The following is a 71,717-nucleotide window of genomic DNA, read 5'->3' as shown; positions in this document are numbered from 1 at the left end:
CACGTAAAAGATATAATAAATCGAAATACGAATGTTATTTATTACAATTATGACAAAATGTCTGATACAGCGGAAGCGAAGTACAAAATACGATAAAAGCTCTCCGAAGCTGAAGCAGGGCGCCACAGGGACGTCGACTGAGAGACGAAGCACCTAGAAGTCCTCGTAGTCCTGGTAGCGCTGGACGAACTCCCTCGTGTCGGCAGGAACTGAGCAGCAGTAGCGTAGCCAAGAGGAAAAAGTAGAGAAGAGGCAAGAGTGAGTACACAACTTGTACTCAACAAGTATAACACAAACTATGAGGCTCTAGGCTGGCTGACTCAACTGCATTAGCTTTTAAGTGTTGGCAAAATTTTATTAAAGCTATTTACTACGAGTTGATGAATTACCATTAACCCAGTTACATAGTAATTAATCAAGATTAAACATGTTACTACTGAGAACCATACCAAAACCAAGCCACCAAGGTAAACCCCGAGAAGCACCTCCCTCGTCGGAAGGAGATAACTTCACTAATCAAAAGGAGGATCTGGGCCGCTCATAACCGTGAGCACGGCTAGTATACCAGTTTTACACTCTGCAGAGGTTGCACATCTTTACCCACAAGTCGTGAGCTACGCCAGTTGTTCATCACACTTCCTTAGGTGAGATGACTAGCGACTCACTACGAGGCCTTTAAAAAGAATCTCGTTGGTAAGGCGTAACCGCGAGAGTTAGGTCGGCGACGATGGGGCCCACCTCCGGGGGTACAAGCACAGGAGCGCAATCCAAGCACAGACCAAGCCGGAGGAGCAGGGACCATTGAAGCTTACTACTCTTGCCCCGCAGGTAAGTTACTCCAAACCAAAAAGATCTAGTTATTACGCCAAGTCTATCCCATTCTAGCCTTGTGGTAGCGCTGTTGTCCCAGGTTGTCGCTCTATGAACCGGTCCTTATGGAGAGTGGCCAACCAGGCAGTAAGCACCGTGCTGGCCCCCTAAACCATGTTTCTAAAAAAAACATCTTTTAACGAGAAGTGAGCCACTCAAGCCACACAGAGTGCCACTCTCAGGCTTAAGTTCAAGTAAACCATTAGTCAAATTAATTAAAAAGGACCCGAGTGTGTTATAGCGCAGCAACCTAGCACAACTAACCAAAATGCAACCCAAAGGTATATATAAAGGATATAAACTGGCTAGGAAATCCTTAAAGGCATACAGTATTAAAATGCAGTATGGAAATGTATTTAAAAGTGATAGGTTGTTCATGTTATACTTGCCTTCCTCGTACTGCTCCTGCTGCTGCTCAAACTGATCCGAAGACGGCTGCTCCGGGTACTGGTACTGGGGCTCCTCAGATGGATCAACGTCTACTCACGAACACATGGCCAAAACAATGCACAAAAATAAGCATACAAGCAAACATTAACAAAAACTAAGAAACAGTACATCAATACATAAAAACAGCACACTAAACTAGTCCAATACTGTTCTACGCGTTACAACGATCGCGTGGATATAAAGAACGCTAAAAACGGAGCTAAAACGCATTTTCTGGGCTAAAAACAAGTTCTAGGGGCTTATTTGTAAGAAAAACAGAGTTCCAGGGGGTTTTCTGCTAAAACCGAGGACTAAAACGTAATTAAACCTTAGTTTCAGGGGCTAAACTGCAAAACCGACGGCTCTGGACGGCGGGTGCTATTTCTAAAGAGCTCAGGGGTTAAAACATTAAAAACAGGACCTGAGTGATATTATTTTTGAATAAAGGTGGACTGCGGGTTGATATCAAGAAAACCGAGGGGCTCTTTAACAAAAACGCCAGGCTGAAGGGGTACGCTTGAATCTGGGCGCTTGGATCTGGATCGGATGGCTAAGAACAGTTTGGATCTAGATCTAATCTTGGCCGTCCATCCGAGATCGGGCGGCTAGGGGGTTTCGGGCGCGTGGGGGCGGCGGCGCCGTCGCCGGAGCTCTGCTCCGCGGCGGATGGTCGCCGGCGCAACCGAATCCAGTGTCCCCGGGCTCGATTCGGGTCGCGGTTTGGTGCAAAATGACGGGCGCGACACGCGTGGTCCACTGGGGCCTCGTGCGCGGGTCGGGGGTGGCCGGAGCGTGGAGCTCGGCGGATGGAGGCGGCGCTGCGGTGACGGGCTTGCCGGGGTCGGGCGTTCCCGCCGTGCCAGGGCAAAATTCGAAGCGCTAAATGAACGGAAGGCAAGATTGGAGCACGGGGGGCTCACCAGAAGCTCGGGACGGCGGATTCGTGACGCAGGGTTGGCGGCGACGTTGGTCGGCGGCGAGGTACGGCGGCGCTCACCTGGGGCGGGTCCGGTGGAAAAATCCCGAGCGCCCGCGGAGCAAAGGGGACGCGAAGGCGGCCGGAGGCGCTCCTGGATCCACGAAGGGGGTCCTGCGGCGGCCGGTGGAGGCTGGAAGGCCGTAGCGTGGCCGGTCTACGGTGGAGCAGGGGAACGGCAGGGCAGAGCGGCGTGCAGGCGGCGGCTAGGGTTGGAGGCGGCGCTAGGCGTGGAGGGTGAGGGATTTGGGGGTCCGCAGGGGCCAATTAAAGGGGCCGGCGGGGATCCTGGGGATGCGCACCGTGGAGGGCGCGGCGCGAGATCTCCGGCGAGATGCTCGGCGGTAGCTGCGCGAGGGGGAAGCCGATGCTGGCAGGCTGGGCCCACGGGTCAGCGGCCGGGGCGGGCTGCGAGCGGCTGAGCGGGCGAGCGGGCTGGCTTGCGCCGCCAGGTGGGGTCGGGCTGTCAGGCGGGGCGGGGCGGCTCGGGCGCTGGCGAGCTGGCCTGCGCGGGATGGGGCCGGGGGAAAGAGCTGGGGTTGAGCCTGCTGGGCCGAAGTGTGGGCGACGCGGGCCGTGCGGGGTTCGGGCTGAGCGCTGGGCCGCGCGGAAAAGGGCCGGGGGAAAGAGGGAGAGAGAGAGCCGGGCTGGGCTGCTGCTGGGCCGGAGTGGGCCCGCGGGAAGGGAGAGGGGTTTGGGCTGGGAAGTTGGGTTTGGGTTTGTTTTCTATTTTCCTTTCTATTTTCTATTTACTCTCTCAATTCAAAACCTAATTCAAACAAAGTTTGAATTCAAATTTGAATTTGAATCCAAACCACACTCAAATAAAATTATGCACCAGCATGAATGCAACAAAAATTTAAACCTATGATAAATTTTAATTAATTAAGGAACAAAAATTAGATTAAATGCCAACTAAACACAATAAACCTTAGAAAATTTAACTAAAGCCAATTAATTTATAAATAAATACTGAAATTTGTAATTAGGGTGTTACATACCCTACCCCCTTAAAGAAATCTCGTCCCGAGATTTAGCTGGGCTGGCTAGCAAAGAGATCTGGATATGTCTTCTTCAACTCATCTTCTCGCTCCCATGTAGCCTCAGCTTCACTGTGGTGACTCCACTGAACTCTGCACATCTTGATGCGCTTGTTCCGAGTAACCCTCTCGGATGTCTCCAGAATCTTCACCGGATGCTCAGTATAAGTCAGATCCTCCTGGACATCGACTCCATCCAGGGGTGCCTGCTCCTCGGGTACTCGCAAACACCTCTTCAGCTGAGATATATGAAAGACATCATGAACTCCTGAGAGGCTGAGAGGTAACTCCAGGCGATAAGCAACTTCGCCTTTCCGCTCTAGCACCTTGAATGGCCCCACATACCGAGGTGCTAACTTCCCTTTGACATTAAATCTGCGGATCCCTCTCATCGGAGACACCTTCAGGTACACATAATCACCAACACTGAAAGTCAGGTCTCTCCGTTTGCCATCAGCATAGCTCTTCTGCCTGCTCTGTGCAATCCTCAGATTTTCTCGCACAGCCTGAACCATCTGCTCGGCATCATCTATGATCTCAGGGCCAAAGAGCTGCTTCTCACCGATCTGATCCCAATAGAGAGGAGTCCTGCATTTTCTGCCATACAGTGCCTCAAAGGGAGACTTCTTCAGACTGGCCTGGTAGCTGTTGTTATATGAGAACTCAGCAAATGACAGGCACTTATCCCAACTAGTACCATACTGAATGGCACAAGCTCTCAGCATATCCTCCAACACTTGGTTGGTTCTCTCTGTCTGCCCATCTGTCTGAGGGTGATAAGCCGTACTGAAACGCAGCTTCGTATCCAACGAATCATGGAGCTGCTCCCAGAACCGAGAAGTGAACTGAGACCCTCTGTCAGATATGATCTTCTTGGGCACTCCATGCAAGCAGACAATCCGAGAGATGTACAACTCTGCAAGTCTAGCTCCGGAGTAAGTAGTGTTCACTGGAATGAAGTGAGCAACCTTCGTCAGACGATCCACTACTACCCAAATAGAGTTGTACCCTTTCTGAGTACGAGGCAATCCAACAATGAAGTCCATAGTGATTTCTTCCCATTTCCACTCTGGAATCTTCAAAGGCTGCAATAGACCTGCTGGCCTCTGATGCTCAGCCTTGACACGCTGACAGGTGTCACAAATAGCCACGTACTCTGCCACTGAACGCTTCATCCCATACCACCAGAAACGTTCCTTCAGATCATAATACATCTTCGTGCTGCCCGGATGGATAGAGTAAGCTGTATCATGGGCCTCACTCAGAATCAACTTCCGAAGATCATGCACATCAGGCACGCAGATCCGGTTCTTGTACCACAAGGTACCCTGATCATCCTCTCTGAAATGAGGAGCCTTGCCCTTCTTAAGCAACTCACGAATCTCCTGCAGCTTCTCATCATCTTTCTGATGCTGCCGGATCTCTGCCTCTAGAGTCGGTACTGCCTCAAATGCTGCACTGGAGGTATGATGCAAGAAGCCCAGACTCAACTGCTCGAACTCCTCGCATAACTCTGGAGGCATCTGGAAAGCAACGGCCATGTTGACATAACTCCTTCTGCTCAAAGCATCTGCTACAACATTGGCCTTGCCCGGATGATAGTGAATCTCCAGATCATAGTCCTTGACCAACTCTAGCCATCTTCTCTGCCGCATGTTCAGCTCATTCTGCGTGAAAATGTACTTGAGGCTCTTGTGATCAGTGTAGATATCACACCGCTGCCCATACAAGTAATGCCTCCAAATTTTCAGAGCATGCACAACTGCGGCTAACTCAAGATCATGAGTAGGATAATTCAGCTCATGCCGGCGTAGCTGCCGTGAAGCATAAGCTATCACTCTGCCCTCCTGCATCAGAACACACCCAAGACCATCCTTCGAAGCACCACAATATACCGTGAACCTCTTCGTCTGGTCTGGCAGAGTGAGGACTGGCGCCGTAGTCAACCTCTTCTTCAGCTCATCAAAGGCCATCTGACGCTCATCAGTCCATACGAAAGCCACATTCTTCTCTAGCAAGGAAGTCAAAGGCTTCGCGATCTTGGAGAAATTCTCGATGAACCTCCGATAATATCCAGCTAAGCCCAAGAAAGATCTGACTTCCTTCACTGTCTGCGGTGTCTCCCACTCGAGCACATCCTTCACCTTACTCGGATCAACAGCAATGCCTCCCTGAGAGATAACATGACCGAGGAATGGAACCTCGTCAATCCAGAACTCGCACTTGCTGAACTTGGCATACAGCTGATGCTCTCTCAATCTCTGCAATACGAGCCTCAAATGCTCCTCATGCTCTTCTTCTGTCTTGGAGAAGATCAGAATATCATCAATGAAAATCACCACGAAGACATCCAGATAATCCATGAAGACCATGTTCATCAGATGCATGAAGAAAGCCGGGGCATTAGTCAAGCCGAAGGACATGACGGTATACTCATATAGCCCGTACTTGCAGGTGAATGCCGTCTTCAGAATGTCCCCAGGACGGATCCTCAGCTGAAAATAACCCGAACGAAGATCAATCTTCGAGAATATACGAGCACCTCGAAGCAGATCAAAGAGATCCTCAATACGGGGCAGTGGATGCTTGTTCTTGATAGTAACTGCATTCAGCTCCCGATAATCGACACACATCCTCTTCGAGCCATCCTTCTTATCTACCAGCAATAATGGAAAAGCCCAAGGAGAGAAGCTGCGACGGATATAGCCCTTGGCTAGCAACTCATCAATAGTCTTCTTTACTTCTTCATGCTCTATAGGCGCCATACGGTAGGGCCGCTTTGCAATAGGAGCTGTGCCAGGCAAGAGATCAATACAAAACTCAATGGCGCGTTCAGGCGGCATACCTGGCAGATCATCCGGAAAGACATCCGGGAATTCAGACACCACGCGAATACCGTCCGTGGGTCTAGCCTCCATCTGATGAAGAAATCCCGAAGGCTCTACCGCACTGATAACAACCTCTTGGCCACTGGAAGCTGATAACAAGACTGTCCTCTGAGCACAATCTATACGAACTCCCCATTTGGCCAGAGTCTCCATTCCCAGAATGACATCAATGCCCTTGGTGTCTAGCACCATCAGATCAGTACAGAACTCTACTCCCCTCAAAGAAACACTGACTCTCGGGCAGTAAGTGTGAGACCTCAACTGTCCTCCCGGTGAAGATACTAACAGGCACCTCTTTAATGTGCTAGTATGAATACCATGATGCTCGACAAAAGACTGAGTAATGAAGGAATGCGTAGCACTAGTATCAAAAAGCACTGTAGCTGGATATGAATTAACCATGAACGTACCAATAACCACATTGGGAGCCTCGGCCGCTGACTCGGCCGTCACGTGGTTCACCCTGCCCTGTGCTGGCGCCCTGGGCTGAGCTGGGCGCCCCTGCTGTCCCGCCTGCGCCTTCCGGGGGCAAGCGTTGGCGTAGTGCCCCGGCTGGCCGCAGTGAAAGCAGGTGCGAGGAGGTCCCTGAGCCTGCTGTCCGGTAGGAGCTGCCGGACGTGGAGCCTGCGGTGCTGGTGGAGCTGGTGGAGCACGAGCCGAAGGTGCCGGTAACCTCGGGCCCTGACCTGCCTGCTGCTGTCGAGGCGGGTACTGCTGCGGTGGCCTCTGCTGGTACTGCTGAGGAGGCCGGTACTGAGGCTGGTACTGCTGGGGCTGCTGGAGTCGTGGACGAGTGTTGCTGCCGGTAGCAACGGGGACAACCTTCCTCTTCTTGTCCTCCATCTCCAGGTGCTTACGCTCAGTGTTGAGCGCACTGTCAACCAGATGGTTGAAGTCGTCGAAGCGGAGGTTGAGCAGCGCGTACTGGAGATAGTCCTCAAGACCCTCCATGAAGTGCTCCTGCTTCTTGCGGTCATCCGCAACCTCGGCAGGGGCGTAGCGAGCCAGCTGAAGAAAGCGATCACGATACTCCGTGACCGACATAGTCCCCTGAATTCACAAAGACAGATAGATATCGGAAGATTAACTCAAGATTCATAAGGATAGAACAAGGGGCATTAGCTCAAAAGAAACCGCTGAATGATTATATTTAAGATTACCTGCTTCAGTGCAAGGAACTCCTTCTGCTTCATCTTCATAACGCCCGCGGGGACGTTGTGGCTACGGAAACGCTCCCTGAACTGGAGCCAGGTGAGAGCCTCGCGGTCGTGAACTGGGTGGGACTCCCACCAGTCCAAAGCTGCCCCTCGCAGCTGTCCTGCTGCGTACAAGACGCGCTCACGGTCATCGCACTGGGCGATGTCCAGCTGACGCTCCACTGCACGGAGCCAGTCGTCAGCCTGAAGAGGGTCGGACGTGTGAGAAAACGTCGGCGGGTGACCCCTCAGGAACTCAGCACGCCTGTCGCGAGGCTGCGGCGGTGGAGGAGGCGGAGGCTGAGTGTGAGCGTGCTGAAGAGCCTGAACAGTGTTGTTCAGGGTAGCCATCATCTGCATCTGGAGCTGGAAGTACTGCTCCGGAGTCAAGGGCGGAGGCATCGGGATCCCAGTACCCTGGTTGTTCTGACCCTGCTGCTGGCCAGAACCTGAACCGGTGCTCCTGGTGTTCACCATCTGATTTGAACAAAAGATTTCACGAGTAAGGATATTGCAGGAATAAACTCAGATGGATATGATAACTCTTAGCGGAAAAAGACTCAGCCATGATAAAGTAGACAGGATAGAGTTGACTGTTTTACCCCCCAACGATCTAACTCATTTTATGAATTAGTTAACTTTACATCTGAGTGATTTTCTTTAAACAATTTTAAACTACTAAGCTATGCAATCATTCAAAAATCCAAATCAAACATGTAGCATAATAACAAGCAGACAATTTTCACAACTTAGTCGAGTTTAGCAATAGACTCGACTAACACAACGCGTCGCAGAACGTGCTATCGTATTATTATAAAAAGGTCACCTAGCTATGCTCATGGTGGTCAGATGACTGATTCAGGCCAAAATCTACGAAACTATTCTTCAGAGAGAGAAATCAAGGCAAGAAGAGTAAAAAGTCATAGAAGTCAAGGGGTATAATAGTAAAATAGTTTCAGCAGGCAAGGATTGGAGAGAAGAAGTCCTAAAACCCGACCAGTTCTATCTAGGCTTCGTCCTACAGTCGATACGGCTCTGATACCACTCTGTAACACCCGGTTTATAAAAGAACATAAACCGAGCAATCATATACGTGCCAGGATCAAGTCACACGTATATACAACAGAATGAACAGTATATCATAGCACATATCACGTAAAAGATATAATAAATCGAAATACGAATGTTATTTATTACAATTATGACAAAATGTCTGATACAGCGGAAGCGAAGTACAAAATACGATAAAAGCTCTCCGAAGCTGAAGCAGGGCGCCACAGGGACGTCGACTGAGAGACGAAGCACCTAGAAGTCCTCGTAGTCCTGGTAGCGCTGGACGAACTCCCTCGTGTCGGCAGGAACTGAGCAGCAGTAGCGTAGCCAAGAGGAAAAAGTAGAGAAGAGGCAAGAGTGAGTACACAACTTGTACTCAACAAGTATAACACAAACTATGAGGCTCTAGGCTGGCTGACTCAACTGCATTAGCTTTTAAGTGTTGGCAAAATTTTATTAAAGCTATTTACTACGAGTTGATGAATTACCATTAACCCAGTTACATAGTAATTAATCAAGATTAAACATGTTACTACTGAGAACCATACCAAAACCAAGCCACCAAGGTAAACCCCGAGAAGCACCTCCCTCGTCGGAAGGAGATAACTTCACTAATCAAAAGGAGGATCTGGGCCGCTCATAACCGTGAGCACGGCTAGTATACCAGTTTTACACTCTGCAGAGGTTGCACATCTTTACCCACAAGTCGTGAGCTACGCCAGTTGTTCATCACACTTCCTTAGGTGAGATGACTAGCGACTCACTACGAGGCCTTTAAAAAGAATCTCGTTGGTAAGGCGTAACCGCGAGAGTTAGGTCGGCGACGATGGGGCCCACCTCCGGGGGTACAAGCACAGGAGCGCAATCCAAGCACAGACCAAGCCGGAGGAGCAGGGACCATTGAAGCTTACTACTCTTGCCCCGCAGGTAAGTTACTCCAAACCAAAAAGATCTAGTTATTACGCCAAGTCTATCCCATTCTAGCCTTGTGGTAGCGCTGTTGTCCCAGGTTGTCGCTCTATGAACCGGTCCTTATGGAGAGTGGCCAACCAGGCAGTAAGCACCGTGCTGGCCCCCTAAACCATGTTTCTAAAAAAAACATCTTTTAACGAGAAGTGAGCCACTCAAGCCACACAGAGTGCCACTCTCAGGCTTAAGTTCAAGTAAACCATTAGTCAAATTAATTAAAAAGGACCCGAGTGTGTTATAGCGCAGCAACCTAGCACAACTAACCAAAATGCAACCCAAAGGTATATATAAAGGATATAAACTGGCTAGGAAATCCTTAAAGGCATACAGTATTAAAATGCAGTATGGAAATGTATTTAAAAGTGATGGGTTGTTCATGTTATACTTGCCTTCCTCGTACTGCTCCTGCTGCTGCTCAAACTGATCCGAAGACGGCTGCTCCGGGTACTGGTACTGGGGCTCCTCAGATGGATCAACGTCTACTCACGAACACATGGCCAAAACAATGCACAAAAATAAGCATACAAGCAAACATTAACAAAAACTAAGAAACAGTACATCAATACATAAAAACAGCACACTAAACTAGTCCAATACTGTTCTACGCGTTACAACGATCGCGTGGATATAAAGAACGCTAAAAACGGAGCTAAAACGCATTTTCTGGGCTAAAAACAAGTTCTAGGGGCTTATTTGTAAGAAAAACAGAGTTCCAGGGGGTTTTCTGCTAAAACCGAGGACTAAAACGTAATTAAACCTTAGTTTCAGGGGCTAAACTGCAAAACCGACGGCTCTGGACGGCGGGTGCTATTTCTAAAGAGCTCAGGGGTTAAAACGTTAAAAACAGGACCTGAGTGATATTATTTTTGAATAAAGGTGGACTGCGGGTTGATATCAAGAAAACCGAGGGGCTCTTTAACAAAAACGCCAGGCTGAAGGGGTACGCTTGAATCTGGGCGCTTGGATCTGGATCGGATGGCTAAGAACAGTTTGGATCTAGATCTAATCTTGGCCGTCCATCCGAGATCGGGCGGCCAGGGGGTTTCGGGCGCGTGGGGGCGGCGGCGCCGTCGCCGGAGCTCTGCTCCGCGGCGGATGGTCGCCGGCGCAACCGAATCCGGTGTCCCCGGGCTCGATTCGGGTCGCGGTTTGGTGCAAAATGACGGGCGCGACACGCGTGGTCCACTGGGGCCTCGTGCGCGGGTCGGGGGTGGCCGGAGCGTGGAGCTCGGCGGATGGAGGCGGCGCTGCGGTGACGGGCTTGCCGGGGTCGGGCGTTCCCGCCGTGCCAGGGCAAAATTCGAAGCGCTAAATGAACGGAAGGCAAGATTGGAGCACGGGGGGCTCACCAGAAGCTCGGGACGGCGGATTCGTGACGCAGGGTTGGCGGCGACGTTGGTCGGCGGCGAGGTACGGCGGCGCTCACCTGGGGCGGGTCCGGTGGAAAAATCCCGAGCGCCCGCGGAGCAAAGGGGACGCGAAGGCGGCCGGAGGCGCTCCTGGATCCACGAAGGGGGTCCTGCGGCGGCCGGTGGAGGCTGGAAGGCCGTAGCGTGGCCGGTCTACGGTGGAGCAGGGGAACGGCAGGGCAGAGCGGCGTGCAGGCGGCGGCTAGGGTTGGAGGCGGCGCTAGGCGTGGAGGGTGAGGGATTTGGGGGTCCGCAGGGGCCAATTAAAGGGGCCGGCGGGGATCCTGGGGATGCGCACCGTGGAGGGCGCGGCGCGAGATCTCCGGCGAGATGCTCGGCGGTAGCTGCGCGAGGGGGAAGCCGATGCTGGCAGGCTGGGCCCACGGGTCAGCGGCCGGGGCGGGCTGCGAGCGGCTGAGCGGGCGAGCGGGCTGGCTTGCGCCGCCAGGTGGGGTCGGGCTGTCAGGCGGGGCGGGGCGGCTCGGGCGCTGGCGAGCTGGCCTGCGCGGGATGGGGCCGGGGGAAAGAGCTGGGGTTGAGCCTGCTGGGCCGAAGTGTGGGCGACGCGGGCCGTGCGGGGTTCGGGCTGAGCGCTGGGCCGCGCGGAAAAGGGCCGGGGGAAAGAGGGAGAGAGAGAGCCGGGCTGGGCTGCTGCTGGGCCGGAGTGGGCCCGCGGGAAGGGAGAGGGGTTTGGGCTGGGAAGTTGGGTTTGGGTTTGTTTTCTATTTTCCTTTCTATTTTCTATTTACTCTCTCAATTCAAAACCTAATTCAAACAAAGTTTGAATTCAAATTTGAATTTGAATCCAAACCACACTCAAATAAAATTATGCACCAGCATGAATGCAACAAAAATTTAAACCTATGATAAATTTTAATTAATTAAGGAACAAAAATTAGATTAAATGCCAACTAAACACAATAAACCTTAGAAAATTTAACTAAAGCCAATTAATTTATAAATAAATACTGAAATTTGTAATTAGGGTGTTACATACCCTACCCCCTTAAAGAAATCTCGTCCCGAGATTTAGCTGGGCTGGCTAGCAAAGAGATCTGGATATGTCTTCTTCAACTCATCTTCTCGCTCCCATGTAGCCTCAGCTTCACTGTGGTGACTCCACTGAACTCTGCACATCTTGATGCGCTTGTTCCGAGTAACCCTCTCGGATGTCTCCAGAATCTTCACCGGATGCTCAGTATAAGTCAGATCCTCCTGGACATCGACTCCATCCAGGGGTGCCTGCTCCTCGGGTACTCGCAAACACCTCTTCAGCTGAGATATATGAAAGACATCATGAACTCCTGAGAGGCTGAGAGGTAACTCCAGGCGATAAGCAACTTCGCCTTTCCGCTCTAGCACCTTGAATGGCCCCACATACCGAGGTGCTAACTTCCCTTTGACATTAAATCTGCGGATCCCTCTCATCGGAGACACCTTCAGGTACACATAATCACCAACACTGAAAGTCAGGTCTCTCCGTTTGCCATCAGCATAGCTCTTCTGCCTGCTCTGTGCAATCCTCAGATTTTCTCGCACAGCCTGAACCATCTGCTCGGCATCATCTATGATCTCAGGGCCAAAGAGCTGCTTCTCACCGATCTGATCCCAATAGAGAGGAGTCCTGCATTTTCTGCCATACAGTGCCTCAAAGGGAGACTTCTTCAGACTGGCCTGGTAGCTGTTGTTATATGAGAACTCAGCAAATGACAGGCACTTATCCCAACTAGTACCATACTGAATGGCACAAGCTCTCAGCATATCCTCCAACACTTGGTTGGTTCTCTCTGTCTGCCCATCTGTCTGAGGGTGATAAGCCGTACTGAAACGCAGCTTCGTATCCAACGAATCATGGAGCTGCTCCCAGAACCGAGAAGTGAACTGAGACCCTCTGTCAGATATGATCTTCTTGGGCACTCCATGCAAGCAGACAATCCGAGAGATGTACAACTCTGCAAGTCTAGCTCCGGAGTAAGTAGTGTTCACTGGAATGAAGTGAGCAACCTTCGTCAGACGATCCACTACTACCCAAATAGAGTTGTACCCTTTCTGAGTACGAGGCAATCCAACAATGAAGTCCATAGTGATTTCTTCCCATTTCCACTCTGGAATCTTCAAAGGCTGCAATAGACCTGCTGGCCTCTGATGCTCAGCCTTGACACGCTGACAGGTGTCACAAATAGCCACGTACTCTGCCACTGAACACTTCATCCCATACCACCAGAAACGTTCCTTCAGATCATAATACATCTTCGTGCTGCCCGGATGGATAGAGTAAGCTGTATCATGGGCCTCACTCAGAATCAACTTCCGAAGATCATGCACATCAGGCACGCAGATCCGGTTCTTGTACCACAAGGTACCCTGATCATCCTCTCTGAAATGAGGAGCCTTGCCCTTCTTAAGCAACTCACGAATCTCCTGCAGCTTCTCATCATCTTTCTGATGCTGCCGGATCTCTGCCTCTAGAGTCGGTACTGCCTCAAATGCTGCACTGGAGGTATGATGCAAGAAGCCCAGACTCAACTGCTCGAACTCCTCGCATAACTCTGGAGGCATCTGGAAAGCAACGGCCATGTTGACATAACTCCTTCTGCTCAAAGCATCTGCTACAACATTGGCCTTGCCCGGATGATAGTGAATCTCCAGATCATAGTCCTTGACCAACTCTAGCCATCTTCTCTGCCGCATGTTCAGCTCATTCTGCGTGAAAATGTACTTGAGGCTCTTGTGATCAGTGTAGATATCACACCGCTGCCCATACAAGTAATGCCTCCAAATTTTCAGAGCATGCACAACTGCGGCTAACTCAAGATCATGAGTAGGATAATTCAGCTCATGCCGGCGTAGCTGCCGTGAAGCATAAGCTATCACTCTGCCCTCCTGCATCAGAACACACCCAAGACCATCCTTCGAAGCATCACAATATACCGTGAACCTCTTTGTCTGGTCTGGCAGAGTGAGGACTGGCGCCGTAGTCAACCTCTTCTTCAGCTCATCAAAGGCCATCTGACGCTCATCAGTCCATACGAAAGCCACATTCTTCTCTAGCAAGGAAGTCAAAGGCTTCGCGATCTTGGAGAAATTCTCGATGAACCTCCGATAATATCCAGCTAAGCCCAAGAAAGATCTGACTTCCTTCACTGTCTGCGGTGTCTCCCACTCGAGCACATCCTTCACCTTGCTCGGATCAACAGCAATGCCTCCCTGAGAGATAACATGACCGAGGAATGGAACCTCGTCAATCCAGAACTCGCACTTGCTGAACTTGGCATACAGCTGATGCTCTCTCAATCTCTGCAATACGAGCCTCAAATGCTCCTCATGCTCTTCTTCTGTCTTGGAGAAGATCAGAATATCATCAATGAAAATCACCACGAAGACATCCAGATAATCCATGAAGACCATGTTCATCAGATGCATGAAGAAAGCCGGGGCATTAGTCAAGCCGAAGGACATGACGGTATACTCATATAGCCCGTACTTGCAGGTGAATGCCGTCTTCGGAATGTCCCCAGGACGGATCCTCAGCTGAAAATAACCCGAACGAAGATCAATCTTCGAGAATATACGAGCACCTCGAAGCAGATCAAAGAGATCCTCAATACGGGGCAGTGGATGCTTGTTCTTGATAGTAACTGCATTCAGCTCCCGATAATCGACACACATCCTCTTCGAGCCATCCTTCTTATCTACCAGCAATAATGGAAAAGCCCAAGGAAAGAAGCTGCGACGGATATAGCCCTTGGCTAGCAACTCATCAATAGTCTTCTTTACTTCTTCATGCTCTATAGGCGCCATACGGTAGGGCCGCTTTGCAATAGGAGCTGTGCCAGGCAAGAGATCAATACAAAACTCAATGGCGCGTTCAGGCGGCATACCTGGCAGATCATCCGGAAAGACATCCGGGAATTCAGACACCACGCGAATACCGTCCGTGGGTCTAGCCTCCATCTGATGAAGAAATCCCGAAGGCTCTACCGCACTGATAACAACCTCTTGGCCACTGGAAGCTGATAACAAGACTGTCCTCTGAGCACAATCTATACGAACTCCCCATTTGGCCAGAGTCTCCATTCCCAGAATGACATCAATGCCCTTGGTGTCTAGCACCATCAGATCAGTACAGAACTCTACTCCCCTCAAAGAAACACTGACTCTCGGGCAGTAAGTGTGAGACCTCAACTGTCCTCCCGGTGAAGATACTAACAGGCACCTCTTTAATGTGCTAGTATGAATACCATGATGCTCGACAAAAGACTGAGTAATGAAGGAATGCGTAGCACCAGTATCAAAAAGCACTGTAGCTGGATATGAATTAACCATGAACGTACCAATAACCACATTGGGAGCCTCGGCCGCTGACTCGGCCGTCACGTGGTTCACCCTGCCCTGTGCTGGCGCCCTGGGCTGAGCTGGGCGCCCCTGCTGTCCCGCCTGCGCCTTCCGGGGGCAAGCGTTGGCGTAGTGCCCCGGCTGGCCGCAATGAAAGCAGGTGCGAGGAGGTCCCTGAGCCTGCTGTCCGGTAGGAGCTGCCGGACGTGGAGCCTGCGGTGCTGGTGGAGCTGGTGGAGCACGAGCCGGAGGTGCCGGTAACCTCGGGCCCTGACCTGCCTGCTGCTGTCGAGGCGGGTACTGCTGCGGTGGCCTCTGCTGGTACTGCTGAGGAGGCCGGTACTGAGGCTGGTACTGCTGGGGCTGCTGGAGTCGTGGACGAGTGTTGCTGCCGGTAGCAACGGGGACAACCTTCCTCTTCTTGTCCTCCATCTCCAGGTGCTTACACTCAGTGTTGAGCGCACTGTCAACCAGATGGTTGAAGTCGTCGAAGCGGAGGTTGAGCAGCGCGTACTGGAGATAGTCCTCAAGACCCTCCATGAAGTGCTCCTGCTTCTTGCGGTCATCCGCAACCTCGGCAGGGGCGTAGCGAGCCAGCTGAAGAAAGCGATCACGATACTCCGTGACCGACATAGTCCCCTGAATTCACAAAGACAGATAGATATCGGAAGATTAACTCAAGATTCATAAGGATAGAACAAGGGGCATTAGCTCAAAAGAAACCGCTGAATGATTATATTTAAGATTACCTGCTTCAGTGCAAGGAACTCCTTCTGCTTCATCTTCATAACGCCCGCGGGGACGTTGTGGCTACGGAAACGCTCCCTGAACTGGAGCCAGGTGAGAGCCTCGCGGTCGTGAACTGGGTGGGACTCCCACCAGTCCAAAGCTGCCCCTCGCAGCTGTCCTGCTGCGTACAAGACGCGCTCACGGTCATCGCACTGGGCGATGTCCAGCTGACGCTCCACTGCACGGAGCCAGTCGTCAGCCTGAAGAGGGTCGGACGTGTGAGAAAACGTCGGCGGGTGACCCCTCAGGAACTCAGCACGCCTGTCGCGAGGCTGCGGCGGTGGAGGAGGCGGAGGCTGAGTGTGAGCGTGCTGAAGAGCCTGAACAGTGTTGTTCAGGGTAGACATCATCTGCATCTGGAGCTGGAAGTACTGCTCCGGAGTCAAGGGCGGAGGCATCGGGATCCCAGTACCCTGGTTGTTCTGACCCTGCTGCTGGCCAGAACCTGAACCGGTGCTCCTGGTGTTCACCATCTGATTTGAACAAAAGATTTCACGAGTAAGGATATTGCAGGAATAAACTCAGATGGATATGATAACTCTTAGCGGAAAAAGACTCAGCCATGATAAAGTAGACAGGATAGAGTTGACTGTTTTACCCCCCAACGATCTAACTCATTTTATGAATTAGTTAACTTTACATCTGAGTGATTTTCTTTAAACAATTTTAAACTACTAAGCTATGCAATCATTCAAAAATCCAAATCAAACATGTAGCATAATAACAAGCAGACAATTTTCACAACTTAGTCGAGTTTAGCAATAGACTCGACTAACACAACGCGTCGCAGAACGTGCTATCGTATTATTATAAAAAGGTCACCTAGCTATGCTCATGGTGGTCAGATGACTGATTCAGGCCAAAATCTACGAAACTATTCTTCAGAGAGAGAAATCAAGGCAAGAAGAGTAAAAAGTCATAGAAGTCAAGGGGTATAATAGTAAAATAGTTTCAGCAGGCAAGGATTGGAGAGAAGAAGTCCTAAAACCCGACCAGTTCTATCTAGGCTTCGTCCTACAGTCGATACGGCTCTGATACCACTCTGTAACACCCGGTTTATAAAAGAACATAAACCGAGCAATCATATACGTGCCAGGATCAAGTCACACGTATATACAACAGAATGAACAGTATATCATAGCACATATCACGTAAAAGATATAATAAATCGAAATACGAATGTTATTTATTACAATTATGACAAAATGTCTGATACAGCGGAAGCGAAGTACAAAATACGATAAAAGCTCTCCGAAGCTGAAGCAGGGCGCCACAGGGACGTCGACTGAGAGACGAAGCACCTAGAAGTCCTCGTAGTCCTGGTAGCGCTGGACGAACTCCCTCGTGTCGGCAGGAACTGAGCAGCAGTAGCGTAGCCAAGAGGAAAAAGTAGAGAAGAGGCAAGAGTGAGTACACAACTTGTACTCAACAAGTATAACACAAACTATGAGGCTCTAGGCTGGCTGACTCAACTGCATTAGCTTTTAAGTGTTGGCAAAATTTTATTAAAGCTATTTACTACGAGTTGATGAATTACCATTAACCCAGTTACATAGTAATTAATCAAGATTAAACATGTTACTACTGAGAACCATACCAAAACCAAGCCACCAAGGTAAACCCCGAGAAGCACCTCCCTCGTCGGAAGGAGATAACTTCACTAATCAAAAGGAGGATCTGGGCCGCTCATAACCGTGAGCACGGCTAGTATACCAGTTTTACACTCTGCAGACGTTGCACATCTTTACCCACAAGTCGTGAGCTACGCCAGTTGTTCATCACACTTCCTTAGGTGAGATGACTAGCGACTCACTACGAGGCCTTTAAAAAGAATCTCGTTGGTAAGGCGTAACCGCGAGAGTTAGGTCGGCGACGATGGGGCCCACCTCCGGGGGTACAAGCACAGGAGCGCAATCCAAGCACAGACCAAGCCGGAGGAGCAGGGACCATTGAAGCTTACTACTCTTGCCCCGCAGGTAAGTTACTCCAAACCAAAAAGATCTAGTTATTACGCCAAGTCTATCCCATTCTAGCCTTGTGGTAGCGCTGTTGTCCCAGGTTGTCGCTCTATGAACCGGTCCTTATGGAGAGTGGCCAACCAGGCAGTAAGCACCGTGCTGGCCCCCTAAACCATGTTTCTAAAAAAAACATCTTTTAACGAGAAGTGAGCCACTCAAGCCACACAGAGTGCCACTCTCAGGCTTAAGTTCAAGTAAACCATTAGTCAAATTAATTAAAAAGGACCCGAGTGTGTTATAGCGCAGCAACCTAGCACAACTAACCAAAATGCAACCCAAAGGTATATATAAAGGATATAAACTGGCTAGGAAATCCTTAAAGGCATACAGTATTAAAATGCAGTATGGAAATGTATTTAAAAGTGATGGGTTGTTCATGTTATACTTGCCTTCCTCGTACTGCTCCTGCTGCTGCTCAAACTGATCCGAAGACGGCTGCTCCGGGTACTGGTACTGGGGCTCCTCAGATGGATCAACGTCTACTCACGAACACATGGCCAAAACAATGCACAAAAATAAGCATACAAGCAAACATTAACAAAAACTAAGAAACAGTACATCAATACATAAAAACAGCACACTAAACTAGTCCAATACTGTTCTACGCGTTACAACGATCGCGTGGATATAAAGAACGCTAAAAACGGAGCTAAAACGCATTTTCTGGGCTAAAAACAAGTTCTAGGGGCTTATTTGTAAGAAAAACAGAGTTCCAGGGGGTTTTCTGCTAAAACCGAGGACTAAAACGTAATTAAACCTTAGTTTCAGGGGCTAAACTGCAAAACCGACGGCTCTGGACGGCGGGTGCTATTTCTAAAGAGCTCAGGGGTTAAAACGTTAAAAACAGGACCTGAGTGATATTATTTTTGAATAAAGGTGGACTGCGGGTTGATATCAAGAAAACCGAGGGGCTCTTTAACAAAAACGCCAGGCTGAAGGGGTACGCTTGAATCTGGGCGCTTGGATCTGGATCGGATGGCTAAGAACAGTTTGGATCTAGATCTAATCTTGGCCGTCCATCCGAGATCGGGCGGCCAGGGGGTTTCGGGCGCGTGGGGGCGGCGGCGCCGTCGCCGGAGCTCTGCTCCGCGGCGGATGGTCGCCGGCGCAACCGAATCCGGTGTCCCCGGGCTCGATTCGGGTCGCGGTTTGGTGCAAAATGACGGGCGCGACACGCGTGGTCCACTGGGGCCTCGTGCGCGGGTCGGGGGTGGCCGGAGCGTGGAGCTCGGCGGATGGAGGCGGCGCTGCGGTGACGGGCTTGCCGGGGTCGGGCGTTCCCGCCGTGCCAGGGCAAAATTCGAAGCGCTAAATGAACGGAAGGCAAGATTGGAGCACGGGGGGCTCACCAGAAGCTCGGGACGGCGGATTCGTGACGCAGGGTTGGCGGCGACGTTGGTCGGCGGCGAGGTACGGCGGCGCTCACCTGGGGCGGGTCCGGTGGAAAAATCCCGAGCGCCCGCGGAGCAAAGGGGACGCGAAGGCGGCCGGAGGCGCTCCTGGATCCACGAAGGGGGTCCTGCGGCGGCCGGTGGAGGCTGGAAGGCCGTAGCGTGGCCGGTCTACGGTGGAGCAGGGGAACGGCAGGGCAGAGCGGCGTGCAGGCGGCGGCTAGGGTTGGAGGCGGCGCTAGGCGTGGAGGGTGAGGGATTTGGGGGTCCGCAGGGGCCAATTAAAGGGGCCGGCGGGGATCCTGGGGATGCGCACCGTGGAGGGCGCGGCGCGAGATCTCCGGCGAGATGCTCGGCGGTAGCTGCGCGAGGGGGAAGCCGATGCTGGCAGGCTGGGCCCACGGGTCAGCGGCCGGGGCGGGCTGCGAGCGGCTGAGCGGGCGAGCGGGCGAGCGGGCTGGCTTGCGCCGCCAGGTGGGGTCGGGCTGTCAGGCGGGGCGGGGCGGCTCGGGCGCTGGCGAGCTGGCCTGCGCGGGATGGGGCCGGGGGAAAGAGCTGGGGTTGAGCCTGCTGGGCCGAAGTGTGGGCGACGCGGGCCGTGCGGGGTTCGGGCTGAGCGCTGGGCCGCGCGGAAAAGGGCCGGGGGAAAGAGGGAGAGAGAGAGCCGGGCTGGGCTGCTGCTGGGCCGGAGTGGGCCCGCGGGAAGGGAGAGGGGTTTGGGCTGGGAAGTTGGGTTTGGGTTTGTTTTCTATTTTCCTTTCTATTTTCTATTTACTCTCTCAATTCAAAACCTAATTCAAACAAAGTTTGAATTCAAATTTGAATTTGAATCCAAACCACACTCAAATAAAATTATGCACCAGCATGAATGCAACAAAAATTTAAACCTATGATAAATTTTAATTAATTAAGGAACAAAAATTAGATTAAATGCCAACTAAACACAATAAACCTTAGAAAATTTAACTAAAGCCAATTAATTTATAAATAAATACTGAAATTTGTAATTAGGGTGTTACAGAAACATTGTGCGACGGGTTAATTTTGGCGATGAAAACAGTGAACTCTTCCAAGCCATAGCTATATATTCTAATAGGAGAAATCACATATCTTCCCTGAAAACAACTAATGGAAGTCTCCTCGCTGAACATCAAGTGATAATTGGAGCCCTTGTCTTGCTTCAGAGATAGGCTAGGCATATTTGAATTTTCTAGTATTCTTTATGATCTCAGTTCATTTCTCCATCAAGTGTACTTGGCAGGACTGGATGAGCCTTTCACCTCACAAGAGATAGAAGGAGTTCTCAAGGACATTCTCTCAAGACATGCTCTTGGGCCATATGGTTTTAATGGACTTCTCTACAGGGAATGCTGGCCCTTGATTAAGGATGACATTATTAAATTATGCAATGATTTTGCTGCTGGAAACCCAGATTCCACTAGTATCAATAGATGCCTTATCACTCTTATACATAAGAAGAATATTTCATAGATTGTGAATGATTACATGCCCATTTCTTTGTTGAACTACTCTATCAAATCCCTTACCAAGCTATTGGCTAACATGAAACAACTTGCATTCTGAAAGTTGTACACACCGATCAATATGGTTTCATCAGATGAAGAACTATTCAAGATTGCTTAGCTTGGCTTTTTAGTTCCTTCACATCTTTCATAAGTCGAGCGAAACTGTCATATTGAAATTGGACTTTGAGAAGGCTTTTGACAAACATTAAGTGATTCTGAAGGTCCTTAAGCACAAGGGTTTTCTGACAAAATGGATACAATGGATAAAGGAAAATCTTAGTATAGGTGCTTCTTCGGTGCTTCTTATGGTGTGACAGGTAAACCCTTCAAGTGCAAAAAGGGGATAAACCAAGGGGATGTTTTTTCACCTTTACTGTTTGTGCTAAGTTGATCTCCTCCAATCGTTTGTGCTAAGCTGATCTCTTCCAATCAGTTACTAATGATGCAGCCAACCAAAACTTAATCAACCATCCCCTTGGTTAGAACTTTGGTGGAGATTTTCCTGTTGTACAATATGCAGATGACACCCTTATTATTCTGCCACAATATGCAGATTACACCCTTATTATTCTGCCAGTAGGTATTACACAGCTTTCAAAGTTAAAGGAAATCCTACAAATCTTTGCTTCTTCAACTGGTTTGAAAGTCAACTTCAATAAATCTTTTCTGGTACCTATCACTGTGTCAGATGAAAAAATAGATCACTAGCAACTATTGCAGATTGAATTGGAACAATGCCTTTCACATATTTGGGGTTACCTTTTGGAACTACTAGGCCTGCAATAGAAGAGTTTGGCCCATTCTAACAAGAATGGAAAAACATCTAACGAGGATAACATGGTTTCTCTCCTATGCTAGCAAATTAGCACTAGTCAACTCCATTTATTCCTCCATGCCCACCTTCTACCTTTGCTCCATAAAACTATCTGGGAAGATTCTAAAATAAATCGATAAATACAAAAAGCAATGCCTCTGGACTGGAGGATCTATCAAAGAAGGTGTCGGTACCCTGTAGCAGGGATACCCACTCTTACTGCAGCAAGGTAGGACCTGCGTAGTTATCCGTAACTGCGTGGAAGGGACAGAGTAGCCAGGCCCCACAGGCCAGGCTCTTCCCTCACTAGGCCAACGGCTCCGGACCCGCTCGCCGCCTGGGGATGGGTCCGGAGACGCCACGTGCCTCTAAGCAAGGGAAGATCCGAGCTGACGGCCGGGACCTCGGACCCCCATAGGGGTCCGGGACCTCCTGCGCCGCCCGGACCCCCCCTTTTTCTCCCGCATAGGGGTCCGGGGATGCCACGTGGCCGGAAGGCACGGGCTCGAGCGCGAGCCTTCCGCTGGAAGACTCGCGCGCCCACTGCATTTAATGCAGGTGGACAAGGCGTGCTCTGCCGCCGCAGTATGCAAGACAGCTTTTGTCAGGCCTCGCTGTGCACCGCGTATTACCAAGGTGCACAGTGCAGCCGCCTGTGCCACGCCCGCGCAGAGCCCGTCTGCCACATTAAATGGATACGACGGCACGGCACTTTTCCATCATGCCGCCTACGCCGCAAGCTACACAGCCCGCTTAAGCTATGTGGCAGGCGACGCCACTAGCTGCGCCAGGTTCCGTCCCGACAAGACAGCACCAGGACATGATGGGCGAAGGGCTCCGGGAGCAGGCAAGGGAGCCCAGAGAGAGATCTCCTTTGCCTGCGACGCCATAATGTATGAACAAGTATGTTATTTTATACTACATCGTTGGACCCACCTGTCGGGGACCCAACAAGCTGTGTACGCACCCCCTTGAGATATAAAAGGGAGGCGCTCACTGTGCACAGGACAGATCCAGACAGACACAAGCTCTCGCAACCTTCTCACTCTCGTGGGAAGGCAATACAACACACAGTGGACGTAGGGTATTACGCTCCGGTGGCCCGAACCACTCTAAATCCTGCTGTGTTCATCGTGTTCTTGAGTGAGATCGATCTAAGACTAGCTAACCCCCAAGTACACACCCTCTGGGCTAGGGCGGGTGCCTTCCGCCACCCGGCTGTGGTTTGCAGCACCACGACATTTGGCGCGCCAGGTAGGGGAACTTTAGCTGGTCGCAACATTTCATCTCTTCTTCGTCCCCATGGTTCGCGTGGACGATGTGGAGATGACGGAGGGTGTGGCGTCCTCCACGCCACATGCCTCTCGCGTTCCTGCTCCAGGGGCAACTGTGCCTGTGGAGCAGCCACCGTTGGCGGCGGCGCGCGCTGCTCGCCGGCAAGAGTCAGGGCGCCCATCAAGGGCCCCCTCGCAGGCTGCGAGCGGCGGAGCGCTGGCAGCGGCTAGGGAGTTGCTTCGCAACCCCCCGGATGAGGCAGCTTCGCCAGACGCCTTGAAGCAGTGGCGGGACGACGTTGACCGTCTCCTCCACCTGGCTCAGGCCCCCTCCAGTTCTGCAAGGACTGGGCAACGACCTCCGCCCGGCAACGCGGTGGTACCTTACCGCCAGCGTCAGGGCAGGGCGTCGGCGTCCGTGCGCTCCCCTACCGTGAGGGGTGCACGAACAGAAGACCTGCGGGCGGAGCTCAACCACCGGCGCGCGGGAGAGGATGCCCGCATCTCCGTCGAGAGGGCGCGAGAGCGCCGTCTCAACATTGAGGGTCGCAACCTCAATGCTGATCTGGACGCGCCGGCACCCAGGCCTCCGGTGAACGCCCGGATACAGTCTGGCGCACCGGTGGCTGGGGTGGGCTGTGCTGCACTTGCGGAGTATGCCGGCTCGGATGCGTTCGCCTCGCCACAGAAGATGGAGTGCCGCTGCCCAACCCATGGAACATAGAGCATCTGCGTAAGTTTTACACCTAGGCAGAGCAGGGAAATAAACTTTTCCTTTGTAATAAGATAGAGTTAGCGTGCGGCCCAGAGTGGTTGAGGGCCACCCTCGTAAACCCGACCTCTGGCATCCATCGCACTGGCGGCTAACGCGCGGCTCAGAGCGGTAGAGGTCCGACCTCGTAAACCCGGCCTCTGGCATCCATCGCGCAAGCCATGTACATCGAGATTGCAAAGGAAAGATTCTCTCCTAGTTCTGTCTTTGTGTCAAGGTTAAATTACGCATTTCGATTCTCAGAATTTTCGCTTTTCTAACCCCCGCGGGACCTCTACTCCTGTTGCTGCAACTAAGATCTGCATTGAGCTGCTGGACTGCCGTACAGGTCCGGACCCTCTTGCTGCTGGAGAGGGGTCTGGACCCCTAGGGACCTACTCTGGGGAGCGGGTACTTGTTTCCTGGGGTGGTTCGGAGCCCTGTGTAGCCGCTTAGCTGGTTCCGTACCCAAAAGCCTGCACACTCCACCACCCTGTAACGAGTGCTCTAGTACCTGGAGCCGGGTAAGTGGGGGGCCGGACCTCGTCCCAGCTCAAGAGCTGGCTTCCTAAATCCAACACGGCATGTCCAGCTCTATATCTCAAAGGATCGAGTACAACAAAGTGACCTCACCCACTGCTGCGAAGGGTCTGGGACGATGAAGCCAGGTCCGGAAAGATCGTGCTGTTTCCTGGAGTGGTCCGGAGCCCTGCGTAGCGCCTTAGCCTGGTTCCGACCCTAAGCCTACGCACTCTGCCACTCTGTAACAAGCACAGAGCTACCTGGGCCTGCGCATCTAGAGCCCTGGACCTGGTACCAGCCTGGGATTGGTCAGGAATGAGCCCCGCGGGTCTGCTACTAAGCTATAACTTTGAAGTGGTACACAGGTTAAAGCCTGGTTAGTGGTAGTCAGTCTCAAACCATTGAGCCTACCTACCAGGGGGACCGAGTATCCGCTTCAAAGCTTTCATGCAGGATAAGAACCAGTTTCGATGGTAGACAGACTCATAGCAACTGAGTCTCTCTCCCAGGGGGCCCGGGGCATCCGCTTTGTCCCAGACATCATGGATGAATTCTGCATGCGTCAAATAGCTAAGATGCAGTATCGTTGCTACTATATAAGCGAACTTGATTCTTCTATCTGTACTCCTGTATACTACACAGGGAACAAGGCGCTTGCTCGTCTTACAGGCTATGCAGCCCTATGCCAAGGAGGTCCGGAGTATCTTCTACGGCTCAAATGGCAGACAGGTCCAAGCGACTGAACCTATCCGCTAGGGGGCCAGGGCGTCGGGGTGCTGCATACTGCAAATCAACAACTGACAAACAGCTAAGTTGAAGTTTTTTATACTTCAAAAATTTCAGCTAGTACAAAGTTGTTACATAATGCAAAAGGAAAAAGATACAATGCCCAGCTCAAGGGTCTGCAGGCTCTCGCTTGAAGTAGGCGGCGACGAAGTCAACAACCTCCTGCACGCTGTCCCGAGCGGCGGCCTCCGTCTCCGCTACAGGGCCATCGACCACAGGCGCCAGCGAGATGGTCGGGTCGTGGCTCTGGAGGCAGGTCAGGATGTGCTCCGCCACCAGCCGGATCAGCTCACGGCCCTCGGATTCAAGCTGTCCGGCAAGAACTGGCCCCAGGCGCTGGAGCCTATCCGAAGCAGAACTCAGCACCGGGAGGGCGTCAGCTACCGAAGCTGGCGGCTCCGCTACCTGGATCGGGCTCAGACCAAGTGGCACCAGCGCCAGGCTCGCTTCGGTTGCCCAGTCAGCGATCCGCTGGGCCTCAACACGCTGGTCTTCCTGATGCTTCCGGACCGCCTCCCGGACCGCCTCTTGCACCCGGGTGTCCAGGGCCGCCTTGGCCACCTCCACCTCGCGGGACCTCTCCTCGAGCTCGCGGGACCTCTCCTCCAGCTTGGTCTCCCTCTGCTCCGCCCATGCCTTCCGCTTCTTGAGCGAGTCTCGCTGGCACCCAAGTTCCTTCTCTATGCCGGTGGCGTGAGCCTCCCGCTTGGCGAGGGACTTCCGGCCCTCCTCCAAATCCGCCTCGTCGGCAGTCAGCTGGCGAGCTCTCTCCTGCAGTTGTTCACGCCATCCCTGCAGAGTCGCAGAGAAGATGTCAAGCTCCTGCCTCCGGACCTCGAGGTCCTCGCTGCGAGTCTCCAGCTCGGACTGTTGGGCTGCGAGGTGAGCCTCGAGGTCGGACCGCTGAGCAGCAAAGCCAACAACCTCCAGGGTGAAGTCCTGCTCCCGCTGCGCCAAGGATTTCTCTCGGTTTGACACCGCGAACTCTCGGTCAAACACCTTCCTAAGGTTGGCTCAGTAGGCCTCTTGGTCCGCCTTGAGCTTTGACCGAGTTTCCGTGGCGCGGGAGGCTTCAGCCTTCGTGTGCGCTTCCAGGCGGGTGTGCCAGTCGGAGAGACGCTGGCGCTCGCTCTCCAGAGCAGACCACTCCCGCCGGAAGGCCACCTTGGCGGAGGAGGTTGCCTCCTCGATCGACCGCCGAACCTGCAACAGCACCTGAGGAAGCGGAGTCGCATCCTCCTCCGGGAGTTGGAGCTGCAGGAGCCGCCTGCCAAAGACCACCTCCAACTCCTCCTCTGCAACAGGACCGGAGCTGGAGGTAGGGGCTCCCGCTGCGGCACTTGTCTCCGGCGCCCCCGCAGCCGCCGAGACGGGCGCGGCCGAACCCAGCTCCGGCGCCCCCGCTGCCGCCGAGTCGGGCGCGGCCGAACCCAGCTCCGGCGCCCCCGCTGCCGCCGAGTCGGGCGCGGCCGAACCCAGCTCCGGCGCCCCCGCTGCCGCCGAGTCGGGCGCGGCCGAACCCAGCTCCGGCGCCCCCGCTGCCGCCGTGGCGGACGCAACCACGTCGGGTGCGGTTGCGGCCGCCGCGTCGGGTGCGGCTGTGCCTAGCACCGGCACCTCCATCACCGTGTCGGGTGCGGCTGCGCCCAGCACTGGCACCTCCGCCGCTGCAGCATCGGGGGCCGCGGCGTCCAGAGCCGGCATTTCAGCCGCCGCAGCATCGGGTGCGGCAGCACCCAGCACCGGCGTTTCCGCCGCCGTTGTGTCGGGTGCGGCTGCGTTCAGTATCGGCGCCTCCACCGACGCCGCGTCGGGCGCGGCTGCACCCAGCATCGACGCCACCGCCGCCGCCGCCGCGTTGAGCGCTGCAGAGTCTAAAAATGACACGCCAGTCAGCATCGCGTCATGCGCCACGGAGCAAGCAGCAGGTCGCCGTACCTGAGGGTCCCGCACCTGCTGTCGCCGTCGCTGTCGACGCCGAGGCCGCCGCCGCCTGGGCACCTGCCGATGTGCCAGCGATGGTAGAAGAACCGCTGGGGCGGGGAGCCCTGGTAGCAAAGCAGAAAAGCCATAAAAAAAACAAAGCACCGGCGCAAGGGAGGAGAGCAGGATGACACTAACCCAGAAGTACCGGGTACCCAGCGTCCCCGGAGCCCGGGCCTCTTCTCTTGGGGCTGCTGCTGTTGCTGCTGCTGCCCCTGCAGCTGCGATGCAGGCGCAACCCGGGCTTGCTCCCGCTGCTGCTGTCCCTGTGGCCGCGGCATGGGCGCAACCCGGGGTCGCACCTGTTGCTGCTGATGCCGCCCGCGTGCCTGCTGCCGCTGCTCTTGCGGCTGCTGCTGCTGCTGCTGCTCTCGCTGCCGGCGGGAAGATTTCCTCGGCGGCGAAGGTGGTGGTCCAGTCGCGCCAGAGGACCCGTGGGGGCCAGCAGTCCGGGAGCTACCCTGGCCTGCGCCCTTAGAAGACCTCTGGCGCTTCGTGGCGGGCTCCGAGACCAGGGTCCCGTCGCCCCGGAGTAGCCTCCGCCGGCCTGCGTCTCCCGACGACGCACCGGAGCTGCTCTTTGCCCGGCTGGAGCCGGCCGCGGCCGCACTGCTAGCCGCGGCCTGCTTCCCCTTCGTGGTGGCGCCGGACCCCGCAGCGCTCAGCGTAGCCTGATCCCCGGACGTGCCAGGGATCCGGAGCCCACGGTTTGGGTCACCTCCGGTCTGCCATGGGGCCAGTCCCCCGTCGTCCAGGGTTGGCAGGGTAGCCAGCACCGCCACCCTCGCCGGGTCCTCGCAGAGGGGGGACTATGCTCTGCGGGAGGATCAGGTTCTCCGGGATGAAGGTGTCTCCCGTCACGTTCCGCACCAGGACCTCCAAGGCCTCCTGGGTCAGGTCACTTCCCTCCCCGCGGTGGGTCCTGCTGCAATCGTTGAGGCCGGTGAAGCTCCACGCCGGTCGCGGCCGCTGCTTCAGGGGGGCGATCCGGCGCTTCACGAAGTCCCCGAGCACGTGCCACGAGGTGAGGCCGCTCTCCGCCAGCGACCTGATCTTGTCCAGCACGGAGTCGAACTCCGACTGCAGCGACGGCTTGGCCCTCCAGGATGCTTTGTCGGAGGCAGGCCCCTCGGTCGGCAGGGCAAGGCGCTCGTTGGCTTCGGTGGTGGCGATCACCCAATCCCTGCGCCACTCCTCCCACCTTCCGCCAGCAAGACCGGGAATGTAAGGAGTCGGCAGGTCGCTCCTTATCTGGAAGTAGTATCCCCCCACTTCGTCCTTGCTCCTTCCAGACCTCACCAGAATGAAGCCAAATCACAAAAGTGGCCCCACCTGTGGGTTCGTACCTCCCCCAAGGTGGGCCCGGGGGCCACTGTCGGTACCCTGTAGCAGGGATACCCACTCTTACTGCAGCAAGGTAGGACCTGCGTAGTTATCCGTAACTGCGTGGAAGGGACAGAGTAGCCAGGCCCCACAGGCCAGGCTCTTCCCTCACTAGGCCAACGGCCCCGGACCCGCTCGCCGCCTGGGGATGGGTCCGGAGACGCCACGTGCCTCTAAGCAAGGGAAGATCCGAGCTGACGGCCGGGACCTCGGACCCCCATAGGGGTCCGGGACCTCCTGCGCTGCCCGGACCCCCCCTTTTTCTCCCGCATAGGGGTCCGGGGATGCCACGTGGCCCGAAGGCACGGGCTCGAGCGCGAGCCTTCCACTGGAAGACTCGCGCGCCCACTGCATTTAATGCAGGTGGACAAGGCGTGCTCTACCGCCGCAGTATGCAAGACAGCTTTTGTCAGGCCTCGCTGTGCACCGCGTATTACCAAGGTGCACAGTGCAGCCGCCTGTGCCACGCTCGCGCAGAGCCCGTCTGCCACATTAAATGGATACGACGGCACGGCACTTTTCCATCATGCCGCCTACGCCGCAAGCTACGCAGCCCGCTTAAGCTATGTGGCAGGCGACGCCACTAGCTGCGCCAGGTTCCGTCCCGACAAGACAGCACCAGGACATGATGGGCGAAGGGCTCCGGGAGCAGGCAAGGGAGCCCAGAGAGAGATCTCCTTTGCCTGCGACGCCATAATGTATGAACAAGTACGTTATTTTATACTACATCGTTGGACCCACCTGTCGGGGACCCAACAAGCTGTGTACGCACCCCCTTGAGATATAAAAGGGAGGCGCTCGCTGTGCACAGGACAGATCCAGACAGACACAAGCTCTCGCAACCTTCTCACTCTCGTGGGAAGGCAATACAACGCACAGTGGACGTAGGGTATTACGCTCTGGCGGCCCGAACCACTCTAAATCCTGCTGTGTTCATCGTGTTCTTGAGTGAGATCGATCTAAGACTAGCTAACCCCCGAGTACACACCCTCTGGGCTAGGGCGGGTGCCTTCCGCCACCCGGCTGTGGTTTGCAGCACCACGACAGAAGGGTTGGTGTTTTTGTAGCCTGAAAACATTCTTGTCAATCTAAAGAGGAAGGGGGTCTTGGCATTATTAATCTCCGGACCCAATGTAAGGCTCTACTTCTTAAATTCTTGCATAAATTCTATAACAAGGCTAATTTGTTTTAACTTGGAAATACTTTTACAGTAATGGAAGGCCACCACATGCGAGAAAATTTGTTGGATTTTTTGGTGGAGAGATGTTATGTCTCTGGTGGATAATTTTATTATGTTCACCTACTACTCAGTGAACAAAAGGAGATAATGTATGCTTTTTGGATTGATCTTTGGAATTGTGGTGTTCTACAATGGAGATTTCCTCAGATGAATATCTTTTTAAAGTCCAGGAACATCTCTGTTGTAAGGTTCTTAAGCAATTCTTCCACAAGAAAATTCTGGCTGCCTCTATCTACACATGATGCCATGAAATTGACAGAACTTCAGAATTTGGTCATGGATATCCAAAGGGTAGAGACTGATGATGATCAATGGTCTTATATTTGGGAGAATTATAACTCTTCACTAGCAATAGGGCCTACAGGCAGTTGCGGGATTCAATTCCAGCTTCACCTCTTCTTGAATGGCTTTAGAAAACCCAAGTTCAAAACAAGACCAACTTTCTCTGAATTTCCTTAGAGATAGGCTCAATACTAGATATTTTCTTGAGGCATAAGCAATATTCCGTGAGTCCTATAACTATTTCCTTTGTGTGGAACATGAAGAGGAGACTAGACAACATCTCTTCTTTGATTGCCTCTTTAGTCAAGTTTGTTGTATCTATCTAGATATCCACTGGGATAATTCCCTTCAGCCTCTTGATAGGTTATTCGAACTAGACGTAGATGTTCAACATTCAGAAGAGTGGTGATAGTAGCGTGATTGGCGATTTGGAATAATAGAAACAATATCATCTTTGACAATGGTTAGCTATCCTTTGCGGCATGGAGGTTGACCTTTGAAAATGAAATGAAGTTGGTTGTTTTTAGAGCCAAACTGACATTTGATGTTAAATTAAGTTCCTGCATCTCATAACATGTTTTGCTTTCCTCCTTTGGGCCTAGGACCTTTGTAAATTCCCTCCTTCTATTATATATAACAAAGTAGGTAGGGTGCTCCCCCACCGATTCCCCAGAAAGGAAACAAGTACTTTTCTTGATGATTGAGGTATGCCAAGGTAACACCATTCCTTGGCGGTTGTCCACTGCCAAGAAAAGCTATTAGCTTGCCAGCTGGAATTTTTTTTGTGTACAAATTTCCTTGGTAGTCAAACCTCCAAAAGAGTCATTGTTGTCAGTCGGTTGCCAAGAAAATCAAGTTTCCATGGCTCTCTATTTTTGACATATTTTTCTTGGTAGTTGACCACTAAGGACTATTTGTGGATTCCGGTAGTGACCAGAGAATCACGTGTTGTGGTATGTAGGAAATTCTGGATTCCGGTAGTGATTAGAGAATCACACTTTCTGGTATGTAGGCAAAAATTGCTTCTGAAAATGAAGAGGCATGCAGTCAAAAAGAAAATGAATGAAGTGGTATGCTCAAAAGGAAAAAAATGACACCACAAATAATTAATTTATCAAGTATTGTTTTTTCATTCTCTTTGTGAAAGATACATTTCATGAAAATCTAATGTTGATCATTTATTTGTTAGTGAATTTTTGTATCTTCTTTACTAAAACTTCTTATTTTGCACACTGCATTGGTGGTAATAGCCCCCTGAAAATTTATGCACTGCTTAATTATATGTAATCATGGTATTGTATAGTAGTATATGAAATGGATCAAGAAAAATATTTAGGTGGGCACAGTCAATTATTACTTGATGTTGAGAAAGTTAGCATTAGTTTTCAAGGCTCATGATCTTTCGCGCCCTATGTTCTTGCTTCTCTGCATATGTTGGCAGTGATGGATCCAGTGTGGGGCTGCAGAGGCTTGGCACCCCTTCTACCTGCTTGCAAACCATGGAGAAGTATAAGAGAGCAGAGGGAAAAGGGGTCGTTCTAAAGGAGGATGTGATAGCATTTATTTGGAGAATAGATTTGGACGTGTCCTCAATGGTTATGTTCTATTCAGTTACATGGAATTCTACTAAATGGCAAAATTAATAAGTCTCCTAGTAAAAATAAGCCTATTCACATTTAAGAAATTAGTTGTGGAGATGGTGTAGCCTTTTCTTAATTAATCCAAGCATCTGACTCGGTTAGTAAAAATGAGTTCTGTCATGAGTTAATCTATTTAAGCATTTTTATCAAAAAATGAATTCAGTAACATTTTTACACAAAATATAATTTTCCAACCTATAAATTGAGTCTGTTTTTCCAATAAACTTGTCTCAAGATATGGAATTTGAAAATGAGAAATTACAAGGATTCGGTTATGTGAAATTTGAAAATATTAAAATGAAATATAATGAAGATAACAAATAGTAAGATTAGAAAGGTAAAAAGAAAGAAAGACAAATGGCATTACCAAGACACGAACGCGGCCGAAAGCAAATTAGAAGCCTGGCCAGTTGTTGCATGTAAATGAGCCTAATCAACTACAAAATGAGAAACAACTAGTATTTGGCCCAAGAGTGCTGATCAGAAAGAAAACAAGACAAATAAAGCACATATCACTAGGCACATTGCAACGACAAACCAATTTTTTGGAAAAAGTTGTATTGACACCATCCAACTATCATAAGAGTTTGATTTCCAACCTTAATTAGAAATCTAAGCACCTGGCGACATTTGACTGTTGAATCTAGACAAATTTGGACCTTTGGTTGATTCCAAAGGTAGTTTTCTAATTTATAACTAATTATGATACCTGTACATTTTTTGAAATGTAATATATATGTTATTATTTTATTTAGAGTAATATTTTGTTCATGATCTTAGTGTTATATTTGCTCCGCTTGGAGTTGGAACAAATAAGATCTTCGGAATAGTCAAATTTATATTTTCAAAATATCATAAAAGTCTGATTTTCAAGGTCCAACTACAAAATCGAATAACGAGGGTTATTCTACTATTGAAATCATTCAAATTTGGATTTTGAGTGGTTTCAAAGGTAGTCTTTCATTTTGCAAAAAATTAAATATTCTAGTTTAATCTAGAAAATTATAAGCAATTCATTTTAAATAAAAAATGAAAACATTTTTAAAAAAAATCTATCTATCTATTGGCACACTTGTCAGTTATTCATATTCAATTTTTCTGTTTCTAATATTTATTTGCCAATAATTATACCTATTGTTTTTACTTTTTGGATAAATAAGATTTGAACACAAACGGATTGGTTACATTTTTAGAAACATTCTGGCATCAATTTCATATTTTTCGGTTTCCAATGAATTAGTTTCCATTTTCTAGATCTATCCAATTTCATATTCTTTATATTAAACTAATTTATTTAAATTTTAGAAAATAAAAACCACACTTCAAAACTGCCCAAAGGACCATATTTGTATGCTTCAACTGCCGTTTATGCCTTTAGTTTAAGATTAAAAATTAGACTATGGTGCTAATTGAAGGATTGAACTGAAATTTGTGCTAATGCAACGCTAATTGCAACACCGGTTTTTCATGTCGTGCACCAACGAGGAGTTCTAGACTTCTAGCGAGTGGCTAAACTTGGGTACAGAGTTGAAAAATATGGTTATAATCAGGGTTTACTCCAGCGAGACGGGCTTCAAGCGATGGCGGATGGGGTGCGTGTCGTTTGGTGGGGTGTGGCTCCTTGACACCGTCACGGGTCGCTACTGCTTCCGTGTTCATCATGTTCCAAGAGTCAGGGAGCCAGCGTGCCAGAGCACCACGCAGAACCTTCAGCACTTACCACCCTATAATTCGTCTTCCAATCGATCCTTTTGCTGTTCAGGCGAAGAACAAATTGTACCGAAACTATTCTTCAATGCTTTGCAGATTGAAACTTCATGTACAGAATCCAATGCAATAAATTTCTCCTATGCCAGCAACACACAATGGCTGGATTCTCCAGACCATCTGATCCCACGGAACATAGAACCAAACATTTTCGCAGCAATGGCGCGCCGGCGGTGGACGATCTCTCCTGGATCAGTCTCGACCGCCGGCAGTATACATCCTCAACTCTTTCTCCTCTGTAAATCGTAATGAAGATTAAAGAACACAGCAAAAAGAATTCCGATGCCAGCTTTTGCACGGCTCACGGCCCGACCCTGATCCGCACTTTCTTGGCGTGCATCTCGGCGAACTCCGCCTCCGAGTCCGAGATCTCCGAGTTGGTCGACGACGTGAGGTGCCGCACCGACAGGCGGTCGTCGCCGGGGTGGCGGCGCGCGCCGCCGGCCGCGTCGACCGCGAGCACGAGCAGCAGCGCCGCCGTGGCCGCGGACAGCGCGGCGAGCGCGGCCCACGCCGTGCGAGCGCCGCGCCGCAGCGGGGCGCACTGGTTGCCCACGATGTTCGCGAAGCCTGCCTTCACCAGCTCGCAGCTCACCAGCCGCTCCGTGCCCGGGAAGATGTCCAGCACGTTCTGGATGGAGCTCGTGTAGGTCTGCACCTTGTCGTAGTCGATCGCCGACGAGAGGTCGGCCGGCCGGCAGTTGGCGCCGCCGCCGAAGTCCGAGCACGTCAGCCTCTTCAGGATCTTCAGGACAGGACGAAAGAAACGCCATGTCAAGAACTCAAGATTACCGCCCAAATTGTTCTGAATTCTGATTTCTGAAAGTGTATAGAAGTTTGTGTTTACCTGAGGGATGTCACCAATGGTGATGGCGCCGGAGGGGCAGTTCTGCGGACGGTACTGGTAATCCGGCGGCCCGCTGAACGGGTTGCAGATGTAGTCCAGCTTCTTCACCGGATACTCCGATTTAATTGTGTTAATGTTTGAATTCACCTGATCAATGATGTCATGGATCCCTGCACCGACGTCGTGCAGAATTATGCTGCCGGAGAGCTTCTCGCTGCAGGGGATGATGGTGCCCAGTGTGCTGTTCTGAGGGTTCAGCTGGTACTCGTCCAGGGCCATACAGGTGTCGCCGGCGAAATTGTCGAAGAAGTAGTACAGGCCGAAGTACACCCAGAACAGGGTTGTCAGTATCCAGCAGAAGGCCATGCATCTGTTGGAGATAGTTTCTTGTAGTCAGCATGCCATACAGGCTGAAAGGTCTGATGATTTAGGTTTGTATATTCAGATGTGTTTCTGAAGTTTGAAGGTAAGGTACTCACAAGTAGCACAGTTTTTGCAGTTTTAGAGGGCTCCCAACTGCAATATTCAGAGAAGCAATGTATTAGATTTAGCAATAATTACCTGTTACAATTCAAAGATTCATATTGCAGATTCTGAATAACTGTGTCGCTTACCCAACAACACTAGAACTGCTACAAGATTCAGTGCCACGGTTAAAATGGTTACAAGTTCCCTGAAATTCATCACAAGTTTCAGTTTCAATGATGATCAGAAGTGGATAAAAAAAGTAATAATATGTGGATCTTTGATCTCTCTTTCCCATTCTGCAAAAAGTTCTTACAGTGCGTTGATCCCTCTGCTGACCAGGCGCATGTTCTTCTCCGCCTTCGCCTCAATGTCCATTGCTTCGGAGTTGAGCGCATCTACCGTGGGGTTCAGATGATCCCATGCTTGACTGGTGTAGTTGTACAGCTTTGATGTGTTCTGCATCATCTCAATAGCTCCTGTTATGTTGTAAATGGTTGCTGTAGCCTCAAGTGCAGTCGTCCCAATGATCTCTTTCACAGATTCTGCTCTTGAGTGGAATTGTACCGTGCCGCGAAGGGTGACTGCTGATGCGACTCTGCAAACAAAATGCTAGCGGAATCACAAACTGCAGTGCTGCATAGGTTTACAGATTCCCAACAGTTACTGTTGATACTTAGTTTATTTTTGGTGTGAGCAACTTACATGACAAAAACTGCAAGGATGATACAGAGTATCACAGTCAAAATTTGGTATCTCTCTAGGAAATAGTCGAAGTTAGTGTATCTTTCTTTCCTTTTTGTGCAGAAAACCTTGGAGACTAATATAGTTCCCAGAAAAATGATACCACCAATAACCCACAATGCTCCAATCACGTATCCAGATCTACCTGTAAATATGGTCGACTGAAAAAAGTAAAAACAACGGCAATCAGTTTTAATCCTTATATCGATATCGATTTTTCTATCTATCATTCTGAACATTTATCACGACTGAATGGTAAGAACAGAATTTTGGTGTATTCAGTAGTGGCATAGTGCCATGTGCATCTGCCAGAAAACCATGCCCTGACCTCTTGATGTATTCTCTAAAAGCATTTATCTGTGGCCTGGACATCATTTCTAGCCCAAAAAAGGCAATTACTACCTAAAACTTTGGGGAGTACGTTCAGAGAAGCAGAGAGCTTACACTCCAGTAATGCTTGTCAGTGATATTGTACCCTCCCTCATACTTCCTCAGACCATCAAGAGGATCAATTCTTCTTGTTCTTACGGATAGAGCGCTCGCCGATCTGTTCCCAGCCTCCGACAAAATCCTACCCACTGATCAGCACGAGCAACAAAGATCAGGTACCACCCGCAGCCAGCAATATACAGCAGGCAAGAACATTGTCAAGCAGAACAGTACAAAACATGCTAAAGGAACAATGCACTATAGACAGGAAGATTTTTTTTAAAAAAAAAAAACAGACAGGAGGAATGTCAACCAGAACAGTTAACCAGGATAACTTTGCGGTCCTGGCATGCTGCTTTACCTCTTGACGAAAGGCAAAAAAAGTCTGCGAGGTTTATCTATGATACACATCAGGGGTTACTCACCTGCTCCAGTGGGGTGTTGCAGAGTGGTTTGGGCCTGAGCTTGTGCGTGTAACCTGCATGTGCTTGCCGCAAAGCAGCAGAGCAGGAACACTAACTGCTCCAACCTCCTCGGTTCCATGCTAGCAAGCTGCCATCAGAAAAGCTCCAAGAATTACACTCCGATCACGATTCAGACAAATAAAGATTGCATGCAAAAACCAAACGATGTAGATCTGCATGGAAGTAACTTTTTTTTGCCCGCATGTGCGGCGTAAACTAGATGGCAGTTACTGACATACTGATACATAAAAGAGTGTTTAAATCAACCAGGATATGTAACTTTTCCAGTGTGTTCTATCAATTCTAATGTGAAACGCATGTAAATTTTCCTGGCAGTTTCTCCAGCCTAACTTGTCAGGAATTCCAATGTGCCGTCTATCAATTCAGTTCAGAGTACCTAACTTCAGAGTTCAGACTGACCTCTTGGAAGATGACTTTATTTCCTGGTCGCATCTTGGACTACTTAATTTGCTACCGTACCTAACTTTAACAGGTATGAATCAACCTACAGAGTTATGAGCTTATGGCGGAACGTAGCTCCGTTGCACACGGTGAGAAGGCACTACATGAGTTTGTCATCAAGAGGACTACAGGAGTTCCTCAATAACACTGAGTTTCAGGGATGTGACTTCTGTGGCATGTAATTACTTTAAATTAAGAAATGACAGCATACATGTTTAGATATCCAAAAAGTAGAGAAACTAGGAACATAGTGCAGTGTCAACAATCAGCATGCACTGAATTTATCGAATTTTCTTCTCGCAGTCCATCGTGGATTGCTTCTTCAGAGCAGGAAGCCATGAAAACCGAGCCAGAGAGAAGATGCATGCAAGATGACCCCAAAATAATCAGGGGCGGAGCCAGAAATTTGTTTTTTTCATTATTAGGAGGGGCCAACCATGTTAATTTATAGAAAAAATTAATCAAAACTCAAATGTTCAATGGAAATTTGGGGACTATAGGGGGGCTGGCCGCCCCCCGTCTACGCCCCTGAAAATAATCACACGCAATTCAGTCCCTACCTATCATCACTTCAGAAACTTCTAGGACGTAAGCGAGATCATCCAAACACCTCCTGAATTTCTATCAGGGAAGATGAGCAAGGAAAAACATTATTCTCAGGACGCCATGAACTCAAAACGCAAAGCCTGAACAGGAACACAAATAAAAAGAGAAACTGAAGAATCCCAAGCTCCGGAAACTCACCTGAACCTGTCGCGGCCTCCTCCTCCCCTGCTCCCACCATGCAAGCCGAAGCAGAGCTCCTCTGCTCCGCGGCGCCGTCTCCGAACTACCACCTTCCTCCCGGCGTCCCTCTCACCATTTACTCCGAGCTCCCAGACGTGGCCTCCCTTTCCCAGTCACTCATCATACAATTCAGCCACCTCTCTCTCTCTCTCTCTCTCTCTCTCTCTCTCTCTCTCTCTCTCTCTCTCTCTCTCTCTCTCTCTCAGTCCAACCAGGCCACCTCTCTGCCTTTCTCTCTCCAAGACCACCTTGTCAAACGAGGCGACCTGTTATATACTAGTAGGTGATCAGAGGGAGGTGGCGATCGTCGACAGGGGATGACATGGACATGGACGGGAGCAAGCAAGGAGGGCCGGGCCCCTAAAGCGCCATGCTTTCCTTGGCCATGGAGGAACTGGTAGGATGCGATGCGACGGGATGGGTCCCTCCTGCGCCGCGGCAGCCGGCACGGTCGCTTGCTGGCTGCAACCAAATCCCTCCGGCCAAGGAAGGAACGAATGCTAAAGGCGATCGGCCGGCGAGGGGAGCAGCAGAAGAGGGTTTGAATCGGGATGGGAGTCCGCGTAACAACTTTGGCTCGGGATCCCATGGGTTGGGTTGGGTTGTTTGGGTTTCCCGATTCTGTTCCGATTTTTTTGTTCAGTTGCCATCTTTCTCTCCTCCCTTTCTGCAGCTTCCTTCGAAGCCGGGAGAGTGTGTGTGTGTAAGTCGGCAGGAGCGGCCGGGGGCAGAGGAGCAGGGGCGAAGTTGTAACGGGGGGAGTTTTGCGGGATAAACCTCGTGGTCTTTGGTATTTCCATGTGAGATGAACCGTAGGATCCGGTGATATATGGGATATATGATTAACTGCTAATTTCAGAATGTGCGATGCGACCGAGGAAGTACGTTCATGAACAATCACATAATACTTTTTTTTCAAGAAGTTTCTGTTGTGTGATGTGATGATAAATAAAAATTGTGCATGCACCCTGGAGTACAATGCAAAACTGAAAACGAATACTTGATAGTGGTCCAATATAATGACGACCCAAGAAAAGATGGTAGGTCTATGGGCACATTGCAGGAGGAAACTAAGAACTCCCTAATGTAACATGTGGTTTTGCCGGTACCTTTCTTGCATTGAATCTGCCATCACTTTGCACCGATCAAAATATTGTTGAATTCAATTCAGCCGGCCTGGCCAGGCCTTCAATCTAACAAAAATAGGGATCGAAAATAGATTAGAGGTTCACAAGCTAGTATAAGAGTATTTAGTGAGGATGGGTGTTCAAATGAGAAGGCTACTGTTGCAAGGACGATTTGTTCACTTGGTTGGGAAGGTGGAAATAGCAATTGATGGGCAGCACAAGTTTGTCTGCTCTTGCCGAAACCATTTATATGGAGGAGATGAGCAATGCCAAGAAAGATTGAAACAATTTCAACCATTTAATAGAATCTATATTCACACTTTTTCGGTATCACCTAAATCTCATAGGCAAAACCTATAAACATGGGCAGAGATAAATTCAGTAGTATATATGAAAGATCCTCCATATATTTCCTCTAACGCGAGAAACCGACAAAGTCGTAAAAGCTGCATAATCCGTCCACACAATTTTTAGTAAGTTAGAGGGGTTTCCCTCGAAAGAGAGCCGCAGGCATAAAGGTCGCAAAAACGATTCTGCCGTGTTTCTTTCGGCTTCACCTTTTGCCCCTTTCGTCCCTTGCGTTCACAGTGCCGTAGGAAGCTGAAAAATCTTTGACCTAAAAATGTGGCGCCTTGGAACTAGCTAGCCGAGTATTAAATATCTACCGCTACCTGAATTAGTCTGAGCCTTAGTGGGGAATAATGCTGATTAGGCTAATTGGACAGCAGAGGTCAAAAGCCTCCTATTTGGAGAAGAGCTGAATAGGATGACCAAAGAAAGTACCTCCCTGGGACCCACGCAGGAGGTCAGTTGGATTCTATGCGGATCAGGCACAACTGCACCAACTTTATCTGCGAGTGTAGGAGAATTTTAGTTTATACACTGGATCAGACAAAATGTTTTAGTAGCATTTGATGATATCCTAATGTAGACATAGAGCAAATAAGCAGCCGACTTTCTAAAATATGATGACAACTTTTGATATACCCAATTGAAATAGCGTCTAGATATGCAAAAGCGTAAAAGCTTACAACTTCAAGTACATATTAAAGAGCTTGCTTGCTATGCTTGGAAGATACCAAACTTTAACACCTAATTCAACCATCGAGGCTTACTTTTGGCACAAGAATGTAACAAAATTAATACTAGCTACCAGTACGGATCAGAAAGAAAACCACCTATCCTAAATAAGTTCTTCTTTCGGAATGAGTATATATATATATATATGACCGGTCTATTTAGCATCCCGGGTGTTGAATAATATTCAACACCCACGGCGGAGCGCCGCCCCTCCTCCGGCGAGAGGTAATTACGGTGCTTTGTTAAGATGGGAGTAACATGTAGTATTAAAGGCTAAAAGTTATTTAGTATCCTAGTTACGATTCCGTTTTAATGAATGGAGCGCATGCAAGGTATAAAGGCAGCGTATCCTTGATTTGCTCCAATTAATTACTTGCGGAGTTGATTAGCCCCTTGATTTGCGCCGACGTTAGCTTGTTTGTCCTCCAGCGATAGAGGTAAAGGTGTGAGTACCTTGTTTCTCGTTGGTCCTACATTAATGCTCCCTTTGAGGCTTTGACCAGGCAGCTGTCCCTTTACATGAGTTAATGCTCGTTTGAGCTGGCAACATGCAACTCTCCACGTTGGTTTTGGCGTGATTTCAGCTGGCTGGTTTACGATCTTGGCTTGGATGGGAGTAAAAAAGCGTTACAATACATCTTTATTTAGTTTGGTTGTGGAGTAAAAAATTACTACTATATGTAGCTAATATATATCCGTACACGAGTCATTTTTTTCAGCTCCAAGCATGAGTTGGGTTGAAGTTTTGTGACTCAACTTTAAAAATTAATAGCAGCAAGCTGTTGGAGATCCGATGACATCATGTGAGTGTAATTCTTCAGCAAATCCATCCTCAACGAGTAATGTTCAACATGCGCTGCTGCTTTTGTCCGAACTCCGAAGTTCCCATGAGTCCTCTAGACAACTTTTTACTCTATTTTCATCGAAGGTAGTAAAAATCACATAGTATAGTAAAAATCGCAGGTAATATTTTTCCATACTAGATATCGTATTTTTCCATTTTATATGAGTACATTTTGGAGTAATATTTCACAGTGCACACAAAGGAGTGAATACCTCTTAGAACTATTTTTGCAAATAAGATGAGTATTTTAATTGACAATAGTGGTATTTTATTTCAGATATGAAAAGTATATTCCAAATGTTAGGAGAATTTTTTATCATTCAAATATCATGTCTATATTTCAACTGACAAGATGGGGAATTTTCTTTTAATGCAGGAGTATTTTCAACTGACCAGGGGAGTATTCTTTTACCAAATGTTAGGAGTTATTTTATTTTGTCTAACGTTCATGTGTATTTTCAGTTGAGTACAGAAGTATTTTTCAAAGGACACAAGTGTTTTGCAATTGACTAAAGTATTTCGATCAACACAACTAACAGGAGAATTTTCAATTGACAAGGGAAGTATTTTTCAACTGAATGATACTTTGATTTGATAACAAGAATATTTTTACTCCATGATTATTTTCCACCTGATAAAGTGGAGAATTTACAAAATGCTAGGAGTTTTTTTACGACGTGCGAGAAATCAACAGCAACAGTTATGTTACTATAGAGGGCGTGAACTTGATTGATGCATTTGATTAAGCCAATCACTCCACTTTGATTTCTGGTTATTTCAAATAATATTAATTTAGAAGTAATTTCCAACATCTAGACAAGTAATTTTCTAAGAGAAATTAAGCTCAGAATGGTACACGTGCATGGAATAGACAAAAATACGTTGACAAGTAATTTCTTGGAGTAATTTTTCAAAATCGAAGAAGTAAAATTAATTATGAGATCAAGTTACAAGGGTCCCTGGCACATGCTCAAACTTCCAAGTACTTGTACCATATACTCCAGGCACATTAACTTGATGGTAGTAATTTTAGTACTAGTAAACCATAAACCAAGTTACAAATTATACCCCATATATTCCAAGCACATGAACTGAAAAAATATACTCCAATCATGAACCAAGAATTACTCATGTAGTCCTGCATAACATGGTTCATAGAAAAAGAAAGTATTGGATCTCAAATCCAGTTATTGATCTTTTTCACATCATCAGACCATAAGAATAATAATTCTTGTCTTGGGTGATGATGCAGGAATGGCACAACAAAAAGAATGGTCTAGCAGGGGAGAGCATCGTAATAAAACTGCAACTGTCACAGAATGAAAATTTACAAATTTCTTTAGGAAACGTGAGTAGGTCTTTCTACCTAAATGTAGAAATCATATTAACAAATTAAAAGAGTACATGATAGTACAAATTAACAAATTAAAAGAGTACATGATAGTACAAATTAACACCATCAAATACTCCAAAAGGCAACTGGGATTTGATCTCAGATCATGCCAAATAAATAGGAGCACCATGCATGCAAATTCGTAACCTTGCTATTCAATCTCGAATGCAACAAAATCAAATTGTGTTACTTTCTTTCCACTGATTACCAGAAGATCGCTTGTCTGTCCAGGCCTCAAAATGCAGAATGCGACTCCTGCTGGATGAGATGCCAATTATAATTCTATCCCGGTTGCCTAGGTCTGCGATGAGGAACCCGTCAGCAACGCCACCAACCTAGGGTCCTCCATGGTGCTGCCACGGCCTATTGCTGCTGCATCCATTTGACCACGACTCGATTAATCGAGATTTTTAGGGGATCGTGCTGATCACCTCTACCGGATCTGGGCTACGCCACTTGGAGAAGCCAGATGTGGAGATGGCTACAATATAGGTATGAATAGTCGCAAACGGCAATAAGAACAATATCATCAATTCATCGAATGATTGTTGAACTCACCACTAAGGGACGCATATATAGTTGCTGCTGTCCACCGAATCAGGCGAACTTGTGCTCGCCGAAGAGGGATGCACGGGGAAGGCAGTTGCCCATTGCTGACGAAGTGTAGGCTGCGGCAAGGGGGGCTGCTGGCATCACCGGTCCTGGAGCAGATTGGTTGCTCACCTTGAGTGACGGGGCAGAGAATCTGCATTTTGGCCGTAAAAATAGCGTGAGGGAAAAATAGAGGATTAAAAAAAGAGAGAGAAGGGGTCTAACAATTATATATCGGCTTGGGGAGTAAATTGTTTCCTTTATTTTATGGTAATTAGTTGAGAATTTTATGGACGTGGCATCATACAATAATTATGGAGACAACTGTCCTATGGTTACGCTCCACTTATATAGTCTTGGATGGAATTAAAAGTGATTGCTGAGTTTTATGGGAGGTTTTTACTACCATATGGGCTTTCATTATGGCTAGGGAGTAATTAGAGGCTACAGGTGACATTATGGTTGGTTGGGTTGGCTGTTTGGTGGGTTTTAATTTTTCCTCACCGGAGTTGTATTCGGCGCCGCTGGTGTGTTGAATTATTCAACACACTGTGAGTAAAATAGTAGTTATATATATGTATATATGTATATATATATGTATGTATATATATGTATGTATATATGTATGTATATATATGTATGTATATATATGTATGTATGTATATATATATATATATATATATATATATATATATATATATATATATATAGTCCACCGGGGACATCTCTAAACTTTCCTATACATAGGTCCACTGGGGACACCGCTAAGCCTCCCTGCATAGTCCTTGGCCACGTATCTAGGACTGCACATCAATGATCAAGTCAAAGAAGGTAATTGGCTCATTCGTGCCATTATATTGGATATGTGGTAGCACGAAAAGTTGCTCAAGGCCGATGACATCCACGGACGGTTCTTAAACGATCCAAGCGGACTATGCCCATGTGACTTCTTTTTCTAGGCCCTACCATTCCGCTTATATCTCGATACTACCAAACCCTTACCACCAAGCTGAACCAGTGCGATCAAGGGTAACCGGTAAGTGTAATACTCCCAACTATTCTTTCTAGTAAGTAATATGAGTATTCTAAGCAGGGCTAAGCATCTAGTCAAATTAAGTTATTAACTGACTAACATGTGGCAAGGACATGGTTAAACAATTCAAGGAAGGACAATGCATCAAGGTAGGTATAAAAATGCAGTACGTACATAATATATATAACCCCACAATACCCAAGCGAGATAACTAAACTAATCAAATTAAATAGGTGCAAGGGATCATGCTTAGCTGCTTGCCTTGGTTAACTTCGGGCTTGACCACGAACGGGACTTCGGGTTCAGGCTCGATGGACTCGGCAGTCTCTCTCTCTCTCTCTCTCTCTCTCTCTATATATATATATATATATATATATATATATATATATATATATATATATATAAAAGTATCAGTTTAAAATGATTCAGTGATTTCATACTGAATATCATAGCTAATACGGTTGTTCTCATTTATACGTTTGGCCAGCCATATTTTTTTTGTCTTACGCCATGTTCAAAATGTTGAAATATGCTTATATATATAGCCACATAAAAATTACATTGAAAATTTTCAAAATCATACTACCTCCGTCCTAAAAAGATTGCAATTCTAGCTTTCCACCAAATAATGTATCTCAACTTCGATCAAATATGTATAAAAAGATAACAATGTTTATGATACTAAATAATTATAATTAGATATAAAATATTATTTTCATAGTATGCCTATTTGAAATTATAAATGTTTATTATATTTTCTATAAACTTAGTCAAATTTAAGGAAGTTTGACTCGTCCAACCTAGAATTGCATTGTTTTAGGGACGAAGGTAGTGCTACGGAAACTTTTTTCAAGTCTAAAGATTTAGAGGATAGGATTATCAATGTTGTGTATGCCTATAATTTTGAAATTCTTCAAATTCTTCCCTTGAATTTGGTTTCCATTTATCAAAATGTGTATTCATCATTCATTGTTATAATGTTCGATATTCCCAAGCAATTTATTCCAAAGATTTTAATATTCCAAATTAGATGAAAACTGTGAAATGTCAGATTAGTAGTATTAAAAATTAGAAATTTGAAAAAAACAACATCAAAATTAAAGTTATCAAAAATTTAAAGTCAATGTCCATTTCCCCAAGATACACAGATAGCTTCAGCATCCGCCAACATAAAGCGTGCATTGACCGAGCATTTAAGTTTCACCTTTTGTAATCCAAATCAAACTCAAATGCATAATTTTTTTAGTCAATTAGTATCAGAATCTGAATGTAAAATCGAGAATAGCACTAAATGGAATCACAAATTAGGTGGCAGCCTCACCGTCTGCCGCAGCTAATAACTTTCTCCATGTCATGATGTTGCTCACAGTTAAGGGGTTCAATTATGTTAACCGTGAACTGATAGAACAAGGCATCAGTAGAACACAAGACATCACACTAGTACTACTGAATGACATGTCATTTCCCCTTGCATAACTAACCTGCCATGCGTGTTGTGTGTGCTGAATACAGGTTCGATGCCTAATCAGCTAGCTATGTTGTATCCTTGCGGTTTAGAATAGTACTCGAAAGAGCTTTGTAAGAAAGCTGAGAAGGACGATGTTTGCCTGCATAACACGGTATACAAAGACGCTCGCCACACAAGATCCTGCCGGTTCCGATCGAACTCCCTGGACGACGGTTCTTTTTGTCCGTTGTCCCGGAGGTGACGGTGAACGCTCTACGGCGGCAGGAGTTATCAGACCGGTGTTGGCTGCTTTACCGGCGGCCCGGTAGTGGCATCCGTCGACGTCGGCCGCCGCCGCCGTATCGGCCCGTCGTCCCTTTCCGACTTATCGTTAGAATTTTTGCCGGTCAGCTCGCCGTCACAGGGATTGGATTTCCACGAAAGCGACGTCGGCGAAAGACCGCCCGTGGTCGCCGTCGCCGGCTTCAGCTTTTGCAAGCTGGAACGAAGCGAGTCGATCTGTTGAGCTCTCACACACGTTGGAAGTCGACTCGACCGTTCTTGCGTTGGTCTTGGCCGGCCAAACCGCGGCCGTGCCTCCGGCTAGTCGTCGTTCGACCGCAGCGTGCGTTACACTGCGCGTAGCCGCGTGGTCGAGACTGTCCACTGTCTAGGACCAGGAGGGTTGAGCACGCGGCTGACTGGCTGATGAGCACATGTAGGCCTTGTTTACATGCAGCGTGTAAAGGTTTTGATTTTTTTTATATTTGAAGTCACTAAATATAGATTAATCATAAAACTAATTATAGACTTCATCTATAAATTATGAGATAAACTTATTAATCTGTTATTAGCATATGTTACTGTAGCAATCACTATAGCAAATTAGTGTCTAATCATGACCTAATTAGGCTCATAGATTTGTCTCGTAATTTACAAGCAAACTATGCAATTACTTTTTTATTTCGTCTAAATTTAATACTCCATGCATGTGCCGCACATATTCCATGTGATAGTTTTGGCTTTATTGACAAAAGCCATGTTTGGACGGCAATTTCTGTGAGCAAATAGTTGGAATAATTATTTTTCGTTCTGAAATAACATTGCGCTTACAATCTGACATGCCCTATCTGTCCTGGGCTCCTGGCCTAGTGGCCATGCATGGAGCCTTTTTTTATTTTTTATATTTTTTAAAAAATAAAAATTTCAAAAATATAAGTCCGTTTTGAAATATTTCAAAAATATCCCCCGGTCGCCCCCCATAGGGCAACATGCCATAAGTGTAATTTTTTTCTTCAAATTCGCAACGAGGTCCCTGGCAAAAAAGGGCCTGTCGCCCCCCCCCCACCACGGGCGACAGGGGCCTGTCGCCCACCCCAGAGGCGACAGGGGCCTGTCGCCCGTTGGGGGGGGGGGGCGACAGGGTCCCCTTCACCCTATATAATCCCTGGCCGCCATCCCCTTTGTCATTTGATCCTAAAAATTCAGGAAAAAAGAGAGGGTGAGGAGAAGAAAAGCGGCGAAGCTCTGCCGAATTGCGTACTTGTGATCTACCGGTAACTTCCGTATGAATCCATTGATATTGTATAAAAATTTAATTTAATTAGCGGATTAGCTGAATTAGATTTGGTGCTTTAGAACACTCGTTTAGTATTACAATTTCAGTACTATTACAGACTTGTTTTTAAACTAATTATGAATTAGAATAGAATTATGAAAGTATCTTATTGATATTGCAGCATAAGGCAATGGCTGCCTCCAATTGTGGAGGATTTTCATGGACCGAAGAAAAATCTAGTATAATACTTGATATCATGACCCATCTTGTTATCAGTAAGAAGTTGGATCCGTTAGCGGATGGTACGATAGAGATGGTGTTGTCCAAAGTAGTAGAGTTTAAAGATTTCACATTATTTCGAGGTATTACGACGCAAGATGTAAAGGGACACCTGCTAGAACATCGGAAGATATACATGAGAGTATGTGAACTAGCGAATCATCCTAATATCATTGGATTCTTACAAAGTTCTTGTAAGATATGGATGCGGCCAGAGGTGTATGAGATGCACATTAAGGTAACTCTCATTCAGTTGTAATTTTGTCCGTCATTTCGAATCCATATTTATAAAACAGTAACATTGTTTTTTAATTATATGTTAGGATTACCCCGAGGACACGGAGTTGATTAACAAAACGATACCAAATTTCCGTAAATTGGTATGTATCTTCGGTGGACTTATGCCGCAAACTAGACGAAGGAGGCGGATAAGATCTTCGGGTGATAGTACTTGGCCTGCGCAAGAACAGATGCCCGGAGGTTCGTCGAGTCATGCTTTAGCACCTCAACCACCAACTTGTGTTAACTGGGATGACGACATGGATGACTTGATGCCCCCCAAACCATGGCCTCCAACACATGATGTTCCTCCCCCTGTACATGAACCTAGAATCAGAAAGGAGACAAAGGGAAAGCCAAGAGGTTCGTCAAGTCATGTTGCACCACCTGCAGCACAAATTTGTGTTAACTGTGATGACGACATGGATGACTTCATGCCCCCCAAACCATGGCCTCCAACACATGATGTTCCTCCCCCTGTACATAAACGTAGAACCAGAAAAGAGAGAAAGGGAAAACCAAGAGGTTCGTCGAGCCATACTACACCACCTGCAGCACCACCATCTGTCAACTGGGATGACGACCTAGATGATTTCATGCCATGATCTATAACATATGATGTTCATCGGTTTAAGATGTATTCGCATTTAGTATTGTTAATGTTGTATTATGCTTGTATGTATGTCTCGTACCTAACTTGCATTCACTGGACATATACATAATGTCGAGTTTGAATCGTACTTTGTCGTAATGGAGCATCGAAGTATAAACATGTCACTAGAATACTAAAAAGCACATATTTAATTAATATAATGATAAGAAATAAGAATTAAGAAATGCATTACATAATGTGAACCATCAAATTTTACATCATAATACAACGATAATGAAACACACATCACACATGCAGTGGCATGGAAGAACCCGTTGCAAACTACGGTAAACAGATTCCGGACTAACCTAACATGCCTTAGGTAAATTTAAAAAAAAACAGAACAAACACAACGATGCAGCATGTCACTACCACTAGGGTAGTCCTAGTAGCCGTACCCCCACGTAGCAAACTGCGTTGAGCCTTCTCCGCAGTATCCACCCATTGCAGGTGGTGCAGGCGGTGGTGCCGGAGGCGCAGGGGCCTTCTTCTTGTGACAAGGGCAGTTGCAGTAAGGAATAGTACATGGTTCATCCTGCGAACCGGCAGCATTGCTGGTATCATCAACTTCGTCGTCTTTGTTACCCTCGCTCACTTCCTCATAATGGTTCACCTTGCATTCCAGATCAAAGATCTTTATCTGGAGGTACTCGATGAACTCCTTAACAGAATCAATTGGTGCAGGATCGACCCACCTAGTAAAACCACAGTTTTCTGGAGCATCGAAAGACTGCAAAATAAATTTCATGTAAGGTGTCTCATTGAAGATAAAGAAATGAAAGAACCGAGTATTACCCATGCGTGTGGACATTTAAAGAAACGCCGACCGCCATCCATCCCGTCGGTGCACATCTGCACTAAGCAGTCCTCACCATGTCTGCATTTTGGCCACGGTTCTCTACGGTTATTGTATTGTCGAAGAGGAGTTTCATTGGTAAATTCACTCTTGTGCTGTGGCGGAAACTCAAACACTGGTTCCGGAAAGGAATCAGGTCCAAGAGGCCCCTCCCATATTATGGGGTCTCCCTTTCTTCCACCTTTTCCTTTCCCAAAACCATAGTAATTCTTCCCGCTAGACCCACCTCCAGACATTGGGCATACAATGAGCTTTGGTGTTTAAGTGCTGCTGGGAGTTCACAAACTTTGGAGTATTTATAGGCGCACAAAGGTCTGATACCCGGAGTGTGGAGTGTAAATGCACCTAAAAAGCCTACATGACAACACAGTGAAGAGGCTAGCTGACCTAACACTGAAAAGGCTAGATTCGATTCTCGAAATGACTACTCGATGCATCTCTGTGCATGCAGACTCACAGCGCTGCATTGATGCCGCTCGGTCGATCGCGCCTAGATGCCGCCTTCCCCACTACACGCCACATACCTGCGCTGTAGAATGACAGGTTCGTCGTCCTCGCCAGAGAGACTGCTTTGAAGGTGAGCTGGAGTGGTTGCCGTGTTGTCACATCTTTTTGAAATGGTGGAAGGGCACTGCTAAACATGTCACGTATGTCTGGGCAAAGAATGCGACATTTGGGAAACCCGTGATCGCCGTGCTGAGCAGTGGCAACCTATGATCTCGTACTCGCAGCTAGATACACTATGGTTCCTATTTTGAGCTATTCGAGCGTGTAGTCGTCATCATCATCGGCAGGATCTCGGCCGCTAACTCCTACCGCACCTAACTTGTCCTTCATTAAATCACAGAAAAAATCACAAAAACTTCCCTTATTTCACGAGCATTATGGAACCCACAAACATAACAAGTTCACATCAATAGTATCTATAGAAACAAATGACAAGTAAACTAGCACAATCATAAACATCGGATACAAATAAGCGGTCCACAGCTATCTCATTACAAATAAACATCAGAGATACAAACATCAGATATATCTAACCATCCCTAGGGCGTCGGACCCTCTTAGCCCTTTGCTGGGCACGGACATGGCCCTCGGAGTAGGTGAGAACATCCGGAGACCTCACCTGTCGCTCAGGACGCACAAGGGGCTGCGGTGTCTGCTGCTGAGAGATCCCAAGTGGTGCTCCTCCTAGCTGTGAATACCCTAAGACATCGGGGTCACCTTGCGTGGTAGGCTCTTCTGGAGTCAAGCTGTCGAAGTCGTCTAAGGTGAAGGTCTCGTTATCTGGTCGAAAGGAGGAAGAAGAACGTCCGGCGCCCGCATCGGGGTAGAATCCTACGCAAAAAATGTGGATGTTAGCGTACGCTCGTATATTTCGTAATGACATGTAGAAACCGAAATATGAAACATAAACTAACCTGTGTAGACCGGTATCTGTGGCCCCGGTACCATCCTTGTATACGGTCCGCCAACTGGTGCTGTCCCTCTAAACATTCCAGTATAGCCGAACGCAGTAGCTGGATCATATCCTGTATGTGATATTAGTAAATATGTAGGAACACTTGATCTAATTTGAAGAGATATGTACGTTACCTGCACTTTGGAAGAACTGCGACGTCGGCCCGTGCACGGTCGACGGACATGGGAACGACGACGAGGCCTGGGACGACCCGTGGCTGTCTTCGTACTGCACACGGCTTCCCAAGTTGTGCACTACCTGACGCAACTGATCACGCTATCTTGACCATGCCTCTGTCTGCTCAAACTGGGTCATTGGGGATCCAGCACGTACCCTCGTCAGGTAAGTCGAGCAGTCCATCTCCATCATGTTGCAAAGGCGAAACTGCATCCATTCAGTAAAGGTACAGTTAGAAACACATGAATTATCTTACGAATATGAATATATATATATATATATATATATATATATATATATATATATATATATATATATATATATATATGTGTGTGTGTGTGTGTGTGTGTGTGTGCAAATATGATCAAGAGACTCACCGCGCCAGCTAGTGCCTCCACGTGGTGCCGGGTATAGCCATCCTGAGGCCTCGCCTGGTGTGGCTGTGGGTGAGTGTCAACATAAACCAGACGAGCCCGAGTCCGGGGTAAGTACCAGGTCAGGTAAGCCCTAAAGGAGCTGTCTGTGTGTGGTCCTGTTGGATGGACCAAGTGCTCGTCTGCCTGTTCCCATTGGTCCACCCACGGCTGCATCTTGGTGAGCCAATGATCAGAGCACGGCAAGCCACTCCTTGACAACCTATAAAATTGGACCACGAAGAATCGTTAGATTCGACACGAATGTATGATCCAAGTTCATTCATAATTACCTGTGGTCCTGGCGACTGACAAACTCCAACGCGGTGGGCACCGGAAACTCCTGGCGCTGCCCAAACTGTCTCCTGACTCTCCAGGGGCAATATGCCTCAACCGCGATGTCATAAACCAGGACGGCGGTAGTAAGCCACAGGCTCGCATTCGCGGAGCAGTGCGAAGACAGGCCTGCTGGTGCACGGGTAGCCACAGCCTCTGGGCTGTAAGGCTCCCAGACAACGTCCTCAGGTGTCAGCATGTCCAGCTCCGAAACAAACTCAGGATATGCGCGTCTAACCTGCGCATGTGCGCAGGACCTCTGCATTCCGAATAAGTAAAATTAAAAGTGCGCTAATACATCATGTAACAATGAATAACAAAATTAGATTTGTTGCTAACGTACCTGACGCCAGATCCAGATAGTTCCCATAGTGGGCCTCTCGTCCTCCTCGTCGTCGTACATGCCCCCGTGGTAAGGCTCGTGGCTGACTATGGGCCAACCAACGGCTAGCCTCTCGTACGACCAAAGCTGTAGCAGTAGTGGGCACCCTGCCAGGATAGCGTTCCCATGTGTCTTCATGCAGCCGTCGCAGAGTCCACGGTAAGTGGCTGCAAGTACCGTCTCACCCCAGCTGTAGGGCGGTACGTCCTCGTCCCCATCCGCAATCTCCCATGCATACGGAAGGAGAATCCTATCGACCGAGTTGCCATGAGTGTTGTTGAACATGATGTAACCAAACAACCAAAGTAGGTACGCCTCAAACAACCAAATTGTCGAAACAAAGGAATACCGACGAATACATAAGTGATAAACAATAATATTTCATTACATACCGGTCACACCAATCGTGGTGTATAGAGATCGCCTCCCCAGGTGGATGAGGACGTAGCACCTCTAGGGCTCGGTGCTCAACAGCTGCAAAGTAAGACCTATGGCTCGAGTCGATAACTGGGTCTAGCAAGGAGTCCATCTCCATACCTGCATTCAAAAATATATGAGAACACATAGGTAAATATATATTTCATACAAACTGGACACATAGGTACAATAATACTTCATTACATACTTGCAATATTTCATTATTACATATTACAAATAATGAAATACAATTGTGGATCATGACACCGAATGCCATCCACGAGAAATTCTCGCCGATGCTCGTCTGAACGTAGGAGGTGCTCCATCTCTGGGATTTCCGGAAGGACCGACGTCAGCAGCATCGTGAAGTGCATTCTGAGGACACTTCTTGTAGTTGTGACCCAATGCTCCACATTGGCTGCAACGCTTTTGTGCCTTACTTGCTTCCGACTCGTCCATACCATTCCGAATACGACGTGTCTGACGGCGGCCTTTGCCTTTCTTAGTGGCTGGATCAGGAATAAACATCTTATTCTCATTATCCTGAGTGAAAGGCCCCACAATTCCAATCCCGTATACCTCATGTCCCCAGGTGGATACAGCTGCTTCCTTGCTGAAGTAAGGTGAAACAAATACTCCTGGCTGTAACGCAGACTCTGCACATGCCGCAATGAGATAGGAGCATGGCAACTGCAATAACTTAGGCTTCATGCAGGAGCAGAAGGCTTTGCCATCTACTGTAATCAAACTCTCCTGTACCACCATATCTCTACGGATACCACGACCACTTCAATCCTTGCATAGAACCTCAAATCTATGCTCCATTGTACCTGTCGATATGACGCGGTGCAGTTTAGCCTTTTCAATCTTCTCTTGCATATATTATGTCACTCTTTTGCAAAACTGAATTTGGGGGTTGCTGATGTTTATGCTTGCAGCCGTGTAACACTCTCTGAAATACTTCATGCACCCATACATGATGAACTCAACAATTCCCACAAGAGGAAAGGCACGACAAGAACGCATAACCATATTGAAACACTCTGCATGATTCATTGTCTGAATACCATACCGTATTCCGTTGGTATCATAAAGGAATGACCATTTCTCCTTAGGTACACCTCGAATCCAGTGTGAAAATGGCTTCTCAATTGAATCCCTAGCCTCTGCAGCCTGACTCGTGCCTGCTCCTGATGCCCTTACCTTCACTAGCTCTGCAGTCAACTGATCAAGCATCTGCCATAATGCATTGAATTTTCTCTGTTGATTTTGGGTGCACAACCTCTTAAACAGGTTCTTAAGATCCTTGTTCTTGAAGTGGTCATAGAAGTTTGCACCCATATGCCTAATGCACTACCTGTTTTGGACATCGGGCCACAATGGAGGCGTTGTCGCAGTTCCACGTTGCAATTTCAGTATTGATTGCAGTAGACCTGCATGCCTATCACTAATAAGGCATACATCTGGACGTGCAGCAACAACATGAATCTTCACTCGTTCAAAGAACCAATACCAACTGTCTATGTTCTCATTCTCAACAAATGCAAATGCGAGCGGAACTATTTGGTTATTGCAATCTACACCGATTGCGGTGAGTATCTGACCTTTATACCTTCCAGTCAAAAATGTGCCATCAATGCAGATCACCGGAAGACAAAACTGAAATGCTCTAACACAAGCACCTATGCAAAAGAAGGCTCGTTGCATAATTCTTTGTCCCCTAGTCACGGCTGGTACGAGGTATGTGTCATAAAAGCTTCCAGGATTTCTAGCAGCAACCTGGGATAACATACGAGGTAGGTTATCATATGATGCCTCGTATGTGCCGAACCGCATCTCGAACACCCTTTGTTTAGCCCGCCATGCCTTCAAATAACTGATGGTGTACTGATAAGTCTGCTCAATGTGTCGAACAATCATTTTTGTCTCATAATTTAGATTGTCCATAATAAACCCATACATTTGCTTTGCAACAAAGTCGCAAGATATATTGCGATGCGAGGGAAGAACTTCTGACAGCAAACAAGTGTGCTCTGTCACAATGGAACATTTCCAGTTTGACTTCCATTTTCCCTTGAATGCATGTACTCGCCATGGACATCCATCATTCACACACTTCACCTCATATTCTTTACTGCCAGATTTTACGACTCTGAATTCTCGTTTCAATGATATTGCCCATAGTCTCACAGCATCTTTTACGGCTTCAATGTTTGGATATGTTGCACCTTGCACTACCTCATTCCCTCTGTACTCCCACTCCTGATTTCGTACATCTTCTGCGACATGACTGCCAAAACCATGCTCCTTCCACTCTTTTGGCAATGAGTACTGCTCGTCATCAGATGAGCCCTCATATTCTTCCATCTCCATTGCGGCTTGGTCTTCTGCCTCCATCTCGTCCACAATGCTATGTATCCTCTCTCCCTCATCAGCAAGGTCCTGTGGTACCATGTTTTGGTTCTCTGTCTCTTCTGACTCATTTTGCTCAACATAATTGGTCTCTCTTCAAATACTCGGAGTTCCTTGATCAGCACAATGTTGGATTTCATTTTGTGTCTTCTCCCGGATTTGAACAAGAATGGCCAGAGGCCACCCACGCTCTAGAGCTGCTTTCATGTACTTCTGCTAGTCATCAGTGCTGTGTATCATCATCAATTCCCATAATTCACTTTCTACCTCCCAATTAACAAGAGACTGGACGGTGATCACATGTGTCAACGGATCAACACGGAACCCACGCTGCAGCCACTTACATATGGAACCAAAACTCCTTTCTAGAGGTTTATCTATGGCGCTAGATGTGCACTTAAAGGCAGAAAGATCTACTCCATTTGGCCCATACATAACATTGTAGTCACCATAAAATACTTGAAACTGCATCTTGCTCGACATATCTGTATATCACATAATACTTATCGAGTTATACTCTTTACTTCACTACCTTATTCAATAATCCGTAAAAACTAAGTATGAAATTCAACTACAACGTATAAGTATTCATAACTACGTGATGACACTCAAATTCTATACTGCATATGCCAAATTCTATTCTAAATCATAATTAATTTATAAACACGTTTCTAAAAGTACTGCAATTGTAATAATAAATGCGTAGTACTAATTTTCTAAACTAATTTACTACTACGTAACTACAAACTAAAGTATCATTAAACTCCTACTTAAATGGTTCTACTATAGCACTAATTAAATTAAATTACTCACCCCTACTTAAATTACTCCTACTTAAATGCGTAGTACTTAAATAGAAAAATATATAAACTAAATGTACTAACCTGCAGATCACAAGTGCTGAATCCGGCAGGGCTTCGCCGCTTTCCTTCTCCTCACCTCTCTCTTTTTTTCTGGATTTTTGGTAGAATTTTCGGGCTCAAATGAGGAGGGAAGGGGGGTTGGATTTTATATAAGGGGGGTTACCCCGGTCGCCCGAGGGGCGGGGGGCGACAGGCCCCCCTGCCGCGCCCGTGGGCTGGGTCCAGTGGTCGCCCGGGGGCGGGGGGGGGGGGGGGGGCAGGCCCCCCTGTCGCCCGTGGGGGGGGGGGCGACATGCCCCTTTTTTTCCAGAGACTTCGTTGCAAATTTGAAGACAAAACAAATTACACTTAGGGCCAGTCGCCCTATGGGGGCGACCGGGGGTATTTTTGAAATATTTTAAAACGGACATATATTTTTGAAATTTTTATTTTTTAAAAATATAAAAAAGAAAAAAGCGCATGCATGGACCTGTTGGCTGGCATGGGCCACATGTAGGCTTTTGCCCAGCTTTCACTTTGGCCTATACGGTACCTCGGGCTGTGCTTTGGCCCAGTAATCAAGTGTAGCCCAAAACAATAATCGCTTTTTCCAGGGGCATGCACGCTGCATTTGCTGACATCTCAAGGAAGTGCAATCATGTGCCTTGCAATCTCTCTATACTACGTGGCCACGCGCACGTCTACGCACCCGTCCTATTTCCTTCTTTTTGTTTATTCTTTTTATTAGGCAACAAACAAATTAGTTAGAGAAGGTTTGTAATTTCTTTTTACATGAAACTCATTGTTTCCTTCCTAACAACATGCATGCACGTATCATCCATATATGGAAGACCATAATCAGGCAAGGAATTCTTGCCGTGTATTTCCTTTTCCTGTATTTACACCAGCGCATAAATAGTTCATGTGGCCGCCCGAGTTTCATTGCAAAATCACAAGACGTTGAGCTGCAGGCCATACGCACCCTCGCTACATGAAAAAACATATTGCAAGCCACAGGTCCTACTGAAAAATGACTCATGTGTCTTCTTCTTGGTCCCTGGAATCTGCCTTGGCACAGCCTCATGGAACTGGGGTTGATCAAGTAGCGGTGGTGGCTTTTGTTTGTCCGGCGGAGGACTACAATTTGTTGCAGCCGTATGGAATTAGAGAATTGTGCTTGATGGACAACAGGTTAGTTAATTCTTTTCTTTCTGTAATACATCAATATTGTATGGAATAATGGAATTAATAGTATTTACTCTCTCTCTCTCTCTCTGTATGAATATATATATTTATGAATTAGATATGCTACGCCATCAACGGATTTAGTTTTCTATCGCCGATGTCGACTTGGTTGGCATACGTACAGACCCTGTTTTGCGTAATAGCATCAAATGTGTGACTGTCGATTGAGTTGAAGAGCTAAAGAAGTTCCATGATGACGTACCACGCTTGGGTGCTGATGGCCATAAATCCACATTGAAATATGTGTACGAGTACATGAGATGCTTCGAGAATTTTCAAGGTATTAAAACTGAAGAAACTTCATACATGATTAGATTTAGAATGGAGTGGATTGCTATGTTTTTAATAAAAATTAATTTTGTTGTTTTAGCAGAATTTATTTGTTTTAGTAGTCATTCGATGTAATCCAATGTTGCTTTGTTATATCAATTTTGAGTCTCATATTATTATTAAATATAATTATTCTTTAAATATGTGATATTTTTAAATATAATTGTTCTTTAAACACGTGCCATAGACACGTGCACCTCCACTAGTGCTTATAAAGGGAGTAAGTAAGACTATTTTTGTTCGTCATCCGTCCCCACTTTTGGTTTCCTCCGTCCGCCCGTAGCGCCTGCTGACTTTTCGTTTCGCCCGTCCGCCCCTTGGGCCTGCTGTTCGCCCATCCATCTGTCAAACTCTATAGCCCGCGCGACCATCCCAGCAACCCTGCACTGCAACCCGCGCCGCCGCCCCAGCATACGTCGTGCCCCCGCCTCACGCCGCCCAGCTCACGTCGCCCTGCATCGGCCCGGGCGTTCTTCGGCCATCGCCCCCGGCTGCGGCATTCTTTGCCGACTGTCACCGATCGACGTCATCGTCCTCTCCACATCCGGATCGTGCGGCCGCCGCCTCGGGTCGACGCCGCCGTCCCCGACGCGCCCAGAGCCCATTCCAACCGCGTCCGGAGTGACGCGCGGCCTTCCTCCCCTGCTCTCCTCTATGTTCGGCGCACACCACGGCCGAACATGGAATGCGCACACGTTATCTAGGTGATATATATGTTATTATTTCTTCCTTGCATGTTAATTCCTTGGCTATTAAGGTTATGATGTCATGTTGGCTTGCAGGGAAATGAATTCCTTGAGCTGGATGCACTTCTCTTTGTTTTTATAGGTGATGCTGAGCAAGATGTGTTTCTGCATATAGGACGTGGAGTAGGAGGCAAAGGCAATGCTGCTGCAGAAGTATAGAAAATGTCTTTGTTTTGATGTGGCTACAAATGATCGAGATTAGAAATTAATGTAGACCTGCGAGCATTGCTGCGCTCAGGATTCATGCTGAGGTGAAGCAACGAAATCCTATCAATTCAGCGGTGATGGAAACTGAGGTCCATGGTCATCAGGTCGACCAGGAACTACTTGATCTGGGAAGGAGTGCACGCGGAGGGGAGGGATTTTGCACGTCAGTTTAGGTGAGACGATCCCTAACATCTGGAGCAGGTCATGTTTATCGATTCAGCGGTGAATTCCTGAGCTCCATGTTAATTTCCTGCTGTTATACTATCACTGCACCTGTTATGTGGGGAAAGAAGTATTCTAGAAGGAATAAGAATAAAGGTAGCTAATAGGTTATATTTAGTCAGAATCGGGTTAGGAAATAGAGTTGGTTCTGATTAGGAAATCTTCAGGAGTTGTGTCGGTTGGGATAGGAGAGGTGAGATCTTGGTATGATATAAACCGAGAGAGTTTGTAACTTGAGAATTAAGTAATGAATTAATCTATTCCCTACCTCTGTTCTCTCCTCTCTATCCCCGTTACCCTGCTACGCCGCCGCCATTGATCCACCACGTCCAGCGGCGGATGCACAGGGGGGCTCCAGCCCCCCCTAAAGCAAATAATTACACTAAAATTACTGTAGTAAAATATTAAATCACCATTAAAACTTTATACAAATTAACAATTTCATTGATTCAGCCCCCCTCTTCTCCATCCTACCTCCGCCACTGACCACGTCACAGCTACGCTGTCCGGAACCTAGGGCCTGCTCCCTTCGGTTTGCTGCCAGAGCGTGAACGGCTACCCCGTAACACCTTGGTATCAGCTTCCAGCGATCCTTACCCCGCTCTCGCCGCCATGGGCGACTCAGATGCCACCGCCAATGCTCTGGAGGAACTCACGAAGTCCATTCAGGGGCTCCGACTATGGTCACGGCTAACTCTGAGGCCATCCGCAAGTTGGAGACTCAATCCTCCAGGTCCGGCTTCCAGCAAGATCGCTCCTTCGCGCACGGACATCACCAAGACAGGCCGCCGCGATTCCAGAAGCTGGACTTTCCCAAGTATGATGGCAAAGGGGATCTGCTGATCTTCATCAACAAATGCGACTCCTACTTCCACCAGCAACGTATTGTTGAAGAGGAGAAGGTCTGGATGGCCTCCTTCAACCTGGATGATGCCGCACAGATGTGGTACATACATGTTCAGAAAGAGCAAGGTACGCCATCTTGGAAGCGCTTCACGGAGCTGCTCAATACCAGGTTTGGGCCTCACCTTCGCTCCAATCCCTTGGGCGAACTTGCGGCTTGCCGCCGCACCTCCTCTGTGGCCGATTACCAGGAGCAGTTCCTGCAACTTTTGGCACGCGCGGGCACGCTGACGGAGCCCCAGCAGGTGCAGTTGTTCTGCGCTGGTCTCCAAGAACCCCTGAGCATTGATGTCCAGATCCAAAATCCCCAAACGTTGGAGGTCGCCATGAGTTTGGCTCGGGCATTTGAGCACCGCGAACAGGTGGTCGCGCAGGCGGCCCAGGCGGCGCGCCCCGTCCATCGCGGCATCCTGCCAACACCTACTCTCTCGGCGCCCCGGTAGGATCCCCTCCCAGCTGCAGCAGCGACACCGGCGCCGCCCGGGCTGACCTCTTCCACCAGCCGGCCGGAGTCCGTGTCCGTTGCAGGTCGCACTGTTCGCCGCCTCTCGCCTGAGGAGATGGATGCACGCCACAAGGCGGGCCTCTGTTTCAATTGTGATGAGAAGTTCTCTCGTGGGCACAACAAGGTGTGCCGCCACTTGTTCTACGTCGACATTATTTACGATGACTCGGATGAAGAACAATCTGCTGGGACGGAGGATGCACCTACGGTCTCCCTTCATGCTATTGCCGGGACTCGGTCTCCTGACACGATGAGGGTGGAGTTGCGGCTGGGTGATGCACCTCTGGTTGCTCTTATTGACACAGGGTCAACCCACAATTTTGTTTCAGAGGCTGCTGCTGCGCGCACAGGACTCGAGGCTGCTCAGCGGGACGGCCTGAGCGTCAGGGTAGCTAATGGTGATCGCCTCCCATGCTCGGGCGTGTTCAGCAAAGCTAACTTCTCGGTTGCAGGAGAGGTTTTTGCATCAGACTTCTTCGTCTTACCGCTTGCAGGATATGATGTGGTAATGGGTACTTGAAAGGAATTGGGTGCTCTAGCCTAAGAGAGGGAGGGGGTGAATTAGGCACTCTAAAAACTTAGACCTATAGCTTCAATTAGTTTGCACAAAACTTAAGCTAAAACATGCTATCTAGATGTGCAACTAGGTTGTTCTAGTGTGAAAACCCTATCCCAAAAGAGTTTAGCAACCTATAGTCTTTCCTGTCAAGAAACTATTCTATGAAAGTAAAGGCACACAAATTGCTAGTATGAAATGCGGAAGATTAAAGGGCGGGATAGGAGATAGCAAACTCTTGACGCGGGTGTTTATCCTGTGGTTCAGTTAGCCACAAAGGCACACCTACATCCACGTTGTTGTAGCACTCACTAAGAGTATTGCTACTCAGCCACCAAGTCTCTTCCGTGAACACAATCACGGTCACCTTGGCCCCGGTTTCCACTAAGGAGCTTCTCCACAAAGGATGGGGGTCTCCACGTCTCCCGCACAAAGATGTCGTCGCCGCTCCACACCAAGTCAGAGGGTCGATGACGTTGCCGGCGAGCTTCACGCTCCAAGGTGCCGGCGCACCAAGCTCTTGTTTTGGTTCGCTAATGAACCACATCACAAAGGCTCTAAGCCTTGCAATCTCACTCACTAAGAGCTAATCCTTTACACAACACTCTCAAAGTGTGCTAAGGGCTAAGAATATAATCTTGATGCTTTTGTATGGCTTGGAGATGTTCTTGGGTGTGTGTGGGATGTCTAGCAACTCCAGCAATCTTCAAATGGCCGGGGTGAGGCGTATATATAGGCCACCAAGTCTTGTAGCCGTTGCTCCAACGGTTAGCTGAAAATCTGCATATCACCGGAAGAACCGATGCCTCTAGCAGGGGTAGCGTCGGTTCTTCCGGTCACTCATAAACCGAAGTAGCCGTTGAAGTCCTGACAGCTGACGCAGTGACCACCGGTTGAACCGATGCTTTGTTCCGATGCATCACCGGTTCATCCGGTGCTTAAGGATCATTTCCTGGGCGCTGACGTCATTGCACCGATGGTATACTCCGATGCTCCGTCGGTTGAACCGGTGCTGAAGAAACTTCTCCTGGGCTCTTGACATCGTCTCTGGAACATAGGACGCCCAATGCACCGATGCCCCTTTTTGAACCGTCGGTTCATCCGGTGCCCATAAGCGGATTTGGCTTCGATTCCCTTCTGTCATGGCGTCGGTTCTTCCGACAACCATCGGATGCACCGATGCTTAGGCATCGGTTCTTCCGGTGCTCCTAATCCGCCCCGTAGGGGCGGCCCTTTGGGCTTTGCTACGCCTATCTTCTCTTTCTCTTTGTCATCACTTGAACCTAAAAACCTGAGAATGATCATCTTAACAATCATATTAGTCCAAGTGTTGTGTTGCCATTCGATCACCAAAATCACTCGAAATGGCATAAATAGTGCCATGTTCGTTACAGTACTCGGTGGCTTAAGTCCCTTGGACGGATTGTGCTTGGCTTCGACCGTCTGTACATGGCCTTCTGGAGGCAGGGACGACTCATCGAGTGGCATGGCTTGGCTGGTTCTCCGCGGCCTCAGCTACAGGCCCTGACAGAGGGGAACGTCATGGACTCTCTCTTGGCGGACTTCGAGGATGTGTTTGCAGAGCCGCAGGGATTGCCGCCTAGCAGGTCTCGGGATCACCAAATCCGGTTGCTGCCCGGCACCGAGCCCATCGCAGTGCGGCCTTACAGGTACCCGACCCTCCACAAGAATGAGCTAGAAAATCAATGTCGAACAATGGAAGCTGCTGGCCTCATCCGTCGCAGCTCTTCGGCCTTTTCCTCGCCAGTGTTGCTAGTCAAGAAATCGGATGGGTCTTGGCGTTTTTGCGTCGACTATCGATGGTAGAGGAGTCAAAGGCTTATTGGGCCTTAGCCCATTAGGGTTTATTAGTCGCTTGCTTAAGGGTCAAGTTGTTAGAGGAGTCAAGGGCTTATTGGGCCTTAGCCCATTAGGATTTATTAGTCGCTTACTTAGGGGTCAATTAAACCTCTCTATATAAGGAGAGGAGATATATCAATCTAATCAATCAAGAGATTAAAAGGAAATACCTTCCCTCTTGCCGGCCGTGGGCGAAGCCCCGCGGCCGGCGTTTCCAGCGCCCCCAACCCTAGCCGCCGCTCTCTCGCCCTCGCAGCCCTCCTCTTGTGAACAGTCCCCGCGGTACTGTAGCACCGCGGGTACTGTAGCGCACCCCCGCCGCTCCCTCACGATCTCAATCCCAACAACAGCCATAACAATCTGGTATCAGTTATGCCGGGCGACGACAAGTCCGAGCCACCACCGCCGCCGCCAACCATGGAGGGTCTGGCTGCCCAGATGACCAAGCTGCTGAGCAGCATGGGCGACATGGAGACGCGCATGGAGGCGAAGCTGCTGAGCAGCATGGGCGACAAGGAGACGCGCATGGAGGCACGCATCACCTCTATGGAGTCGCGCCTTCAACCGCCGCCGACGTCAAACCCTGCGGCGTCCATGCCCTATGGGATGCCAGGGTACAGATCTACAACCCTGGCGAGTTCTTCATCGACGGCCGCCGCCACGTTGTCCACGGCACCCCCAACGTCTTCGCTGACATCCAGCGCGCCCTTCTCCTACGGGATGCCGGGGTATGGATCTACTTCGCTGGGGAGCCCTTCCTTCACGGCCCCCGCCACCATGGCCATGGCCACCTTCCCGTCGTTCACCGCCCCCAGCCCCGTGCCAGGTTCCGCTGCAGATGTGCGACTCCCAAAGGCAAGAGCGTCTCCTGCAGCGATTGTTCCATCAGTCACCAAGGATCTGTGCGCCGACATAAGGGTTACAATAGTCCAGATACAAGCCGCTCTCCAGGAGATGATACAACTTGAGCGAAAGAGAGAGGCGGTCGTGCACCTACAAGCGGCAACGCGCAAGTTCTTGGCGCGACGGCTCGTCCGCGTGATGCGCAAGGAGCAACAGGACCAAGCGCCTTCATTCATCCAGGCGGCAGTGCGGCTGCAGGCTGCAGCACGCCGTCTCCTGGCGCGGCGACGGCTGCAGAAGATGCGCTTGGAGATGCAAGAGGCGGTTTTGACAGCGATCGACCTCGGCAATTGGGGGCACGACCTCGGCAAATGGGGGCGCGACCTTGTCCCGTCGGAAGGCCACCAGCGCTCGCGCCAACTCGCCGCTGTCTTCAAGCGCGCGCTGGGTAGCGAACTCCAATTCTACATCAGTGATAGGGGAGGCGCTTTCCTCCTTGTCATCGGCGGAGGCACATCGCCTAGTGCCATCACGTTCCGTCACTGGCCGCCACGAGGACGTCTCCGCGGGTCACTATTGCGACTAATTTCCGGTGGCGATACCTGTCCTCACATCTCGTTCCGATGGTCTCCATGGGATCCAGGCGGCTACTTATGTGCAGGTCCAGCACAAGGAGGGTGTCCGCCGTATCTTCAAGAGTAAAAAATAAAGAATTGCAGTTTATTTAAAATAAGCCGAGATGTAAAAGGCTTGTTCTTAGGTTTTCAGTTTGTGTCTAGTGGAGTCATCGTTAGCGTCATTGTTAGGTTACAGCTAGAGGACGAGCTGCATGTCTAGGTGGGGTGTAGTGTTACAGGAGTCAAGGGATTATTGGGCCTTAGCCCATTAGGGTTTATTAATCGCTTGCTTAGGGGTCAAGTTGTTAGATGAGTCAAGGGCTTATTGGGCTTTAGCCCATTAGGGTTTATTAGTCGCTTGCTTAGGGGTCAAGTAAACCTCTCTATATAAGGAGAGGAGATATATCAATCTAATCAAGCAAGAGATTAGAAGAAAATACCTTTCCTCTTGCCGGCCGTGGGCGAAGCCCCGCGGCTGGCGTTTCCAGCGCCCCCAACCCTAGCCACCGCTCTCTCGCCCTTGCAGCCCTCCTCCTGTGAACAGGCCGCGGTACTGTAGCACCGCGGTACTGTAGCGCACCACCGCCGCTCCCTCACAATCTCAATCCCAACAACAGCCATAACAATCGAGCTCTTAACGCCCAAACAGTGAAGAATACTTTTCCTATTCTGGTGGTGGATGAGCTCCTTGATGAATTACATGGTGCTAAGTACTTCACAAAGCTCGATTTATGCTCGGGATATCACCAAGTGCGTATGCATCCCGCGGACATTCATAAGACTGCATTCCGTACTGAGGGCCTCTATGAGTTTCTAGTCATGCCGTTTGGGTTGTGCAATGCCCCGGCAACCTTTCAAGCCTTAATGAATGATGTGCTGCGGCCGTTCCTTCGGAAGTTCGTTTTGGTCTTTTTCGATGATGTTTTGATTTTCAGTTCATCTTGGGCGGAACATCTTCATCACGTCTGGGCAGTTCTATCTCTTGCGTGCGCACAGCTTATTTGTGAAGCGCAGCAAGTGCTCTTTCGGGGATACTTTGGTGGCTTACCTTGGTCACGTAATTTCAGGGGATGGTGTGTCCATGGATCAGTCCAAGGTGCAGGCAGTGGTTGATTGGCCAATCCCACGCTCAGTACGGCCTTGCGAGGATTATTGGGTCTCGCCGGATATTATCGGAAGTTCGTCAAGGATTACGGAGCTATCGCTGGCCCATTGACTGCATTATTGAAGAAAGATGGATTTGTTTGGTCTGATCAGGCAACCCAGGCGTTTCAGGCTTTGAAGACAGCTCTCACTACCTCGCCGGTCTTGGCGCTGCCAGATTTTGAACGGCCATTCATTGTTGAATGTGATGCCTCTACTCATGGGTTCGGAGCTGTGTTGTTACAAGACCAACAACCTATTGCATATTTCAGCCGTCCTGTGGCGCACAGACACAGTTCCTTGTCTGCATATGAACGGGAACTGATCGGCTTGGTTCAAGCGGTGAAGCATTGGTGCCCATACCTCTGGGGTCTCCGGTCTCCTAACAATCTCCCCCAAAACCCAGCGCCACCGACGCTGGTCTTCACAGGAGCGTTTGCTCCTCCTCCGGGACGTCCTCCACGGCCGCCATCACCGTCTCCTTCTTGGGCTTGCGGTAGTCCCGGGCAAAATGACCGCATACTCCGCAATTGAAGCACCTGCTGATGCCGGAGTTGCCTTTGCGCCGCGCCCGCCACTCCTCCTCCGTGAGCAGGAGCCGCTCACCATCACCATGGCCGCCTGACGTGCCCTGTCCGCCTGCGAGCTGAGCGCGCCGCCGCGAACGCTCGTCGAACGCCTTCAAGCGCCCGAGCGCCTCCTCGAACGGCATCGCCTCCACATCACAGAACTGCTCGATCCCTGCCACCGCAGGGTACAGTCGATCGGGGACGGTGTCGAGGAGCTTCTTCACCATGGCGGCGTCATCGAGCGTGGACCCGAGGCTAGCAAACCTCGCGGCCATGCCGCTGATCTTCCCAGCGTGCTCGTCCAGTGCGTCGCCGTCTGCCATGAGCAGCTGGTCGAATTCCCCCTTGAGCATGGCGAGGCGCGCCGTCTTGACTCGATTCGCGCCCACAAACCGTGTCTTGAGGCTCTCCCAAACCTCCTTCGCCATCTTCTTTGTGGACACCTGCATGAGGATATCCTCAGGCAGTGCTTGAAGAAGCTTCACGCGCGTCGTCTTGTTCTTCCTTGCGTCGACCTCGGCGTCTGCCGCCGGAGCCACGGTCTCCCAGAGGCCCTGTGCGTCGAGGATGGCCTCCACCCAGATCGCCCACACCGTGTAATTGGTCTTGATGAGCATCGGCCAATTCGGCGCTCCGCCGAACTCACCAACAACGCGCACGATCTCCCCCTTCCTGCTGCTCTCGGCGTCTTCACTGCCCTTGCCGCCGAACGGCTTCTTCGGAGGGCCTGGAGGAGTCTTCTCATCGCCGCTCGCCATGGTCGTCGCCGTCGCACTCCGCCGCGGGACCACGCGCTTCTTGTTCGCCGGCTATCGAGGTGGGCTCACCGATCCACTGTAGAACATGCACCAGCGCACCGCCCTAGCCTCGGCCTAGCCTAGCTCTGATGCCACTTGTTGGGGCGACTGCAATCGCCGCCGCGCGCGAAGCAGAGCTCCGCCGAGGTGTCAACGGTGAAGTCACCCCTCTGGCGAGCTACCGCCCAGGAATTTGTGCGCAATCGACGCACAATCTCACACTCAAGCTCACCGAACCGCTCGCTTGGAGAATTCGCTCACACACACGACGAATTTCACTCGGCGGGAGGTGTAAGATGAACAGTACTCGAGGACGAGTTTTGCACACGAAAGCACGGCGCCGGACGCCGCTCTCCAATTCAACTCGCAAGGATCATCACTGGAGTACAACGGGGTTTTATAGCCCAAAGGACGCACCCACGTCCCACCACTTAGCCTAAAACTCCGGCACGAGCCGCCAGCCTCGCCACGGCGCGGACGACGCGCTCTGACGCGCACCCGCCGCGTGCTGGAGATGCTCCCGCCCAATGTGCCCGCTCCAACGGTCTTCAACGTCCGCGCGCCTAACGCGGATCGCCTCCCACGATCGCACCGACGATTGCCCCTACATGATCGGTGCTCGATCACGCCGTTCCTGTGCGCGCACGCACACGCACACGTCGTGACGCCCCCGCGCGCACACATGCGACACGCCACGGACCCGACGGTTCCACGCACTCACGCGATGCCGCACACAACACACGCACACGCCCAGCTGCGCACATGCGCGCTGGGTTTATTCCTAACAGTCATGAAGGGGTTCAGCTCACAATGCATCGCCTTGGTCGTGATTTCCATTCTCCAGCCTTGCTGTCCAATGTCCGGGAATTTATTCGCGGGTGTCAGACCTGCCAACACTACAAGGTGGAACAGCTTCATCCAGGCGGCCTCCTTTTGCCATTGCCTGTGCCGTCCACAGTTTGGTCTTATATTGCGATGGACTTTGTCGAGGGGTTGCCGAAGGTTGGTGGTAAATCGGTCATCCTAACCATTGTTGACCGATTCTCCAAATATGCTCATTTTCTGCCCATATCACACCCCTATTCTGTATGGCGTACCTCAGTCTATTGTGTTCGATCGGGACTATAGTCACAAAGTTCCTGGGTCGACCGGGTCGAGGAACGGGGTCGAGGGTCGTCACTTTATAAAATTGTGGTACGAAGGGGGTATACTTCTATGGAACGATAAATTATTATGTGGAACGCGACTCTGATTCATCCGGTCGATATCTTTGGGTCGATGCGTCTTTAAAAAGACAAAAACTATATACATATGTGCTACTAATGAAGAAACTAATCTGCACAAGCATATAAGAAACATACAAAATAGTACATCTAGATCATACTACACGTACTCAGCTTATTATCTAACAAAAACCACATCAATCCGCAATCAATAACCTTCTTATCCCAATTAAATCTGCTAGCAATGGGGCTACGACCCCTCTCAAACCGGGACGCGATCCAACCTGGAATGGGACACTGACCCTCTTTGACCCTGACTCTCGAATCGGAATGGCGTTCTCGGGTCATGGGACGAGGCATCGACCCCGAATTCTATGACTATGATCGGGACCCAGTGTTTACCACGGCGTTTTGGAAGGAGCTAATGGCCTTGACTGGGTCTAAATTGCACATGACAACAGCTTTTCACCCCCAAGCTGATGGTCAGGCAGAGGCTGCCAATAAGGTAATTGTCATGTACCTTCGTTGTTTCACTGGAGATCGGCCCCGCCAATGGCTGTGTTGGTTACTGTGGGCAGAATATACGTTCAACACAGCTTATCAGTTATCTCTGAAGGACACCGCGTTCCGGATGGTTTATGGGCGCGACCCACCTTCACTTCGGTCTTATGAACCGGGGGCCAGCCGGGTGGTGGCTGTGGCTAAGAATCTGGAGGAGCGCGATGAGTTCCTTGCTGATGTGTGCTACCGGTTGGAGCTAGCCCAAGCTATTGCTAAGCGACAGTATGACAAGCATTATCGGCCAGTACATTATGCTGTGGGAGATTGGGTTTGGTTACGTGTTCGTCATCGGACGCCGATGTCTTTGCCATCATCTGTCAAGGGCAAGCTGCGATTAATGCTAGATTATTATGGCCCTTATCAGATTTCACAGAAGATTAATGATGTGGCTTTTCGTTTGGCTTTGCCAGAGGGGGCCGCATTCATAATGTTTTCCATGTCGGCTTATTCAAGAAATTTATGGGTGAGACACCATTGGTTCCTCCTTCCCTGCCGCCAATGCATCATGGTGCAGCTCTTCCAGCTCCTGCCAAGGCTTTGAAGGCTCGCCTTGCTCGTGGTGTACGCCAAGTGTTGATCCAGTGGGAAGGCACTCCGGCCTCTGCTGCTTCTTGGGAAGATATTGACGACTTCATTCAACGCTACCCTTCATTTCAGCTCGAGGACGACCTGTTTGTCGAGGGGGGGATAGATGTTATGTGGGGAAAGAAGTATTCTAGAAGGAATAAGAATAAAGGTGGCTAATAGGTTATATTTAGTCAGAATCGGGTTAGGAAATAGAGTTGGTTTTGATTAGGAAATCTTCAGGAGTTGTGTCAGTTGGGATAGGAGAGGTGAGATCTTGGTATGATATAAACCGAGAGAGTTTGTAACTTGAGAATTAAGTAATGAATTAATCTATTCCCTACCTCTGTTCTCTCCTCTCTATCCCCGTTACCCTGCTACGCCGCCGCCATTGATCCACCACGTCACAGCTATGCTCTCCGGAACCCAGGGCCTGCTCCCTTCAGTTTGCTGCCGGAGCGTGAACGGCTACCCCGTAACAGCACCACTGCGTAAGATCTATTTGTCGAAGTGCCTAATAGAAAGAATAATATATGCTCAAACTCTAACACTAATTGGCTGATTTGTGTATTGCGCAGTGAGCAAGTTTACCTAGATGATTTGCTGAGTTCTCACGTTTTAGCACAAGAATTCATCAGTGCTACCTTGGGTGATTCCCCTGCTGGGGTATAGACATTAGAGCAACGTCAAGTTTTAATGCTAGGCATTGGCTGATTGGTGATCAGTGATAAGTGATCACATTCTAGCTACCTACATACATGTTTTATTGAGGTCCATATAGATTTTGTTGGCCTGGTGCTACCTATCAAAGATATTGTGAAAGGGAAGGTGAATGTATAATGCTACTATTATGATTAAAAGGAAAAATAGATATATATAGCAGATTAATATTTTCTCATGTTTAAATCATGGCTATTATGCTGTCTAACCACCAAAGAGTCTTGAATGGCTGAATTTCCTTTAGTATCAGAGTACGTAGCTTATGTTGTGCCTAATAGGTAACAACTCACAATTCTTCCCAATACATGACCAGAAAATAAATAAATGTTGCAAAGGGTCTTGATTCTCTCCATGAGTTATGTTATTCCAAACATGTCATGTCCACATTAAGCTCACCGATTAGAAGGAAGAGTCGTTGGATACAGGCTCTGTAATTGTTCACCATTGTTTCTAATTTGTCCATGTCCAGAAACTAATTTCTTCCTAATCGATGTCCTTGGTCTCTTATATTTCGTTTATAAATCATAAGATTCTGGCTGGTAAAATTGAGTTGAACCTGACTGAAGTTGATAATACTGTAGTTGACACTACCTTAGCTCATGAGAGAACCTGCTTAGTTTGCACAGAGATCATTTCGGTTATGTCATATTTTTCCCATTGAATTTGCTTTTTTCCTGGGACAAGCATTTTGCTCACACAGCACGTATGTGTGTCAAATCTGTTCTACTACTTCCCAACTAGAGTGTTGTGGTATGTCAAAAATGAAAAAAATTCAGACTCTGTTTCTCTTCAACTTGATTAGTTTTTGTTGTGGTGTGCAAACCCACAGCCGGGTGGCGTAGTGCACCCGCCTAAACCCAGATGGTGAGTACTCGGGGGTTAGTTAGGATTAGCCCAATCTCGGTGCAAGAATACGATGAACACAGAGGGTTTAGAGTGGTTCGGGCCGCCGGAGCGTAATACCCTACGTCCACTGTGTGTTGTATTGCTTGTGTTGTGAGAGTGTCCAGCCAGGGTCTGCCTTCCCTTGGCCTTGGAGAGCCTAGAGTGTGCAGCGAGCGCCTCCCTTTTATATCTCAAGGGAGGCACGTACATGGCCGTTGAGTCCCCGACAGGTGGGCCCAACGATGTAGTATAAAATAACATACTGTACAGACATTATGGCGTTGCAGGCGACGAAGATCTCATTCCTGGATTTCCTTGCTCTGCCCATGGGAATCTTCCATCTGGCATAGCCATGCCCTGTTGTAGGATCAAGAATACCGACTAGAGGGGGGGTGAATAGGTGGTTTAAAAACTAAAGCCAACAACACTAGAGAAATTTAATTAGTAACAAAGAAAAGCCCTATGTCAATGTCATGCTATTACTATCTCTAGATGGGTTTGCAACCTAGGGTGACAAGATACAAATCAAGCTCTAGTAAAGTAAATTGCTCAAAGTAAAGACAAGAATAAAAGTGAGCAAGAGAAGTAACCAAGCTTGACACAAGAATTTATCCGGTGGTGTCGATGACTTGCCGGTCACCCCTAATCCACGTTGAGGTGGATTCCAAGAATCAACCGCTCCTCTATCAAGAACCTCTTGATCTTGAGCCAGCTTGAATCAAGGAATCGCTCCACACCTCAATTCCACTAGAGTTGCTCTTCACCACTCCGGTGAGGTGAGCACAAGACCTCTCACAACCGAAATCGGGGCTCCTCAACAATCTCCTTGGAGGTTCTCCACGAAATCCTCTTCTCCAAGCCGTCTAGGGAGCGGCAACTCCCAAGAGTAACAAGTTGATGACGCTTGCTTTACCTAATGCCACAAAGCTCAAACTCTTGATGCAATGCACTAGGAAGCTCTCACACCCTCAAGAATGCAATCTCTAAGCAAGTGTGTGTGAGAGGGATGCCTTAGCTCTATTGTGTCAAGAATGCAGTCCAAATGGCCAAGAGAGACACCCAATGGCCGGGCATTGGGTATATATATAGACATCCCTTCAAAAAGTAGCCGTTACACTCTTTTCTGCGAAGTCGCGGACCGTCCACATTTCAAAAACCGGACTGTCCGCCGTTATAAACCAGTGAGTCAGAGTGCATTTAATGCGTGTCAGAACTAGCCATTAAGCCCTGGCGGACGGTCCGCGCCCCAGGAGCGGACTGTCCGCAGTGAGTGTTCCACTCCACCAGAGATGAACATAGTCTCTGGTACAACTTTGAAATTTGCCTGCGGACCGTCCGCGCCTCAGGAGCGGACCGTCCGCAGTTCATCCCTGAAACCCACCAGAGACAACCACAAGATGAACATTAATAGATAAGAATAACACAAATCAACATAGTTCATCACACATTACAAACCAAATGTTCAAATCCAAACACAAGTCTCAAGCCGAGTTTATGTAAGACACAAATCATAAACATGTAATGCAATGGTTCAACACAAATAAATGCGAGTAGCAAGCAGAAGCCGAAAGCGAATGATCTCCATGAGAAGTCCATGAGCTCCCCCTATATCCAAGCACTCCAAAGCTCCTTCTCCCCCTTTGGCATCAATTGCCAAGAAAGTCAATCCATCGGCGGTGGAGGAGGTGGTGGTGGGTAGAACGGCTGGTGCGGGTAGAACTCTGGAGGCGGTACTGGAGCCGGAAATACTGAGTTGAAGTGGTCAGAAAACCCGCTGATGGCTGTGCTGAAAGTATCAAAGCGCTGCTCTAGCTGCTCCTGCCTCTGCTCAAGCTGCTCAAACTGCTCAGAAGAGGGCAAGTCCTCAAAGCGTGAGTCAAGAGCTGCTATGTCTGAGTGTAAACTCTGTTGAACCCCCCGCATCTGAGCCATCATGGGCTGGAACATCTGCTGCTGCATGTTCTGGAAGTTGAGGTTCATCTGATTCTGCATCTGATCAGCCAACCCCGCAATCTGAGAGGACATGCTCTCCTGCATGGATGCAAAGTACGGGTCAAAGTAGCCAGCTGGAGGAGCCCACTGCTGCTGTATTGGAGGATGCGGTGGTGGCATG

The 71,717-nt window shown here is 48.9% G+C and overlaps 1 protein-coding gene across 2 annotated transcripts; it reads right to left on the bottom strand.

Moving 5' to 3' along the window:
• Window positions 1–33,338: 33,338 nt before the first annotated feature.
• On the bottom strand, window positions 33,339–38,227 carry LOC120644206. Of its 2 annotated transcripts, XM_039920768.1 has the most exons (10): window positions 37,487–38,227; window positions 37,303–37,363; window positions 36,242–36,368; window positions 35,832–35,965; window positions 35,349–35,548; window positions 34,960–35,241; window positions 34,793–34,851; window positions 34,658–34,694; window positions 34,179–34,548; window positions 33,339–34,076 (listed from the first exon to the last, which is right to left on the bottom strand). In XM_039920768.1, the coding sequence occupies exons 3-10, from the start codon at window positions 36,357–36,359 to the stop codon at window positions 33,633–33,635; spliced, it is 1,644 nt and encodes a 547-aa protein (XP_039776702.1). In that variant the 5' UTR covers window positions 36,360–36,368; window positions 37,303–37,363; window positions 37,487–38,227; the 3' UTR covers window positions 33,339–33,632. The 2 variants fall into 2 exon arrangements, with proteins under 2 accessions (XP_039776702.1, XP_039776701.1); XM_039920767.1 differs by lacking the exon at window positions 37,303–37,363.
• Between the last annotated feature and the right edge of the window lie 33,490 nt (window positions 38,228–71,717).

Source organism: Panicum virgatum, chromosome 8K (genome assembly GCF_016808335.1).
Source record: "Panicum virgatum strain AP13 chromosome 8K, P.virgatum_v5, whole genome shotgun sequence".
In the NCBI taxonomy this organism is placed as follows: Eukaryota; Viridiplantae; Streptophyta; class Magnoliopsida; order Poales; family Poaceae; genus Panicum; species Panicum virgatum.
The sequence above is the reverse complement of the archived record's forward strand: the minus strand, read 5'-3'. Positions and strand labels throughout refer to the sequence as shown.

What these genes read in the sequence shown, in the direction of transcription:
- LOC120644206 (XM_039920768.1), bottom strand. Translation starts at nt 36,359, where the DNA reads ATGGAACCGAGGAGGTTGGAGCAGTTAGTGTTCCTGCTCTGCTGCTTT. An exon ending in GCAACACCCCACTGGAGCAG is followed by an intron (nt 35,966 to 36,241) that starts GTGAGTAACCCC and finishes CGTGCTGATCAG; the next exon opens with TGGGTAGGATTTTGTCGGAG. An exon ending in AGCAGAGGGATCAACGCACT is followed by an intron (nt 34,852 to 34,959) that starts GTAAGAACTTTT and finishes GATGAATTTCAG; the next exon opens with GGAACTTGTAACCATTTTAA.